This window comes from Mauremys mutica, chromosome 3 (assembly GCF_020497125.1).
Source record: "Mauremys mutica isolate MM-2020 ecotype Southern chromosome 3, ASM2049712v1, whole genome shotgun sequence".
NCBI classification, from domain to species: domain Eukaryota; kingdom Metazoa; phylum Chordata; order Testudines; family Geoemydidae; genus Mauremys; species Mauremys mutica.
The window spans coordinates 169,743,422-169,815,510 of record NC_059074.1 but is presented as its reverse complement, the minus strand read 5'-3'; positions in this window follow the sequence as shown (position 1 = coordinate 169,815,510).

The following is a 72,089-nucleotide window of genomic DNA, read 5'->3' as shown; positions in this document are numbered from 1 at the left end:
AGGAGTTCTACCAAACCAAGGAAATTACCATTATGTTCAGGGAACAACTTATCCAATGAGACCCAGAAAGGCAAATTGTTCTTTGCAAGGAAGAAGGTAATTGACATCAGATGCTTGAGCACGTTCCTTTAATGCTGGGTTTCTACATTAATAATCCACTGGTTTTCTGCCTCTATTCATTTATTCAGCTTGAGCCTGGACTTGACCTCAATCCATTTGGAGTAGGCCATAAAATGGCCAGGTGGCTTTTCATTTTGCTTCAGAGACTCAGCTAAGTTATGCCAGTAATTGTACCTGGAAAGCGCAAGCAACGATTTGGCATTCTTGTCAAATATTTTGCAACAAAACCAGAATTCTTTGTCCGTTGATTTGGAGTAAACTGACTCCATTCTTGAGCACTCTTTTGCAGTGTGACTTTAAGAAGCGTTGCTTCAGCTTATTTACTGGAAACATAGCCTCGATTTTGCCCAGCCCGTTCAAAATTGTATGATCAATATTGGCAAAGTTTAGGATTGCTGCCTATAAAGCAGGAACTGATGTATCGATTTGCAGTCTGCAATTTTTCTCACTGCTGTTTCTGTCATTATGCGAGGCTGAATCTTCTTTATTGTTTTCATGTAAATCAGATTTTTCTTTGTCATTACTCTTCTTTTCACATAAGCCACATTCTTCATAATCACTCGCTTTTAAACCACTAGGAAAACTGGATGATTCTCCATCACTTTCCTCACATTTCCATTCCTTAACTTCAGGTAAATCTGCTAATTACTTAAAGCATGGTCTGTGTTGTTTTGTTTCAGATATTTTCCCATCAAATTTGCCCCTTGCTGCAAACTAGATTGCAACTGAGCTTTTCGTGTCCTATATTGAGCTCCTGAAGGCTTCTTCAGGGGCTGCTTTTATTTTCTACAGGGAAAAACAGACAGTATTAGGGAAAGCAAAAGTCTATGTTCCGCAGTCTTAGAAAGTCATCAAACATTACATGCTAAGCATGGCAAAAGAAGTAACAGTATTTCTTTTATATTATTGCATAGATAGAGGTTCAATAGATATCTCTGGCATCTCATTAAATATGTCCTTTATTAGTCACTACTTACACTCGTCACGTCTTAAAACACAAGTATACTTTCACAATTACACAATAAAACAAAGTTAATATCACAACTCGGCTTTTCACTTCACTTGGTTCTTATAGCTCTCTGGCTGACTGGTGATGCCTGCGAGGGCATGGCTGACAACATTCTAAGAGATTCAAGGAAAATGTAGTTCTCAGAAAGTCTGGAAGGTTCCACGAGATTCTACAAAGGTGCAGAATATTCTAGGAGGTTAGTGAAAAATGAATCCACATACAGAATACCTGAAACATTTTACTTCAAACATTCTGTTTTCCCTTTTGTTGCTAACAACAAAAACAGCACCTTGAGCCTGGCGCCCCCAAGCTCAGCACCCCTAAATATGGCCCTGGATTTATATTCAGGGCACTAAAATGAGGCTTAGTTTGGAATAGGCAGAATTATTTTATACATCAGTGTGAGGTTTGGGGGAGCAGGGGTAGCAGCAAATCTAGACACTGAAATGGGATGTTATGAATTTTAGAGAATTTGGACAATCTGATAGTTTGTTAGATATGTTCAAAATCTGAAAACTATCTGACATGAGGAGAAAGTTCCCCCAGGCCATATACATTTTCTGTTGTTGTCTGCTTCCACTTTGCCACTACACATGCCCACAATAATCGATCAGCAATAACCCTTTCCTTTTCCTAATAGACTGCCTGCCATTAGTTTTTCTAACTGCTTGAGGGGGATATTGGAGGTGGATCAACATGATAAAGGAATAATCATTTTTAATGCTTTGAACTTACTGGTATAAAGTGCTTTGGATCAGAAGCTCTCAAAGCAGTTAACCGTGGGTAAGAATTAGTATTATCCTCATTTTACAAGGTAAGGCAGGCCAGCTAGAGAGTTGGTGTGTTGTTTAACACTACACAGGATGCAGGCCTAACTTGTGCCTTGGCTCTTTATAGGGGATTTACACGACTACAGTGTTTATTGTGTCTTTCAATAAAAAGCAGCTGCAGAAACACACAGCTGGCAAGCTCTACTACCTGAGAGATACAGTAGGCTTTATCCAGAAAGCACACTCACAGGTACATTGTGATTGAATTCACATGGTTTTTACAATGCCTTAAATTTAGAGCCAAATTTTTAACTAACAATTTTATTTACTTAAAGTGCTTGTTTATGTACAAAATTGTCTTTTCTCTGCACGTCCTCAGCCTAGTGAAAATCAGCATAATTCTGTTGGAGTTGGTGGAGCTACGGCCCTCATAACAGCTGAGGAGTTGGTTCTTAGTCCTTTAGGATTTGCGCTGGGGTTGTTGTTAGTCACCTGCAGTAACTTTTGGAGTTAACTGTACAAAATCCCTTTACTCAGGTTTATGCAGGGGATGTGTTTGGAGAAGTGAACTGAATCCTTCAAGAGTAATTATTGTTACCACCAGGGACTCTGTTGTGAGAGCCCAGGCAATAGTCAGCAGGACTTTCTGAGATGCCATCAGCTGTCTTCTTAAACCTGAGAAGAAAGAAAGTAGAGAGAGACAAATTAGTGCTGGAAATTCCCTGCCTGATATAAAAGGCATCTTTTCGTATTTGATCAGACTGCATTATTTCATATCACGTTGTGGGTCAAGGGCATTCAGTACTCACTCACTTCGTCTCAAAGGGCATCAGGTCAAAAGGACATAACCTATTGTTTCCCAGAAATTATGAAACACAAATGATCTCTGATGATTAGTTGCCTAGGTATGTGTCAGAAGCTGTCTTTTAAATTAATCATCAATTTGTTCCTAGTGTTAATATTCATCGTGGGCCTGATCCAAAGCCCACAGAAGTCAGTGGGATCCTTTCTGTGCACATATCTAATTAAAGTGAATAAAAGGTCATTCGGTGATATCCTGTTTTAGACCTATTGCAATAAGAATTTGAATTTACCAGAGCAATGGAAAATGCAGTGTCCACTGAGCACCAAACAGTTAATACATCACCTGGATCAGATTTTGCTATGACTTCACACTCCATTCGATTCTATCGATATCAATTCAGAGAAGCATTTGGGCCCACATTTTTCCAGTTTGATCCCATTCTTTTGCAAGAGCATGTCTTGGACAAGTTACCATGTCACATGTCTTCAAAGGAGCATGTTAAACCCTCTACCTTTGCACAGGATTTCTAATTGCATCAAAGGAAATTCTGCACATAAAACAAGGGGAGAATATGCCTCTAATTGAAGAATAAATTGTATCATTTAGGCATGGGCCATAATGAGTGGCAGTGAGGAAGCTGCACCACTCCAGGGAGAAAATCAGAAATAGTGTGTCTTGGAGAGGTACAGTGCCTCCCAGTACTCCCCTTTAGCATAAATGGGGGGCCATTTGTGTCATGCCTTGTGGCGCTGCAATACACACCCTTTCCCCACCGACAGACAACTCCACTCCAGCATGTGAGAGTAGAGAGGAGGCATGACTCAACCTATGGCCTGTTTCTCTCTGCCCAGTTGCTTCCAGTGAAAGTATCTGGAATGCAAACACTGTGCTACATTGTGTGTCAGGGCTATAGTTGTACTCTGCTTATACAAGCTGCATAAGGGAATGCAGGGAGCAGAGAGGTCCTTGTTCCCTCCTATTCCCCTATGCATCCTCCTAAGACAAGTGCACAATCCAGCCTTAAGGAAGAAATTCACATGTAGTAAGTAGTAGTGACTACTCTCAATTGTGTGTGTGTGTGTATGTGTATATGGGATTTTAAAAACAAGATATATCATATTTAATACCTTAACTGGATCATTTAAAAATCAGTAATAGAAACTGAGAAAAGACCACCCTTGATAAACCCATGTGAAATTTAAAGTGAGACATTTAGATCATTGTGAAAACATGCATGAAAAACACTTTACTATGGGCCTGATTCTGCCACTATTTCTCCCAGAGAGAATAAGCATAAGTAAAGGTGGTAGAATCGGCCCCCTTGCCAGCAATTTTTAGTACTCTTTAACATTGATGTAGTCATGTTTGTATGAGTCGACAGCTTCACATCTCCTTCAGCTTTAGTTTTGTACCATATGCTGTCATGAAAACATTAGAGCTAGTTGTTGTGGATTTTGGCCATATTTTTCCCCATTGAATAATTAATCATAAATAAATTATTTTATTATTCAACCAGCTCTAGAAATATTTGTGATGTTCCCTAGAAACAATTAGACATGTCCATGAATGAAAAGCCTGGATGAAACACTCCCTTATTCTGGGCAAGTTTAGATCCAAATCTGAAGTTTGCAGCATAGGTCCATCTCTAACTAGGACTTTATGACAGTCACCTATGTTAGGTGAGGAAGAGGATCTGTGAAACAGAAACAAATAATTGTTTGAAGACAAATATATTGACTAATTAGTAAACATAGCAAGAATAGGATTTGTTTCACGTATTGCAAATTTAGAAATAACAGAATGCTTAGGGACCTGCAATAATCCCCACAAAGTTGTATTTTCTGTTGTAAGGGAGGGGACCATCAGGTTTTGCAAGTGTTCATGTGTTCAGTTTAGTCATTGACATCCAAAAGTCTGTCACAAAAACACTGTGGTTTGAAAGACTCTGGCTGGATATTATGTTATAGTTATTTTCCCCATGAGGATTCACTTGGAGACTGGTAACGTATGATACCATCTGACCTTAATTGGTGGTATCCTAAGGTCATATATATAAATGCTGTTCCTCTTTCCCTGGCTTTAGTTTTATGAAAAACTCCTTGTATATTTCATGACATTTTTTAACTTTTCACAAGACACTCACAAATCAGAATCATCTTCTTTTGGTGTCTGTTAATGGAAACCCCCTCATACGGTTATTAGTCATTGTCGTACAATAGTTTCTTGTCTACAAGTACTTTGATGTTGTACATAAGAGCTATGGATCAATTACATCCATTTTTCCCATTACCAGGCAAATATTTGGACACTTTCTGTTGAGTTGATTCAAGGCAGAACTACACTAAAGGAGTTGCATACTGTGCAGACATTTTTAACCTTCAGAAGCTGAAGGTTTTGTGACCTGGGAGAATTAATAGATGTTTATTCTAGCAGGATAAATGGAAAAAGGCCATTTTTATTCTAGTGGGATAAATGAAAAGCAGCTAAAATGGGGTTTGTTATGACAAAAATATTCAGAAGTGGCATGTTGAAGTGAGGAAAAGCAGTTATGTATTCATATTGTAGTCCTAATGGAATGTTTGTCGAGAGTTCTTCAAGTGGCAAAATGTATTAGTAGTTGTTGTGTTCCCTCAGTTATCAAAACAAATGTTTCTGCTGAAGCTTGGCTGCTGTGCTTAAATCACTTGGGAAGATCCAAAATATACATCCTCATGTCTTGTGGAAGGAAGAATTCAGACTTTTTAATTAAAATATTTATTTTTGAACAAGCACTACAGATTGCCTTTATTTTTCTTCTTTGTTTTACTAAATAGCCACTGGGTTTCTACTATTGTGTTAGAAAGACATTCAGAGAACATTTCACTAGCCAAGATTCTTCTGGAGAAGGAAAGACCGGAGAAGAGCCAGCTGGCATATCTAGTTGTGGTACATTTATAATACTCATCAAAACTAGGGATTTAATAAAACAAGACTGACTGGATAGTATTCTCCAAAAAACACTGCTTTGTATATTCTTCAGAGGGTCCCATCCCTCTGACTTTACTCAGGAAAACTTTCCCATTGACGCCTGTGGGAATATATGCTTGAATTAAGGATTTCAGAATCAGGTGGAGAGGGATCTAAACAACTCCATCCTGTGGTGCAGAAATACCAGGGCTAGTTCCTCTTCACCATTTAAATCCAGTATTCAGGTTGAGCAAGAATATCCTAGCTGGAGCTCTGCATAAGTGGGCGCAGGTGATGGCAATGAAGGGTAGACTGCATGTAAGTTGGCATTGAATCCAGCACCAACACACCTCAAGCCTGGAGCAGAGGGGCTGCAGCCAGGGACTGAAGTAGTGGCCATATCCTCGGCCTAGCTTAGAGGTGGAATGGATTTCATTTCTCTACCTCTGCACTTCATCCTCATCAAACAGAATTACTTTGTGGGTGAAGTAAATCTTACCCTCAGAGAGATCAGCAGCAGCCACATTCACATTTGCAAAGGACACAGTCAAGTAATTTAGACTCAAACTTTATGTTTTGTGCATTTACAAAAAGAAAAAATGTTCTGCAGCCTTAACCTCAACAAAAAATTTTTTCAGGATTTAATAGTGACTCAGAGAAAAAGGTTTTGCATTCAAATGTTCCCTTGAAATACTGCGGAATTGTGATAGCATGCAAGAACAAGGAATTGAAATTTATTATAGTCAGCTTATTCTTCTAATGTCATTGTTCAAAGCAAATGAAATCCAAAAAGTAAACAAACAGCTTTTTGGTAGTTTAAAGTGTAATTAGTAATGTGGGTTATAGTAACTGTACTTTTAAAAAAGGTAACATAATCTTGTCCTTTTGTGGTTCTGCTTAGACATAACTCACAGACTGAGCAACAAAATATTATATATGTAATAATTTATAGGATTAGGCCCTTGCTTTGGATGACCTTGATTTTAATAGAGATGTTCCATTTTCTTTTGTCAAAATTTTATTACAGGGAAGATGGTGCCCTCCCTTCCCCTCATCTGTATAAAGTCAGCACCCATCGTGTACAGATTCTTCTCTTCCATGGCATTGTTCCCCTCTCAGATCAAACTCAGAATCCGTGCTTGTGGAGAGCTGAGCATGCATCCAGGAGATTCCGATAAGAATGGATAATACAGTTTGTGGGCAGGGCTGGTGCAAGGAAGTTTCGCGCTCTAGGTGAAACTTCCACCTTGCGCCCCCGCACCCAGCAAACCCTGCCCGCCCGTGGCAGCCAACCCAGCCCCGCAACCGGGGAACCCGCCACCCCCCCTGCCTGGGGAGCCCACCCCCCCGCAGCAGCTACCCTCCCTCTGCAGCTAACCCCACCTGAGGAGACCTCCCCTCCGCGGCAGCTAACCCCACCTGGGCAGACCCCACCCCCCACGGAAGCTAACCCTGCCCGGGGAGCCCGCCTCCACAGTAGCTAACCCCACCCGGGGAGACTCCCCCCCACCCCCACAGAAGCTAACCCCGCCCAGGGAGACTCCCCTCCCCCCGTGAAAGCTAATCCCACCTGGGGAGACCACCGCCATGGCAGCTAACCCCGCCTGGGGAGACTCTCCCTGCCCCCTGCGGAAGCTAACCCCGCCTGGGGAGCCCCCCCCCACGGCAACTAACCTCGCCTAGGGAGACTCCTCACCGCAGCAGCTAACCCTGCCTGGGAAGCGGGCCCCAGCTCACCTCGGCTCCGCCTCCTCTGCTGAGCACACCAGCGCCGCTCTAATTCTCCTCCCCTCCCAGGCTTGTGGTGCCGATTGGAGGAGACTTAGAGTGGGGGCTGTGTGCTCAGCGGAAGAGGCAGAGTGGAGGTGAGCTGGAGTGGGGAGCGGTTCCCCTGGGCGCGCTCTCCTCCCCCGTTATTGCGGGCGGCCCTCCCCACGCCTCTCCCCCCCCACCCCAGCTCACCTCCACTCCACCTCCTCGCCTGAGCAGGCTTTTAGGTGCCCTCAACCACTAGGCGCCCTAGGCAGCCACCTAGTTTGCCTAAATGGTTGCACCGGCCCTGCTTGTGGATATGTTGTCTTTTCTACAGAACTTTATAGTGAGAGACTTACAGAACTCAATCTGTTTAGCGTAACACAAAGAAGACTGAAAAGTGGCTTGATTGTGCTGTAAAAGTACTTTCACAGGGAGAAAATACCAGGTACTAAAGGGCTTCTCAGTCTAGTGAAGAAAGGTATAACAAGAACCAATGGTGGGAAGTTAAATTCTAATTAGGCACACATTCTTAACACTGAGGGTGATTTGCCATTGGAACAAATTGACATGGGAAGTGATGGATTCTCCATCTCTTGATGTCTTCAGCTGACGAGTGAATGCCTTTCTGGAAGGTAGTCAGTCATACACAAGTTATTGGGCTCAAGGGGTCACGGATGACACTATGCGGCCTGTGTTATACAGGAGATTAGACTAGATGATCTATTTGGCCTCTTCTGGCCTTAAAATCTCCCTTTAAGGAGTGGCAGGCATGATGAAATGAGTCCTTGCTAGTGTAGCTCCATTACCACTCTGCTAGCAGGGACCAGGGTTGGACCATGGTCAGAGCCACTGTGGAAGCATGGGACTTCCACATAGATTGGATGGTCTGGCCTCCAGTGAGTCATTAGAGAGGCATGATGTTTCTGAATGGGTCCTGCTCTGTGGAATGGGCCACAGGAGCAATGCATGCAATCCCTACCTACAGTGATTGATATGGGGGAATCCAGCAGAGGGCAACAAAAAATATTAGGGGGTTGGGGCACATGACATATGAGAAGAGGCTGAGGGAACTGGGTTTATTTAGTCTGCAGAAGAGAAGAATGAGTGGGGATTTTGATAGTAGCTTTCAACTACCTGAAGGGGGGCTCCAAAGAGGATGGAGCTCAACTGTTCTCAGTGGTGGCAGATGACAGAACAAGGAGAATGGTCTCAAGTTGCAGTGGGGGAGATCTAGGTTGGATATTAGGAAAAACTATTTCACTAGGAGGGTGGTGAAGCACTGGAATGGGTTACCTAGGGAGGTGGTGGAATCTCCATCCTTAGAGGGTTTTTAAGGCCCGGCTTGACAAGGCCCTGGCTAGGATGATTTAGTTGGGTTTGGTCCTGCTTTGAGCAGGAGATTGGACTAGATGACCTCCTGAGGGCTCTTCCAACTCTAATCTTCTATGATTCTATTATTTTGGTTTATTCAGACCCTGCTCTCTGCAATAATTGCCCAGATGAATACAACCATTGTTATCCAAGGACCTGATTCTGTTCTCATATATACAGGATAAATCAGAAGTAATTTCCTTGCAGTGGAGTTACACTGGTGTAAAACTGATGCAAGTGGCAAGAAGACCATGCCCCAAGCAATTTCTGTTCCGTATAAATGTTCTCTTCCCCCAGCTCTTTGCCATTCTTTACTCTGAAAGACTCACTGCAAAGTGCTACAATTGAATAGGCTAATTGCAGAGACCTTTCCCCCCACCCCCGCCGGCAAATCAATGTGTGTTTCATTAAGCATTGTTTTGAAACTCCCTGCTGGGACTTGAACTTAACGGCACCAGAAGCTAGTGTATTGTGATTCATAGCTGAAAATTCATTGTTTCATTTTAATTAAACATGGATTTGCAGAATACGTAATTCCAAATACAAGAGGATGGCATTTAGTGCCTCCCTGGACCTGAACATTTATGGCTCAAATAGTTCACAGGAGGCATCATCATTCATAACGGCATCTCAGTCAATAGCCACAATGATTATTTTGCCTGTTGAGGAGAAACTTCTGGATGAAAAATGAAAGTACCATTCTGCTAAATATAAGTGTATTGTTTTTCCCTCTGAATGAAATAGATGTAGGATGGGGGTTAAGTTCAAGGTCTGATCCTGTGAGGTCCTGGGAACCCACTGCCATATGCCAAGCACACTCAGCTCCCCGCAGACTTGATGAGGGCTTGAGAATGTTTCAGCCCTTTCAGAATCAGGCCCGAGAGCATTAAACAATCTGAGCAAATATGATCTCATCCCACCTTGTCTGGAACATTATGAAACACGACGCAAAGGAGGGACAGATGTGGTAGCAGAATGCAAAACACTAACACACCCAGCATGGTACTTAAATGTTTTTCTTCATAATCCCATTTTTCCCTGGCAAACACTTGTAAACGTTGAAGTAAAACAAAACACATTTCTTTTTCATTCAAAAAAAGAAAAAAAGGCCTAAAAAAACCCCCCAACCCACAGGAGTAACAGCAATAGGGAGGGACAAACCCCTCTACAGGGTCTAATTCATATTTCCAAAGATCAGGTTGGGTTAACTGTGTTCAGGTGAGAACTTTTGACACTAAAGCATGAAAAACGTTTTAAAAATACAATGTTGTTTGCAGTGTGGTTGTAGTCATGTTGGTCCCAGGAGATGAGAGAGACAAGCTGAGTGAGGTAATATCTGTTATTGGACCAACTTCTGCTGGTGAAAGAGACAAGTCAGGGCTGCCCAGAGGATTCAGGAGGCCTGGGGCAAAGCAATTTCGGGGGCCCCTTCCATAAAAAAATGTTGCAATACTATAGAATACTATATTCTCGTGGGGGCCCCTGCAGGGCCCAGGGCCTGGGGCAAATTGCCCCACTCCCTCCCCCCCGCCCGCCGGGGGGCCCTGAGACAAGCTTTTGAGTTTACACAGAGCTCTTCTTCTTCAGGTCTGGAGCTCAAAAGCTTGTCTCTTTCACCAAAAAAGTTTGTCCAATAAAAGATATTACTTCACTCACCTTCTCTCTCTCTCTCTCTCTCTTTCTCTCTATATATATACACAGACACACACACAGTGAAATAGTGTAAGGGCTTCATAATCTAAGTGGAGCCTCATGCCTTGAATAGTCCCATTGATATAAAGAGCAAGGTCAGGTGGAAAAGTAAAACAAAAAATCGTGATTACTTTTGTGAAGAAAAGTGCAAAGTTCAGTTTGCTATGATTTGTTAGATCATAGCATTTGCAAGCATTCAGATGCTCTCCAATTCATGAAAATGTTCATGATCCCCAAAATATTTTGTCCAAATGATTGTCTGAAAATTGATACTGTAAACATCAGTATTATTTACTCAATTCATTAGTTTCCTGTTCAAAAAGTTCCAGTTGTGCAGTCACGAAGCAAACGGTACCTAACAGTGAGTATGAATGTACCACAAATAAGGAGAGTCAGCATGAATAGTTCACAACAACCTGCAGTGTTGGCAATTATTCATCAGAAGTCTGGTGAAGACTTATGAGTTGTGAATGCATTCAAAGAAACTGAGAATCAGTTTGTATACATTTACTAACCAAAAAGCAGCTAAGTTCCTAATGAATGATATTCATGGTAAATGCTTTGGCCAGGTCTACCTAATACCCACATGGTCACTGAGCTCAGAGTCCATCAGCAATTTGTCTACTAAGTCTGTCACTCCACCTTAATGCAGCAGTGTCTTTCCTTATAGGATCTAGCAGTTGAGTACAGGTGCGCGCTCAATACCACAGTGATGACTGTGGTCTAAGAACCTGAATACAATCGTGGCAGATTTTCCCTGATTTCTTGTGAAAGAACATGTAGATTTCCCCTAAATTAAATCTCAGTTGACAGTCTGTGACCAAGATAGCTTCATATTGAAGCTGTTTGCTTTCCACAAAATGTTTTAAAACTGTTTTTTGTTTGTTTTGGGGAAAAAGCGGAAACTTAACTAGAATCTAATGCCCCGTTAAGTCACAGTGTAAACTTGGCTGCACATATTTCACCTTTTCTTGCAAGATGCAACATGTTTAATCTTCTGCCAGTGACTTTCTGTGTAACCTTGTGAAAATCACTTGAACTTTTTATGATTCAGTTTCCTCATCAGTAATGTGTGGAATTTTTTAGATGAACAGATATCAGTGCAAAGTAATAGTAATACTACTGTTAAGAAGAAATATGCTCCTGCAGGGGCATCTTTCAGATAAAATCTGAAACTCAGGTACTGGCTCAGTGTGAGCATTAAATATCCCTGAACACTTTTTGTAAGAGTAGGAATAATAATAGCACTGGTTAAGTGCCCTGGCGAATTCCAGCTGATGTATTTTCATGGCAGCCTATCTGTATTTCCACTCTAGCTTTAATTGGAGAAATTAATCTTTATTTCCTGTCCTAAAGCATTGTGCAAAATTCTAGCCACTTTAAAATCATGCACTACATCCCAAAGGTTCTGGAATAGTAGCTGCCTTTCACTGATTGATGGATTTATATATATATTAGACACAGACACAGATGCATTTTTGCAGAATAAAGGTTTTATCTGCATGAGTTTGGCACGGCCACGTTACTCATAAGTGGTGAAGAATTGCTGAACTGGTTCTTTAGTATCCACTTTGGGATTTGAATCCTATAAGGAACCCAGTAATTTTGAAACAGTGGATGAAACATGAGGGAAAGTGGAAAAACAGATCTTGTGAATTACAAACAAGAATTCATTTCTGTTTACCTGAAGAGTTTGTTCTAAAATTTGATAACATTCTGTAATTCTTTTGTTTGTAATGTAGTATGGTGTAAGGATAATTGAAAGTAAAACTAGTAACATGTCCTAGTAGCTGTTGTAGTGGTTTAATAAATACATCTAATTAAGTGCATGTTAAATTTTGGATTTAAACTGCTGACATGAGGAAAAGGCATTAGGGATTCCTCAAATGCACTAAGGAGGGCTTTTACCACAGCGTTTATGTTAAATTCAAGCTCAGCTCTGAACTCCACCAAGTAAATCACATGTAAAGAATGGACAACAGCTAATCTAAAAATTACTGCTCTGAATCTATCAGACATACCAGTTCTTCAGCTGATCAAATATATGTTTTCAATCACTCAGTAAATCCCTATTTTTGGTTTCTCAAAACAGCATTGAACTAGTTTTTTGGACTACCACAGAATAACTTAAAGGCAGTCAAGTAGTATTAAAAAAAAAAACCCAAAAACAAAAAAATAAAAAAAAGCCATGCATGTTTAGCAATAAGTCTGACCATGTTTTGTCATCTTACCATATGGATTGTGTCAGCTGGCAGCAGCATGAGTAATCTAAGCTTCAAACAATATCATTCACTAGATAAATCAATAGATACAGACAGAAACAAGCTGCTTGCCTAATGATCAGCAGTTTTTTAATAGCTTGTCAGACTTCAACTTGTCAGGTCTGAAGATTTAGGGACACTGATTCACTTGGGATTGCTGACTGCCCTCCCACTGGGCCATCTATGAATCACAATAGAAGACTCCTAGGAGCTGAGAAGAAAATGGATGGCTTTTAGGGCTTTATGAGGTGCAGCTTATTGTTATGCCTCAACTAAATCCTAATTACTCTGATTAACAATGCAAGCCTGTCAGTGCCTATGCATAATACTTTGCAGTAATTACTATTAAATTCTGCCACTTCTTCTGAGGCCTCCTCACTTGCCTTCCCTGGACAATGCCTCCCATGCATGCCATTCATCCATCTGTTGTTTCCAAAATAATGTTCCCTGGGTTAGCTTCATTTGCAATGCAGAGCAGACCTGAAAACACACTCAAATAGGGTCAAGCAAGATCAGTTGTCTCATAGGATGGGCTGTGGGATTTAAATGGTGCAGGGTCTGTGGATCAGATTTCTTGCTTCTTTATTATATTAAGTCGCCTCTTAAGGTCAGAGGTTTATGGTAGGTTCATTATTGAGGCTTAATCTCCATTTTTAGTGGATGTGCTTATCTTTTCTTCTTAACACCTTGGCTGTTTCATTGTTTGTTTATTTTCTTTACTTTACCTGCTAAATTCATACATGGCATAATAGAAATAATTCCGTGAAGATGCGCACACCTCTGTTTAGGAAAAAATGCACAAGCTAAATGCATTTAGCCAAAGGTGTAGCTACACAGAGTTCATCTGAAGCAGGAATAAGTTCTAAAGTGCAGGCTAGATTTTATTTACAAATGGAAATTAGCCTGTGATGGTTAAATAGACTAATAGGGGCCATCTATAAAATGACTTCCCAGTTGAGAGTGCTCAGCACCTCACAGGTATCACAGGATCAGACCCTAAATAATTCACTGTTGTTGAATTTAGAGGCACTCCCTGCACTGAATACCGTAGTTGTAACTTGCTATACCTTGAATTTCCACAGATTCATGTTAAAAAGGCAACAGAAAGGTACTCATTGGACTGACCAGCAGTGAAGGCTTTAAATTAAATCCTCAGTTATATCTCACTGTTGCAAATACATCTGTTGCAAATATTCTCAGGGCTTTCTCATATACTAAGGATCTGATCATGGGAAGTGCTGAGCAGCTTCTTGGATATTCTCAGCATCCTGAGAGTTGAGGGCACTCCACCCTGTGAACAGGAGGGGGCCCTCCATGTGGAAAAGGGGAAAAGCTGTGCATAAATGTGCACATCTGCAGCTTGTTAATTCATTCTCTGGGCCAATTTATCTTTTGGGCCCATGGCTTGGTCAACTGAAAGAAAGAGTAGAGTTTAAAAAAAAAGGCTAGTTTGGAGTTAATTTCCAATTAAATCATTATGTATATTAAGAAGTAACAAAAAGTCTGAGATGCCATAAGATAAGGGGTGTGTGTGATAAGTGGTCAAAATGGCCAGCGGGCTGGCTTTCCTGGTGCTTGGGTTGTGGGTGGGCAGGCTGCTGAGCTGGCTCTTAGGTTGCCAGCCAGCCAACTTGCCTGCTGCTGGGTGAGTGGGTTACTGAACTGGCTGCCCAGCTTCCCAACCAGCCAATTTGCCTGCTAGCCAGCTCCCAGCTGGTGGGCCGATGCTGAAACAGATTGCTCCACTTTGCTGGACATTCTGTGATTCTGAAGTTTCGTTCTGATAGGGAACAAAACAAAATGTTGACAATCCAGAATTTCTCACTAAATGGAAACTCCCTTTTCCAGCAGCTCTAATATATATCCGGGCAGGATGATCAACTCTTGTGTAACTGCATTGGCCTATATGCCTGCCTCCACTGGATGGTATGGAGGGGGCCCACGTCCAGCTCACAGAACTCCTGTATTCGAGCAGTCACTGGTGGCTTCGCAGATTGGAGAGGCAGCAACGTGGCAGGTAGCCACCTGGAGCTCGTCTGTAATATATCCCTGCAAACCATCTGGGAAAAAGAGTGCAGCTCATCCAGGGATGCAGGAGGACTAAAAGGAGAGTGACTCTGTCCTGCATGTTCACCTGTTACTCCGTTCAAGAACTGCAGTATTGAGAGGGAAGCATTAATGTGCTGCTTGGATCAGACCACTGACTCTCTCTCCATGCTCTGTCAGCCTCCTTCTCCGTCAGAGAGTGAGTGCAGGAAGCTGTAAGGGAGTGGAAGCAATGGCAATACAGCAGACACACTAGCTCAGGGGTGGCCAACCTGAGCCTGAGAAAGAACCAGAATTTACCAATGTACATTGCCAAAGAGCCACAGTAACACATCAGCAGCCCCCCATCAGCTCTCCCCCCCCCGCTCCCAGTGCCTCCCACCCACCAGCAGCCCCGCTGATCCGTGCCTTCCCCACCTCCCGATCAGCTGTTTTGTGGTGTGCAGGAGGCACTGGGGGGAGGAGGGGAAGGAGTGAGGGCATGGCAGGCTCAGGGGAGGGGGTGGCAAGGGGTGGAGTGGATGCAGGGCCTGTGGCAGAGCCAAGGGTTGAGCAGGGAGCAGCCCCTGACACACTGGAAAGTTGGCGCCTGTAGCTCCAGCCCCGGAGTCGGTGCCTATAGAAGGAGCCACACATTAACTTCTGAAGAGCCGCATGTGGCTCCGGAGCCACAGATTGGCCACCCCTGCACTAGCTCTTCTGACTCTCCAAGGGAGGAAGCCGCCAGAGGAGAGCAATAGCAAGGGAGAGTGCAGGTGGGGATCTTGACAGGGATAACTAAGCAGCCGCCCTTTGTGAACCATTGCTCTAAATTGCTGATTGAGGTGTTAGTGTGTGTGAAAGAGGCATATCTTTTGGGCAAAGCAAAATGGTGTCCAGCAGTAAGAAATTTCCTGCTAAGTCAGTCTACATAGCTAGTGTTCTGAAATGCAGGTGGATATTTCAAATACATTTGAGCTTCAGTCATTTCCACTTAGTCTGTCCTAAGTAAAACACCTAGACATCCTCACTAAAGCAGTACAGCACCCTCACCTTCTCCACATGCCCCTTACTGCAGTTCTGGAGGAAATACCCAACACAATTTGTAGCATGAGCTGTTGTCAGGTGGTATGAGGAATGTAAAGTGAATCATCACTTCGCAAAGATCCATTCATTGCAAATAAATTCACATGATTCCCTGAAGTGGCTTTCATTAGCTGCTGTATCCACTGTTTACTGAAATCCAGATAAGTTGTTTTCTGGACTTTAAAAAAAATGGAATTCCCCAAATCTACTTTGGAAGGCTGTCCAGAGGGATGCTTTGTCTGTAAGCAGAATTTACTACAAAAGCAGGGAATTATGTAAAGCAGTATTTAGTGTGACAGTTTGGAAAGTATTTTTCAGACAGAGGCCTGGTGTGGAAGCTGATAATTGCCCAAAGACCTTTTTAAAAGACTAAAATATGAATTCCCATTTTATGTTAAAATGTGTCTAGCACATTTTGAAAGCTTGAAAATATGCCTGTCTTTGAAATAACAGCTTAACATCACATTGTGGGTGAAATAGACCTGTTGGACTAAGATACGGTATTTTATTTAAACACCCAAATCTACTTCTAGCCCAATATTCCCAAGACTTGTTAATGCTCAATTTACTAACATGCTTCTTCAGGGCATAGCCGGGGTTTGCAGCCAGTGAAAACGTTGGGTTCATGTGAAATATTCAGCAAGAGAATTGATAAAAAAAATTAGTAAATGAAGGCCCTGTCACCTGATTTCCACTACCAGCTCATGAAACTTGTTATCATAAATAATAATAATTATATAAATGTAAATGCAAAGAACCGGACTTGCAGTTACTGCGCAGAGAGGGGGCCAAATTCTGAATGTCGATAAGCAAGTTTACAACGTGCAAGCAAGTAAAGCAGGTATGGAGAGCAGCTCCAGAACTTCACCTTGCTCTAAAGACACTGCACCTTGGGCTATGATCTAGCACAGCACTTAAACTCATGTTTAACTTAAATGCTTTGCCAGATTAGGGCCCCAGCCAGTGAAAAGCCATAGGACCCAATTCTGCTCTCTCATATACAGCATGCAGTAACTGCAATGAAGTCGTCGAGTTACTCTGGATTTTTACACCAGTATACGAGAGGGCAGAATTGGTCCTATGGCTCTTAACTAGCTGAATCAAAGAATTTTGTTTGGCCAGTGAAAAGCCTACAGGTAGGAAAGATGGTCTAATGGATGGGGTACTGGAAGCATGGGTTCAATTCTTGGCTGTACCACATACTTCCTCTGTGACCTTAGGCAAGTCATTTAGTCTAACCCGTGCCTCAGTTCCCCAACTCTCAAATGGAGACGATAATTTCCTCTGTCACCGAGGTGTAACGAAAGTAAAGTCTGCTAATGCTTGTGAGACTCTCAGATATGAAGGTGAGGAGGGCCACATAAGTAGCTAGGTAGGCTGTGGCCTGTCTAGATATCTGTATTTCAGAATACAGGCTGGATTAGAAGTCATTTTAAGGGAAGTGTTTACTTGCTTCCCTTATGCAATTCAATATTGATTTATTCCAGTGTAACTCAGAATAGAATTTGTGTGAAAAAAAATACTACTTTTTATTTGTTTTAAACCTGCTGCCTATTCATTTCATTTGGTAACCCTAGTTCTTGTGTTCTGAGGAATACATAATACTTCCTTACTTACTTTCTCCACACCACTCATGATTTTATAGACCTCAATCATATTCCCCCTTAGTCATCTCTTTTTCAAGTCTTATTAATTGCTCCACATATGGAAGCTGTTCCATACCCCTAATAATTTTTGTTGCCCTTTTCTGAACCTTTTCCAATTCCAATTCCAATATATCTTTTTTGAGATGGGGCGACCACATTTGCATGCAGTATTCAAGATATGGGCATATCATGGATTTATATAGAGGCAATACAATATTTTCTGTCTTATTATCACTGGTCTACAATTTTTGAGAAGTCGTCTGCTTCAGAGATAAAATGTGCTATTTATTATGTATTTTGATGTGCTGAATTCAAATATGACAATTAAAACAACTGATTGGCTACTGTTTCTAAGTTATGTAAGTTTTTACATTTTATGTCTATGTATATTGTGTAGATAGTAGAATTTTAATCATAAATTGTAAACCCAGGTCTTTTCATGTGTTTATGGTTGCTTTACATGATAATATTTCACCTGTCCTGTTTATGTAACACTTTAAAAATCAGCAAAAGGGTTATCTAACTAAAATTTATTATGAAACAAAAGGCAAAAAACTATTATGTGCATAGTTTAGTCCTATTCAGTGTCTACTCGGCACTTCTTGGCTTGTCTCTTGTATTCATTAAATGGAGCATCTCTTGTCACTGTCCAGCAATAGTCTGCAAGCATTGATGGTCTCCATTTGCCCTGATAGCGTTTCTCCATTGTTGCAATGTCCTGGTGAAATCGCTCGCCGTGCTCGTCGCTCACTGCTCCGCAGTTCGGTGGAAAAAAATCTAGATGAGAGTGCAAAAAATGTATCTTTAGTGACATGTTGCAACCAAGGTTTTTGTATGCCTTGAGGAGGTTTTCCACCAACAACCTGTAGTTGTCTGTCTTGTTGTTTCCGAGAAAATTTATTGCCACTAACTGGAAGGCTTTCCATGCCGTCTTTTCCTTGCCACGCAGTGCATGGTCAAATGCATCATCTCAAAGAAGTTCATGAATCTGAGGACCAACAAAGACACCTTCCTTTATCTTAGCTTCACTTAACCTTGGAAATTTTCCACGGAGGTACTTGAAAGCTGCTTGTGTTTTGTCAATGGCCTTGACAAAGTTCTTCCTCAGACCCAGCTTGATGTGTAAGAGTGGTAACAAAAACTTCCTTGATTCAACAAGTGGTGGATGCTGAACACTTTTCCTCCCAGGCTCCAATGACTGTCGGAGTGGCCAATCTTTCTTGATGTAGTGGGAATCTCTTGCACGACTATCCTATTCGCAGAGAAAACAGCAGTACTTTGTGTATCCAGTCTGCAGACCAAGCAAGAGAGCAACAACCTTCAAATCGCCACAAAGCTGCCACTGATGTTGGTCATAGTTTATGCACCTCAAAAGTTGTTTCATGTTGTCATAGGTTTCCTTCATATGGACTGCATGACCAACTGGAATTGATGGCAAAACATTGCCATTATGCAGTAAAACAGCTTTAAGACTCGTCTTCGATGAATCAATGAACAGTCTCCACTCATCTGGATCGTGAACGATGTTGAGGGCTGCCATCACACCATCGATGTTGTTGCAGGCTACAAGATCACCTTCCATGAAGAAGAATGGGACAAGATCCTTTTGATGGTCACGGAACATGGAAACCCTAACATCACCTGCCAGGAGATTCCACTGCTGTAGTCTGGAGCCCAACAGCTCTGCCTTACTCTTGGGTAGTTCCAAATCCCTGACAAGGTCATTCAGTTCACCTTGTGTTATGAGGTGTGGTTCAGAGGAGGAGGATGGGAGAAAATGTGGGTCCTGTGACATTGATGGTTCAGGACCAGAAGTTTCATCCTCTTCCTCTTCCTCATCTGACTCAAGTGAGAATGATTCTGGTGCATCAGGAACCGGCAGTCCTTCTCCGTGGGGTACTGGGTGTATAGCTGATGGAATGTTTGGATAATGCACAGTCCACTTTTTCTTCTTTGACACACCTTTCCCAACTGGAGGCACCATGCAGAAGTAACAATTGCTGGTATGATCTGTTGGCTCTCTCCAAATCATTGGCAATGCAAAAGGCATAGATTTCCTTTTCCTGTTCAACCACTGGCGAAGATTTGTTGCACAAGTGTTGCAGCATATGTGTGGGGCCCACCTCTTGTCGTGATCTCCAATTTTGCAGCCAAAATAAAGGGGATAGGCTTTCTTAACCATAGTGGTTATACTGCGCTTTTGTGATGCAAAAGTCACTTCACCACAAACATAGCAGAAGTTATCTGCACTGTTCACACAAGTACAAGGCATCTCTGCTTACTTTGGCTAAACAGAAATGTGTCCCTTTGCAAAATCAAACACTGACAAATAAGAGAGCACGACACTGTATGATTTCTAGAGCTGATATAGGGCAATTTGTTCAGCAGAGTGATGTAAGCTTCGTTATGATTGCATCATCCATGACTTCTAGGAATAACATGATGCAATTCATATCATGTATGATGCAATACCAGCTTCAGATTGCATCATTCATTGTTTTGCCTAAAAAGCAAGTACTGTCCAAACCCAGTCATAGATTTATTCATAGATCCAGTCAAAGATGTATTTTAGTCATTTCTGGTTTAAATTGAGATCCCTTCCCTTTATAACTTACTTATCCTCCGCTATTCCCAAGTCAAGGGTCGTATATACTGACCCAATAGCATAACTTGAAAACTAGAGCCAATCAACAATTTTAAGCATCATTTTCGATCTCAGTGACCCAGAATTAGTAAAGTTGGACTACATTTATTTCAGAAGCATTTTGCCTGTAGAGCAGTGATCTATCCCTTTCTTAATGATTCCCAACATTCTGTTTGCTTTTTTGACTGCCGCTGCACACTGAGTGGATGTTTTCAGAGAACTATCCATAGTGACTCCAAGATCTCTTTCTTGAGTGTTAACAGCTAATTTAGACCCCATCATTTTATATGTAGAGTTGGGATTATGTTTTCCAATGTGCATTACTTTGCTTTTATCAACACTGAATTTCATCTGCCATTTTGTTGCCCAGTCACCCAGTTTTGTGAGATCCTTTTGTAGCTCTTTGCAGTCTCCTTGGGACTTAACTATCTTGAATAGTTTTGTATTATCTGCAAATTTTGCCACCTCACTATTTACCCCTTCTTCCAGATCATGTATGAATATGTTGAATAGGACTGGTCCCAGTACAGACACCACACTATTTACCTCTGAAAAATGACCATTTATTCCAACCATTTGTTTCCTATCTTTTAACCAGTTACCAATCCATGAGAGGACCTTCCCTCTTCTCCCATGACAGTTTACTTTGCTTCACAGCTTTTGGTGAGGGACCTTGTCAAAGGCTTTCTGAAAATCTAAGTACACTATGTCCACTGGATCCCCCTTGTCCACATGCTTGTTGACCCCCTCAAAGAATTCTAGTAGATTTGATGAGGCATGATTTCCATTTACAAAACTATGTTGACTCTTCCCCAACAAATTATGGTCATCTATGTGTCTGACAATTTTGTTCTTTACTATAGTTTCAAGCAGATTGCCCGGTACTCAAGTCAGGCTTATTAGCCTGTAATTGCTGGGATCACCTCTGGAGCCCTTTTAAAAATTGGCATCACATTACCTTACTCAAACCCTTGACCGACATAAGTTATAGCAACATAAACAGTAGTGTAGACATAGGCTTGGTCTGTTCTACTGCTTCCCATGTGGTCCAGGAGGGAAGTGAGCTGTCAGTTTTTCTGTCAGTTCACCTCCGCACATTGGCTCAGCTGTGCTGGGAAGTAAAGTCAAGACTCCATCAGCTCCCTACCCCTGCCTGCCCTTTCCTCACCCACCTGCGTAGGAAGGGGAGTAGCAGGAAGGCAGCAGTGGATGTTCTTCCCTTATCCTTCCCCTCTCTGTGCAGGGACAAGTGATTCAAGTAGCCTGTGCAGGGGCAGGGAGCAAGAATGAAACTTACTCTCCTGCACAGGCATGTTAGGCAGCTGACAATTGAGTGCTCCCATACACACACGCAAGTGCATTTACATAGGTGGTCATGTCAAGCTTGTTTATCTGAGGGCTTGGCTACACTCGAAACTTCAAAGCGCTGCCGTGGGAGCGCTGCCGCTCTTTGAAAAATAAGATTCTCAAGAAATTTGTACATGCCGCTTGGCAAAGAAGCAAGGCAGTAACTTGTTACAAAGCATACTACTTTGGCTTTGTAGGTATTTATTCTCCTAGATGGCAAGCTATTGTCTGCTAGCTTTTCCTGCGTTCTTCAGGAATTTTGGGGAGATGGCTCAAGCCCACAAGCTTGATAATCCTGTGGGGATTAGCTTGCAGCGCTGGGAGCCAGTTACAGTAACTGAAGTCAAGTTAATGCACACCACTACCTTGATACAATTTCATTCATTCATTCATGCCCGTCAACCCAATCGGGGTATGGGCCACCAACAACAGATCTCCAGAGTCCTCTATCCTGGGCCATTTGCTCTAACTGGTTCCATGTATTGCCCATTCTTGTGCAATCAGCCTGATGGTAGTAGGGTCAGGTTGTTGCTCCTCATCTCTACTGCAACCTGCGCTGTCTTTCCTGACTCGTACATGGTCCTCACGTTCCATGTGCCGATGGTAATCCTTCTGGTTGAAAGAAGGGTGATCGGCTTAGTGGCTTCCTCGCGGCTTTCACCACCTAGCGTCATGCGTCTTTGAGTTGAAGACCCTTCTTTTTCCAGGATTAAAGCCTCTGTTATCTCTATTGTTGGCGTTTCTGTAGAAAATTGATTTTTTATGGGGTGGGGTTGCTAGCCCCACGCCCAACCCTCCTCCTTTACCCTGACTTGGGACAGGCAGATGGCCCCAAAGGACCGCTCTGGTGGAGTTCCTTGATATAATGCCACCCGATATAACATGAATTTGGATATAACGCGGTAAAGCAGTGCTCTGGGGGAGGGGGCAGGGCGGGGCTGTGCACTCCAGTGGATCAAAGCAAGTTCAATATAACACGGTTTCACCTATAATGCAGTAAGATTTTTTGGCTCCCAAGGACAGCGTTATATCGAAGTAGAGGTGTATTTCACTTACTGTAAACCTTCTATCTGTGGGGTCTGTCCTTGCTGTGCCTATAGTATTATTACAGCATTTACTCTACTCTATATTATCTTTTCCAAGTGTATAATATTAATGCCAGACCCAAAGCTACTGTACTCCTTTTTGTGTAGCTTCACACAAGCATTAGTAAGGCAGGCACAATGAACCTATTCATCTTATTGCAAATGTCACAATCAGTGGTGCATGAAGGCTGAAATTTTGGAAGAAGAAGGTCATAACAAATGGTAGCTGTATTTGGTTAGAGGTTTCGCATCTCCTGGGGCCCCAATGGCATAGCCCTTGTCTTTTTTCTTCTCTTTTCCTTCCATTCTCTCTTCTGTTTTCTATATCTTCTTTCATTCTGTTTTCTGTTTTTCTCTCACTTTTCCTCATCTCTCTGATTTTTCTCCTCAGCTAGCCCCCTTTGTTGTCTGTCTTCAATTTCCCCTCCACCATCCTCTCTCCCTTCCTTTCTCCTATTAATGTGTCAGCTTCTACCTCTTTGCTTTCCCTCTATCCCATCCCTCTCTCTCTCTTCCCACTCCTTGGTCTCCAATCTCCTCTGTATTTCCAATCCCTCCTCATATTGGGAGCTGAACTGGATACTTAGACCCAGTGCCAACTATATGAATAAGAAGAACTTACTACATTTGGATTCAGCACCATGTTTCTTTCTCCTCTGCCAGTCTGTAAAGCTCATCCATGTCACACATGTGCACCTCAGTGGGAGTGGCAGAAGCACCCCCCACCTCCACTGCAGTTTTAGGGGGAGGAGATGGTGGTCGGATACAATGTTTCCTTTTCAGTGTGTCATTAGTCACCTCCTTGATAAATGCTTTTGAATGCTCACACTCATCCTCATCATGCACCAGACTTCCCATCAGCCTAAGGTTGCATACAAAATATTTTGTCTACAAACTTAAGCCTTCACTTTGCAGGTGAAAACGCCTGCCGTACGCTAATGCATGTTACCTGCTATTTCATATGAAAAGCATGTATTGGTGGGGTTTCATACAGTATGTGATTATACATGCAGCTACATAGGCACAAAAGCCAGTACTTTGGGGAAAATGTTAAAAATGATAAATAACATAGATTAGTTTTAAATGTTTTCCTAAAAGTAAGAAATCATTTAAGATTAAGTATTTGCTTTATCTGGCCACTTTCCCAAGAGATTCGATATTTTATTTCCTATATTTTATCTAACACCTAATATACAATACAGTATCTTACCTTAAAATATTTTGGTCTTTTCAGGTCAGGGCTTCTTTTCCATTACTTAGTAACAAAGGGCTGTTAAAGTCTGCCAATTCTATAATACAGAATTTATGGCAGTAGGGTCAAAGGACAATTCCTAGAGGAATTCAGCAGCCCTGTGTAGTAAATTAGCAGTCATGTCTTTGATAGATGCCTCCTGAGCCCACCAGTAACTTCTCATCAGTGCTGAAAGATAAAACAGTGGACTCCATATGGGGTATGTAGTTTAATGAAAGACACGTCAGTGACAAGGAACTTGTAAACAACTTTCAAGCAAGTCACAGTTAACCTACAGTGCTAGTGAATCTGCATACAGATTTAACTGCCTCTGCAAACAAAATGGATGCATTCACAGGCACATGAATTCAAATCTGATGTTAAGACATAAAAGGGTACAATAGCATAGAGAAAGACAATTGCTATAATTCAATCACAGTGTATAATACCTTCTCAGATGGGTAAAACCCCATCCATGCCTCCCACCCCATTCCCATTTTACCTGCAGAGGGAATTTCTGAGCCTTCTGCTTCCAGTCTGTTGTCTTGTTAATTGTTAATGCTGCACAAATATGGATCTTTCAGGCAAAGAATATTAAGTTTGTCAAACTCCATTTTAATGGATGAGGCCCTGATCCTGCAGCTCTTAATTATGTGAGCAACTTTTATTCGTGTGAGCATTGTTCAGTTGAACTACTCACATGGGGCTAGATTTTGCCTTTTGCAAGCAGAATCACACTCTGGGCCTGCCCTGTTCCATAGTTTATTGAGGTCTTTTTCGTTGACTTCAATGAGCTTGAATCAGGCCCAATAGGATGCAGCTCTGCAGGGACCATACTGAGAAGGAATTCTGGCTGACTCAGGCATCATTCCTGCTGGGTAGCTCCTTAGTATTGTGAACTAAGTGGCAGTTCTGCTACCCTGGGGAATGTTGCAGCATGTGCTTCCATTCACACAGGACCATAGCCACTGCCATGTGTAGGGCTTTGGCTTCACGTCAGTCAGCTAGCACCCCCAAGAGTGCAAGAGGTTAGCAAGTTCTGCACTGTCCAGCCACTTTGTGGTTGGCCCCTGAACAATGTGGGAAGGGTCCTTGTGCCTTTACCCTTTGTGTTCTTGTGATTGTGATCAGAATCCCATTCAGTCTCAACGTTTCATGACATGTTAGAATACTATAGGAGAGAATTCTAGTGACTAAGTCAGTAGGACAGTGCTTAGGTCATAGAATTCTTTTGGCTGAGACTTATTGGTACATCTCCTGGAGAGAAAATTGGTGGTGGAGACAAATGAAAACAAGGGGTTGATGATTAGCCTAATTTGAATGGATGAAAACTTGTTTCTTTTTGGCAAACAAATCACTTTGCTTTTTCTGTTTATAAAATAAGTCAATCTTGTTAAAAACTTGGATAAACTCCCATCCAAACCAACAGATCATCATCCAGGTACTGGAACAAAGCTAGCAAAAATATTATTTTTCAGATTCTTTTCTTCCATACTCAGTATCTGGCCTCTTTCCATGCAGGCGAGGGAAGGCCTCCCTCTGTGAGGGATGGCACCATGCCCTCAGTTAATTCTTTTCACTCTTTTGAGGTTTGTTTATCTTAATTACTTTTTAAAGAGAGTCCACCCAGAGCATGCTCATTAAGACCTTCTGGAGTGCTTTGGGATCTCTGGCACGTCTATATCTACTGAAAAGAGGAGGGAGTCTTTAGGCTTCTCTACACAGGGAAAATGATCAGGATACCTATTGTGGAATAACTATTCCTCTGTAGCTATTCTGGAGTTACTCCCTATGTGGAAACTATTCTGAAATAAAAGTGACTTTATTATAGAATAATATGGAAGTGAAGTAATTATTTGGAAGTAAAATCACTTTTATTCTGGAATGAAGTGTCCACTGCACGGAGTTATTCTGAAATAGCTAAATTATACTGAAATAACTAAATTGGAATAGTTATTCTGCAATAGCTATACCAGTCAATTTCCCCTGTGTGGAGAAGGCCTTTGATTTCCACACAGTATGGGAGACAGGTATTTTTCAAATAAATTTGCTAGTCTCTAAGGTGCCACAAGTACTCCTCATTCAGTTTTATCCTTTGAATCAGGAGGAGTCCAGGAAAGATAACCCACTGAATTCTACAGTTCTCTACCCACTGATGTCTAATATTAGATAATCAAAGCGCTGAATTGCTTTGCTGAAAGTTTGTGTTCGAGAGAGAGATCCATCAATGCATAAAACATGTCATTATGGCATATTCTTAAAGTCATTCATTGTTAAGATTCCTTTTATTTGTGAAAAATATGGTGAGCTGAAACTATAATGCTGACTTCACCTGGATAAATATAGTGCAGATGAACATGGGCTTCAGAGATTGGCTCCAAAGGTACTTAGAAACCATGTTGATAGATGTTGATAGATGTGGGAAAGAAAGTCAGTCAGTCATGAAATTTGGTTCTCAATCCAAATTTTGATGGAGGTTTTCAAATCTGCTGTTCCAGTGAACACTGACCTCTAAAATATACTTTCCCTAAAATTCCCTAAAAAGTATATTTATGTGGAGCTCCCATATGAACTCTATTGTATCCCTAATGTAAGATATAACATGTCATAATATACTAAACCTACAAGGACCTTAATTTGGGCTTTAATTGATGGATTGCACTGCTCCAGGGAGCACTCTGGGATAGATTCTGCCACAAGAGACACAAACTGCCCTTAGTTCCCCATTACACCGGAGGAGTGTACAAACTCCTCCAATCTGTAAGTCTGTGAAGCCTGCTGTCTGAGGCATGCTCAGCTCTGTAGGTTAGTGTGGAGGAAGGTGGGCCCAGTGCCTTTCATATTCCTCCCCACCTACTTTGGAATGGATTGAACGCTCCATGACTGCACAGAAAGAACTTTGCTTGCACCCGCAAAGCATAATGTGATGGCAAGTATGCCCAGCTTTAGCCCGGGGTACGTGCGGTGGGGAAGGTGTCGTCCCCATTCTACCTTCCCCACTGCTGCATGGGGCAGATGCAGTGTAACCCCAAAATGGGCAAGGATATAAGAGGAAGAAATTCCATTTTGAAAGATGCAAAGGTTAAACTTTGCAAAGATCTATTTTCATGGCTTATGATCCCCTCAAAATACTTCAGTGGAATGACAGCCTGGTTACACACTAGTTAATTGTAGTCCAATATTAATACTACTGATGGCCAGTGGTCACCGCTGTGTTCCAGTCCCTTAATGGGCTCCTGGTCCACTTCGAGTGCTTTGGTCCTGGACATCAAAGCCATCTACAGGTGAGAACTCCAGCTACATCAGAAATTGTGTCTTCATCCATAACCTTACAAGACAGCTGTGCTCCTCCGGACAATGCAGCTTACTAAGCTCAGAGTGAAGGGAATGACAGCCAGAGGTAAAATGTTCTCTAACAAAGGTGTTTGGCTGTGGAATGTGGAGTTTCCAGAAAGCAAACGAATATATACTCTGGCTGTCTTTAGGGCATTCTGCAAGACTTTCATCTTTGATTAATCTTTCCCACCATAGTCAGAATAAAACACACACACACACCCTTCCTATGACAGGGGAGGGAGAAGAGAAGAGCAGCATACTTTATTAAGTCCATTGTCAGCTGTGGCGGATTAGCCACTGGACCCATGCCATAGTCCCCAGCCAACGTGGGGGTCCCCAGAAAAAATCTGCTGCCAGTGGCAGAAGCCCGAAGCCCCAGCCGATGGGTGGGTGGGGCAGGGGAAGCCCCCGCACACTGACCCCGCTCCACAGCAGCAGCGCTGGGTGGGGAAGCCATCCCCTAGTGGACCCCCACCCTGCCAGCAGCCCTGTGACAGGGGAAGTCTCCTCTCCTCCCCAGTAGCCCCCGATCCCATCCCGAGCGAAGCCGCGGGGCAGCAGGGCAAGCTGCCTCGAGCGGCACCTGACCCCATCCCCATCCCAGGCAGGGGAATCCCCAGTGCCCCCCCACCCATCCCCAGCAGAAGCCGTGGGGCAACAGGACAAACCCCTGCGCCTGACCCGCTCTCCAGCAGAAGCATGGGGCAGGAGGGGCAGGTGAAGCCCCAGCGCTCTGCCCCTGGTCCCCCACAGAAGTATGGGGGATCACAGGGGAAGCCCCAGCATTCAGATCCCTGCTGCAGCCCTGGGGCTAGAGGAGCTCTCACTCCCTGCTGCAGCCCTGGGGCTGTGGCACAGGGACAGAGCTTCTCTGGTCATGGGGCCGCAGTAGGGAGGCGGGGGCAGAAAGGACCAAAAGGAGTTACGGGGGGGGGGAGGAGGGCAGAATGGAAGGGATCCTGGGTGGAACAGGGGCAGGCCCCGGGGAAGGCTGTGGGTGGTGCTGCTGGCAGAATGGGGACAGGGTCACAGTTTGAAGGGATGGGGAGGGGATCTCCACTTGCTCTGGCCCAGGGCCCCAGGAAACCTTAATCCGCCTCTGACTGTGGGCCTCACTATGCAGATCTAAAATACCGGTGCAGCGTTTAGACACAACAGTGGTTGTTGCTAAAATAGATTAAATTGATTCTCTTTTCTTCTTTATATGACTCCTGTATAGACACACCAGTGGAACCCAACCCTGCATTCCTTGCACATGAAAAATTGCTATTGATTTCAGTGGCAGTTTTGAGTGTGTGGAGGAATGACAAGATTGGACCCAAACCCAAGCATGTTTTGTTATAGCCATATTCATAGATTCATAAATTCTAAGGCAAGGAGTGATCATCTAGTCTGACCTCCTGTATAACACAGGCCATAGAACTTCCCCCAAATAATTCTTAGAGCAGATCTTTTAGAAAAACATCCAGTCTTGATTTAAAAATTGTCAGTGATGGAAAATCTCCCTTGACTCTTGGTAAATTGTTCCAATGGTAAATTACTTTCACCTTTAAAAATCTATGCCTTATTTAAATTTGTCTAGCTTCAGCTTCAAGCCACTGGATTATGTCATACCTTTCTCTGCTAAAGTGAAGAGTCCATTATGAAATACTTACTTATAGATTGTAATCATGTCACCCCTTTACCTTCTCTTTGTTAAGCTAAATAGATTGAGTTCTATAGTCAGTTCTGTCACTATAAGGCATGTTTCTAATCCTTTAATCAAACTTGTGGCTCTACTCTGAGCCCTTTCCAGTTTTCAAGATCCATTTTGAATTGTGGGCACCAGAACTGGACACTATTCCAGCAGCGGTCACTCCAGTGCCAAATACAATAGATAATTTCTTTTTAGTCTGGTTCAGTGCATCATCATATCATTCTGCCTATAGGAATATAAAATAGTTCCAAGGCACTTCTGTACTTAAGGAGAACAGGTAAGTAAAGTGTTCTGCTTGCTAGAGGTGAGGATTGTCCGCAGCATTGATTAAAACAGTCCTCAATAGCTATAACTGATATCCAGAGTACAACCAGAAAAGAAATACCATGGAAAATAGGTTTGTTTCCATGGGCTGGTAAAATACACATCACGCCAAGTTTTCTTCTCATTTGTATACATGCCATCCTATTGATTTCAATGGTATTGTTTATGGACAGAATTTGATCTAACATGTTTTAAAAAGAAGTGCTCAGATATCATCTCGGCTGTGTTTGAACCGTTGAATCTCAAAACTGGGACCCAAACCGTGCACTGCAGCTGAATCTTCAACCACGTCACCCTTGAGATCAATAGGGAAATAGCTCTTCCAGGTGAGTCAAAAGAGAATGAGTTAGCAGAAGATGTACTGAACTTGGCTCTGGTCTGCGGCATATCTTACAGAAACACATTTCTAAAGCTAATATCAGGGAGTGTGAATAAACAGGTGGTTTGAGAGATAGCAGAGGATTGAAATCTAGACAATTTCAAAAAATTGTTTCAGATGCTACACCTACCCTACATCCCCCTCCAATCCCTCCCCGTGCTGCCAATTACTGTGGTTTTACAATCCAATTTATCTAGTTATGAACATGCTTTTCTCTCCTCTGCTGCAGAGTGAACGGTCCTCACAGACCGGTATGATAAACTATTTTGCAGCCAAGTTTTCAAAAGAGCTGGGAAGGTTGGGCACTGAACACTCTTGAAAATCTGACCCTTACGTAGAAGCTGAAATAGGAACTGAACACTTCTGAGCTGCAGGATCAGGGCCTAGACCACTAAAATGGTGTGTGACAAACTTAAGATTCTTTGCCTCAAAGATCCACGTTTGTATATTATTAGCAATTAACAGACTAACAGACTGGAAGCAGGAGGTTCAGAAATTCCCTATGCAAATGGAATGGGGGAGACATGGATGGAATTTTACCCATCCTGAGAAGGTTTTATATGCACTGGTTGTATTAGCGAAATTGTCCTATTATTTTCTACTGTGCTACATGCTTTATGTTTTAACATCAGATTTGAATTTATGTGCTCATGGGTGCTTCCATTTTGTTTGCAGGGATAGTTAAGTCTGTGTACATAAAAGCACTAAGTTAACTAGGACTTGCCTGAAAGTTTTTTTTAGTTCCTTGTCGTGGATGTGTTTTTCACTAAACTATAGTCAGATGGAGTCCGCTGTTTTATCTTTCAGTACTGAAGAGAAATTACTGGTGGGCTCAGGAGGCATTTATCAAACAATTTACCTTTCCCCTCATGCTGGCTCAGCTCCTCTGGCTCATGCCTGGAGAAGAACCTGGCCCTCAGCTACTGTCCACCACCTTCCCTACCAATCTGCTTGAGGGTGAACAACTGAGCACAGGAGCTGTGCAGGGCTACTTATATTAGGACTAGTCAAAGTCTAACCTTTTGTTATTGAAGGTGACCTGCTTCTTATGATATATAAATAAGACTTGGGTTTGGATTGTTACAAAAGAAAGGCAGGGGGTTGTTTTGTTTTATTTTACATTATAAATTCAGGTCTTCTCTACCCTGCTTTTCCTGAAAGACTCTATGCTCAATTGTAGAACTAATAGAAATTAGTTCACTTGGTAGGGAAAGAGATTTTTAGTCATATTGATTAGCACCCTTCTCCCCCCCCCCTTTTTATTTTTTAAAATACCTATTTAACCTAAATGAGAAACATTTGGAAGAAAAGATGTCTTCTGCCTCTTCAGTTAAGAGTTGGGAAGATGCAAGATCGAAATTTGAGACCCAAAGAGTTGAGCTGCATGGAGGATGGAAATTGCATTTTCTGAAGGGTTTTGAGATTTTGAAATTTGGCTTCTTTCTGAATTTGAATGAAACTCGAACATTTTGAAATTCTCTGCAAATGAAATTTTTTTAAAAGTTTCAAGTCAGTCAAAAAATTTCTTTTTCATTTTGACTTTTTTATTTTGTATTATATTAGAATATAAAATAATACACAATAAAGTATTTGAAATGAAGAGTCATTTCAAAATGAAAAGCCAAAATGTTTAAATCTAAAAACATTGAAATAGGATGTTGGGGTTTTCCCAGTTTTCTTTGGAAACAAAATTCCAGCAAACTCAACTCAATTTTGAAAAGTTGTCTTTTTGACAAATGACATATTCCAACAGAATGTGGGTAGATCAAAGATTCTCCAATCAACTGTAATGAGGAGTCCAACACTGAAGACCAAACTTGATGTTCCTGATATTTCTTAAGTAAAAGAAGAAACAGTATAAAAAACTAAAAATTCAGACATTCTTTATATATTATAAAGAAGCAAAAAAGCTCATTAACCCATTTTTCTACTTTGCAGATAACCTTTAAATGTATGGATGCTGCAACTTCCATTAATGCATTGGAGTTGGAACAATTTCTAGAGACAGTAATCTCATTTTGAGCTGAATTTTTAATTTTTACTTCTTGTTCTTGAGAACCTAAAATTTTTTCATGAAAGAATAACCAGAAAAAAGGTTAATAGAATCTGCTCATTCTAACTTTAGCCTTAAGCCTATGAAAGAGACAAGGCAGGTGAGGTAATATATTTTATTGGACCTACTTCTGTTGGTGGAAAGTACAAGCTTGCAAACTTCACAGAGTTCTTCTCCAGGTCTGGGGAAAGAAACCAGAGTGTCTGAGCAAAATACAAGTTGGAACAGATTGTTAAGCATAAGGGTTATTGTGGGAGACCTCTTAAAATGAAATGGGCAATTAAGGTTTAACAGGGACAAAAACAAAAATTGGAAGAACCAACTATAACTCCACAACCAACAGAACACCACCTCTGGGAAACTCAAGACACCATGACCCACCACATGACACCATAACTTCATCAACTTATCAAGACTACCCCAACCAGAACTGGAGTATACGTACTGTCCAGGGGACTGAACTTACTAAAATACTAACGTGGAGAACTAGAAGAATTCTTCTGCTGTCTCTGCCTTAAGGAATTCTTCCACAACAAAAATGACACCACCCAGAACTACCACATCTCCATGACAGTCATAAGAAAAAAGAATAATCTGACTGGACACCCGTCAGCAGACAAAACCACATGCTGGATCATTACATCAATTGCTTCAAGAAGAAAATCACCTGTAAAATCCTCAAACATTACATCCTTCACAATCTCTCTCCCACCAAGAGAAAAGCTGTACAAACCACCAGATAGTGATCAAACCGGCTGTGACAGTGCACCCCATATTATGCATGATTATATTATTATGAAACGATTGTATCATAATTATGATGTATTTTATGCAAGATAAGGCATGTGAGGTATCATTCAAAAGATTGTAGTTTGCTGAATATGATTATCCTACATGTATGCATGTATCATTTGTGTGTCCAAAGTTATGAATATTGACTATGTATCTATTCCACATGTATCTACTCCAGGGCAATGCCCACTAGGCAAAATGTTCTCAGTCTAGATGGCTGGTTGGGAAGGGTCCATTTAGGTTAATGAGCCATTAGGAAGAAAAATACGCCTTAGGAGAAATTTATATCCCACCCGGTGATCCTTCCTGTCAATGCTCCAAACAACTCATGGGGGATGGCTGCTGTGACTCTACAGCAGGGGGGGTCAGCAATCTTCAGCACACGGCCCATCAGGGTAATCCGCTGGCAGGCTGCAAGACATTGACTGTCTGCAGGCATGGCCCTCTGCAGCTCCCAGTGGCCATGGTTTGCCATAGCGGGAACGGCAAACTGCAGCCACTGGGAGCTGCGAGAGGCCATGCCTGAGAATGGTCAATGTAAACAAAATGTCTCACAGCCCACCAGCAGATTACCCTGATGGGCTGTGTGCTGAAGGTTGCCGACCCCTGCTCTACAGGGACATGTGACCAGGTCACCTGGTGCTGGACTCCATTTTGGGATGTCAGTATTTTTCCACTGACTGACGTGGGAACCAAGATTTGAAACAAAGGGTTCCTGCCATATGCAAAAGCTATTTAAGGCAGGGGAGTGACATAATCTTGGTTCTTCACTCCCCACACAAGAAGACTTCTGTAAACACCTGAGAAACAAAGACTGTATTGGGGGAAGTGCTGGACCCAGGCTAAAGGGATTTTAGCCTATGAATGGAACACCTGGGGATTCCAAGCTGTAAAGCAAGTGCAGCTAGCCCCTTAAGAATCCACTCCCTGCTTGTATCATCTCTTAGATGAGAATCTGCTATTCATATCCCATCTATTTAATATATTAAGCTTATTTTGTGTTTTTGTTTATTTGCTAGGTAATCTGCTTTGATCTGTTTGCTATCCCTTATAATCACTTAAAATCTATCTTCTGTAGTTAATAAACTTCTTTTTGCTCTATCTAAACCAGTGGATGGAAATCATAACTCAGGGCAAAAGGCTGTTGCATATTCCTTTCCACATTGAGGGAGGGGGTGAATTTTATGAGCTTGCACTGTACAGTTCCCTGTGCAGTGCAAGATGGTATAATTTTGGGTTTACACGCCAGAGGAGGTGAGTGCCTGAGGAGCTGGAAGGTGCCTTAGCTGGAGCCTTCCCATGCAGGGGCTGGTCAGAGAGCCTGATTGCATGTAACTGCATGTTAATGTGTCCCTATCTGTATGTATGCTGGTGACAGTGCAGACTAGAGAGGGCTTTGCAGCTTGTCACAGAAGTACGATGTAAAAGGGAGCCCAAGCTGGTTGGTCAGCGGAGCTCAGTGGTACCCCAGTTCCAGGTGGCACCCCAGGGGGAAACCCATCACATCAGCAGACAGAGGGGGTGCTGTATATTCCTTAATCGTAATGGCTACATCACCATGGCCAACAGACAACTCTCTGACACCACCTACTATAAAGAACTCAAAGAAGATCCCACACCACAGTTCACACAGGAATTTAAAGATACCATCAAATCATTTCCCAAATAATTCCAAGAAAAACTGAACCACTTCATCCTTCCCGCAAACCCACCCCACAGACCTTCTACATGCTTCACAAGATGCACAAACAAGGGAACCCAGGCAGACCCATCATATCTGGCCACTGAAGGAACAGTGGGACTCATAGAAACCATCCTCAAACCACTCACCACACAAAGGGCCAGTTTCCTCCAAGACACTACCAACTTCCTGAAGAAATTCTGCCATTAACAACCTCCCCCAGAACACTATCCTTGTCACCATGCATGACACCTCCCTATACATCAGCATCACTGCCTGACTCAAATATACACAGTAATGTACAATGCTTTGAAATCCACCCTAAATACATCACCAAACCTTTTTCATTTCACTGACTGACTACAAATTCACATTTAGCAGCAAATACTTTGTCTAAACCATGGGTACTAGGATGGTTCCCCAGTATGCCAACCTCTTCATGGGCTGCCTCAAGGAAGAATTTTTGGAAAAATGCACCTTGAAACCAATGATACACCTGATATACATCAATGGTAGCTTCATCCACTGCATAGAAGACCTAAACTGCCTCATAGATTTCCACCACAATTTTAACAGCTGCCACCCATCCATCAGACTCTTTCTAGAACACATCCACACCAGCATCAACTTCCTGGATACCACAATTACCTTCAGAAATGGAACCCTGCAAATGACTATATACAAGAAACCCAGATCACCACAGTTATCTCCATAGCACCAACAATCACCCCAGACACACCAAAAAATCTCTTATCTTTAGCTAGAAACTCAGATACGCTTAACAATCTATCCTAACTTGTATCTAGCTCAGACACTCTGGTTTCCTTCCCCAGATCTGAAGAAGAAGAGCTCTGTGAAGCTTGCAAGCTTGTACCTTCCACCAATGGAAGTTGGTCCAATAAAAGATATTACCTAACATACTGTCTCTATCTCATCCTGGTATAAACACGGCTTCAACCACACTGCAAAACCCTTAAGGCTAGAAAGATATATTGATTTTAGATGATAATGTTTTATTTCTTTCCTGTCCTGAAAGGTGATAAGTGTTGGAACTAATGCCCCCTGGCATCAGGGTGTGTTGGAATGTACTGTTTTACCATGGGTCACTGATCTTAAAGCTTTCCAAAGTGGGTGCATATGTCCATTAAGTACTGAACACCAAAGAGTTTTGTTCTCTGTAGGACCTGTTTAAATATATACAAAACCACTAGCCTTTGCAGACTGAAAATAGGCTCAATGTTTATTTTTTCACCAACAGCTTGTTTCTTACAAATAGAAATTAACATCTGAAAGATAATGAGTAAATACATGCCAGGACCGTGACAGGGCTTAACAGAATTGGTTGGACACAGTAAAGAATTATTCATGAATATTCATTTGAATGAAATTCACAAATTTTCTAAAATGTTCACAGAAAGCAAAAGCTTCAATGATTTTTCAGGCCGGAAGGATTTGCACAGCCACCTTGCAAACTCTTTCTGGGGGTGGGAATCCAATCAGGGAGCAGAAACAATAGTGTGTGACTTAGGTGACCAATAATCAAGCATGAACAGTGAATTATGAATCGTCTACACAATAGTCATAGTAAATATTCTGCAAGCAATTCACAGGCTGAGATATGTTTGCATGAGTCTGATCCAACTCTTACTGACTTCAGTGAGAATTGGATCAAGGCCCTGATCCAAAGCCCTTTGAAATCAATGGGAGTCTTGACTTCACTGGGCATCTGACCAGGCTCTATTTGAATAACAAAAATATTTTGTAAAAATTGAAGTCTGTTTGTGAATAATTCACGGCTTGAAAAAAGGGCTAGATTCACCAAATAAATGGTTTGTTGCAAATAATTTGCTTAAATCTAGTGCTTAACTAATTTCACGCAGAACTTCTGTATAATATTTGCAAATGTAAACTGTAAACTTAGTGGAATAAAACTGAATCCCAACATTCCAGGGAGCGTTTCTGAAGCTTTTATATGCTATTTACAGCACATTGATATATAAAACAGCTGTTTAACATATGAGGATTTTACTATTTAGTTTATTTCTGCCATTAATAAATGTATTGAATATACAGGTTGAAGATGACATTTAAACAGACCCAAATGTTCTAAATGAATGCTCAGTTCATTAATAAATAATATGTCTTGATAATGAAGGAGAGAGAAATATTTTTCCTTTGCATTTTATCTACCCTGAGTAAAAAATGGGAAAAGGGGCTGAAGTCAAGCCATCTCACAGACTAGAATTCAAGATCCCAGCAGTGAAAAGCTGCAGACCTCTGTCTGGTAAGTAATCTTTGAAGATACTTGACTCTAAGGAGAGTTTCAACAAAATTCCAAGAAGGAAATAATTAAGATGCATCTTTTTCTAGTTCTGACCTTCAGCAGTTTGTCCTCTCACCAACTATCCTAACTCTCATGCGAAATAAGTACATTTCCTAAACCCAAATGCGTACCCTAAGATTTTTCAAAGTACTGGGCACTCCCTGCTTTGAGAATGAAGGATCTGTAAGGTGTCTCAGGTTGGGCACCTGAAAATCACGGCACCCAAAATCACTAGTCACTTTAAAAATCTGGGTCATAAATAACAGCAGCTTTCAATTCATATTCAGCTTTAATACTGAGCCTAGCAGGCAAGTGCTATAAAGAGTGGAGAATCTGTGAGCTTTATCAAGCCAGCCTAGACATGTTTGCTGTCTCCACTTAGAAACAATGGCAAACGGCTTGCACCAGGTCTGCTGATTGTGGAGATGACAAACAGGCAGGTTCCCACACTTGTATTCACTTGGGTTCTTAGGGGCAATTTTAGATGAATTCAGAGGTCACCGAACAGTGAACCCTAGCAGGACGGAATGCTTAAATTGCAAGGAAAAAAGCAAACAAACTTGACCTCTTCTCCTCATAATGGGTCTGACAATAGTGCAATGAAAAAAAAAACCAACCTAAAATTACTGAAAAGGGCATCTTGCTGTGCAACCCTGGACTATGTAAGCTTTGTAAAACTGAAAGGTTAAGCAAGGTTTCCAGTGAACCTTTCACATTTACTATTTCAGTGTCTTCTCCTAAAAAGTATATAGATTCAGATGATGCATTGAATGAGAATTCCAATTGCTTTTCAAAAAGGCTTTTTTTTCCTAGAGGAAAATGGTCTATCACTTTGTAAATGTAGCTGGCTTTGGCAAGAATGAAAAGAAATGACCTATGACATGACTGGCTAGCTCACTGGAGTCATTTTTTTCCTTCTCTTACAAAAGATAAGAGGCTAAGGAACTGACTGCTTACAAAGTGCTCTGGCATACAGACAAATTAGGGCTGCCCAGACTCCAGCTCCGCTCATGCAAGGTATCAAAAATGAAGATAAGCGAAAGTTTGAAATGTTTGGAGGGGAAGGCGGACTATGCACTTTCATCCCCTCTCAAACAACTGCTTTGCAAATTAATAGAGTGGCACAAAAATAGCTTGCCTGATTTCAGGTTCCTTTGTAAGCCTAACACTCAGACTACCTTAATGAGGAGAAAAAGTATAATGGATGGTCTAATGGATGGAGGCTAGGCCTCAAGAGATGTGGGTTTGATTGCTGGCTTAACTACAGACAACTCGTGTGACATTGGGTAAGGGTATGTCTACACTGCAGCTGGGAGCATGCGTCCCAGGTCAGATAGAGAGGTGTGCGCAGTTTGGCTCAAGCTAACAACACTAACAGAATGTGGGTGTTGTGGCACCAGCAGAGGCTCAGGCTGTCTGTCTGTGCGATAGCTTGAGCCAAGCCAGCCTGAGTCTGTCTACCCAGGCTGGGAGGCACACTCCCAGCTGCTGTGAAGATATACCCCAAGAGACTTAATCTACCCTGACCCCCATCTGTAAAGTGGGGAGTAATATTTTCTGGCCTTACAGAGGTGTTGTGAGGATAAAATAATTAGTGAGGAAGAGATGTTTGGATGGGCCATATAGATACATACAATAGAAGACTGAAATGCTTTATAGCAAATCTAGGGTCAGGTTTCAAGTGAGCTGTGGGTGAGCATTGCCTGATATCAACACAAAGCAAGTCAAAATTTGGGGGGTTTAGCTGAGATTTGCTTTGAGATTTGGGTTTTGAACCCCAAGCCTCAGGGCTAAATACCCTAGAATCACTCAAAAAATACAAACAAACAAACAAAAAGATTTGCATGAAACCTGGAAAACCAGCAACACCAACTTTCATTAAATTCTACAAGGAAACCTCTAGACTGCCTCAGAAAAGCCAAAAGCATGAACTAACTCACTAAACAAAAATAAAAATAAACAGATGGAAAACATAGTTTTCTGGAAATGCATATTCCTGACTACAAAACTTAATAGATTTTCTGATTTCTCTTTGAGCTGCTTTATAAATATAGAGTATTAGTGAAGTTTCCTCTAAAGCTTATCCGATACACAGGCAGTCCCAGCTGCAAACTATGGCTTAAAGCAAGTAGCCCACTGAACACTGGTGGATGTACTTCCATCTTCTATCATTAGCTTCTGGGTCATATTCATGTTTCAGTCCCTTTAATGAGATGTTATTAAATGGGGTGCAACAAGATTTCAGATTGTAAATACTTTAATGGAAATTTAACATTCTTGGGAAATTTTAGAAAATCTGCAAAATAAGAAATTTATCCCAGATTCATTCAAATACATCAGATTTGCTGTCAGTTTGTTTAAGACCTGATCCAACAAAACATTTAAGCATGTGCTTATCTTTGAGCATGTAAATAATCCTGTAGAAGTCAATGGAACTACTCCTATGCTTTAAGTTAAAAACTTGCTTAAGTATTTTTCAGAGGTCAAAGCCATGTTCTATGATACTTGGAGCTGAACATGACTCTAGCTGCCCTTTGTATCTCTTTCACTGATAAAATGAATGATAAAACCCTTTAGCTTTATCAAAAGGGTTTGTGGCAAAAGGGACACAGAAGAGACAGTGGGACAAATTCTGCCCTCATAGACATGTGCACAACTCCCATTAGCTTTGATAGGAATTGTGCATTAACTTTTGAGGGAGAATTTGGCCCAATGTATATGTCAGGCCAACTTTTCATCTGTGACTAAAGCACTGAAGATGTAAATCCTGCAGATCATTTCCCCCCAACATTATCCTGGAGGTGCTGATATTATCATGACATTGCAGAACATCTGTGTCCCCAATGTAATTATTATGTCACTGAAATATCTGGGCATAATTGCACAATGATTCACCATGTGGGGCTGATATGAATAAAGTCAAGTAGAGACATTTATTGCCCCTTGTTTTAGGACGTAACAGAAAATACTTTACATCTGGTCTCTTTTAATGGCATCTGGTGTTGTGTCTAGACAGATACTGAAAATGCTGGGGATTTTAATTGTACTCAAAATTTCATTATGAGCTATTTCAGCAAAGGCATGAGCTCCTCATTTTAGAACTGGCTGAGCTCAAGAGTAGCAAGGAAGATACTTCCTAGGGTTCTGTGATGGGGTGAGAAAAGATCCCCACACTAATCTTTCAAAAGTGGAATTGGGTCAGGTGGGCCCAATCAGCTAATTAGGCTGTAAACAGGCTGGATGCAGCTAATTAGAGAACAGGCTTACCTGTGCAGGAACAGGTGGAGCCTATAAAGCCAGGTAGCCAGCTACATACTGGATGGCTGCTGAGAAAGGGCAGTCACTTTTTGGGAAGAGAGAGGAGTGCTTAGGGACTGCTGGGAAAGGCTGCAGGCAGGTAGATAGTGACTCTCAGAGCAGAGGGTTCTTGGAGCTAGTACCCTCAGAGACAGAAGAGAAACTAGAGAGTAGGAAGCAGTCCAGGGAAAGAGCATTGATGGGAGAGAGAGGAAGGCCCAGAACTGCTGAGCTGAGGGTACTTGGACTGGAATCTAAAGTAGAGGGCAGGCCCAGGTTCCCCTACCAGCCACTGAGGGAGTGGCAGGGCCGGCTCTAGGCACCAGCAAACCAAGCACGTGCTTGGGGCAGCACGTTTTCAGGGGTGGCATTCTGGACACCTTTTTTTGTTTGTTTTGCTTCGAGCGGCAAAAGCCTAGAGCCAGCCCTGGCAGCAGCAGCATGTCGTGCGCACGGGGCGCCCTAGGGTCACTGCGGTTCGTGCCTTGGGGGAGCAGTGCCTCACCTTGTGGCTGGGCTGGGCAGGCTCTGAGAGTGGAACACTTGGGCTGGGGGCTGCCCCGTGGGGCACATGGATCAGTCTGCAGGTGCTACAGGGTGACCGCCCCTCAGCACCGCTGACGGGGCTGAGCGAAGCGGCCCGAGCCACCCAGGGACTGCGGCAGGGCGGCCAGAAGCAGCAGGGCCATAGAGACAGGGCCGGCACAACCCATAAGGTGACCTAGGTGGTCGCCTAGGGCGCTGAGATTTGGGGGGCTGCGGTCATTGGCAGTATTTTGGGGGCAGGACCTTCTGCTGCCTCTGTTGGGGGTGCCATTTTGGGGGCACGACCTTCTTCCACCTAGGATGCCAAAAAGGCTGCTGGCGCTCCTGCATAGAGGGTAGAGCGCTGCCATGCGGGGCCCTCGTCCTGATCTCTGGGGCTCCATTCCCTCTGGGGCTCCTCAGCCCCCTGCCGGGGCGGTCCCCCAGCTCTGCCTTCGCGGGTCCCGGCTGGGCCTGAAGGTGGGATCCCTGGCTGGAGGGACCTAGGAGACCTGCTGCTTACCCCGACCCAGCCAGCGCCGGACTGGCTGGTGGTGAGGGAGGAGCGGGCAGCATCAGCACTGGTGGGGGGGAGCCCATGGCTGGGGCGGCAGGGGGTGCGGGTGGGGGAGGGCACTGGTGTATGGAGGGAGGGAAGCCCAGGGCTGGGGTGGGGGCAGCCAAAACTTTTTTTGCTTGGGGCGGCAAAAAACCTAGAGCCAGCCCTGGGGAGTGGTACCAGGAAAGAGAATGGGGAGACTGCCTATGACTGTTGGACTGTGAGTGGGGGACAGTGAGTGACCCAGACAGAGTTCTATGTCACAAAGAGGGTGCTGCGGTTCCTGGAGCAAGAGAGGGGCTCCAGACCGGGGGTGGCGGGGGAGGAGGAGGAGCAATGGTACACAAACCACAGATGAGGGGCATTGAGCGCAAGAGCTAATCCCTAGAGTGACCAGGAAGAGGCATCAGCCCAGCTGTGAATGGAGTGCCCCGTGACAGGTTCCTTTAGCCAAACATCAGTGCCCCCTCTTGCCTGTATGACCTGATACAGAGTACGTGACTTGATCTCTGGAGAGCAAGGGGTTAATCTCAGCTCTGCACAGGTGAACCTGTGAAAGACCGCAAAGGGAAGATGTATGTGGAAATAGGTCAGAGGATTTGGTTGAGCCCAGAATGGGAAGTTTTCTGCTACTACTCTTCTTTGCTTATGTTAACTTGTTTTGATTTCTGGTTATAAACCTTTTCCCTTGAGGAAAAACCTAGCCAGAGGCTTCTGTGTTGTGTATCTGATGAGCTGTTCCACCAGTTTACAGCCTCCATTGAGCATTGCTTTGTAAGTAGAGCTGAGAGAATAAAGAATTTTTCGGTTTGCTTGACTTTTTAAAAAAAAAAAATTTCAGGTTGAACTGAAAGAGAGAGTAATAATATAGCATCTTGGAATGACTTGTGTTGGTGACTTTTGGTTTCCTCTCCATACTGAGTGTGTGTTGCAGCAGTCAGTTTAGACAGTATATGCGCATGAGTAACCTGTCTGGGTGCCAGAGACTTCAGTTGTAGCACAGTGGGAGGAATCCCACTCCCCAGGCTGCAGAGCTACTCCACATCTATTAATCTGGCCAAAGGACTGGCATAGGGACTGTAGTCCATCTCCTGGCCACCACAGCCCTTCTGCCAAAAAGCTGCTGCTGTTCAAAGCTCTGCTGGGCTAAGTTCCAGAGCACACAGGGAGTCACCTCTCTACCCCTTACACAGGCTCCAGCCTGTCTCCTAGGTAGTAGAACCTCAAAGATCCTCCTGTACTGGAGATTCTCTGAGCACCAATGATGGAAGGCTTCTCATGGCACAGGACTGCCATGGTGGCCAGCTGGAGTTCCACATCAAGAACCATACAGCCAAACATATGAGGACAAAAATCTATGCTGGCCATTTCAGTGGCATTGCAAGCAGAATTTGTCCCTATAACTAACTATACATTCGATAGAAATATAGTTCCTGTGCATATGTAGTAATTCATCCCAAACACGCACAAGCAAAATATAATTAAAGAGCTAACTAGCCCTATCAGCCATGTTATTCAGTCATACAATTCCAATTCCTACTATTTATTCTCCAGGCTCCTAAAAATTATAGATCACAATTTCCTAACTCAAAAGATGTTTCATCCAACATAGGGGAATTCTGTATTAGATCTCATCTTGAAAAACAAAGAGAAATTGATCACACAACTGAAACCTAGTGGTTATTAGGTACAAGTGATTATGACTTGATCACATTTGTTATGTATAAACAGAATAGATTCCAAACCAGTAACATGTATACTTGGTTCTTTAAAAGGCCAGTTTCAAAAGCTAAAAATAATTAAGAGCCAAATCATCTGAAAGAAAGAATTTAGAACTAAAAAGAAAATACATTTGGGAACTGTGGTTTTCTGTTTTGTTTTGGTTTTTTTTTACTATATGCTCAAAAATCCACAACTGAGGCTGGAGAGAGAGAGGGAAAAAAACTTCCTGGCTTAGAGGAGAAGTGAAAATGGCAATAGGAATAATATAGATCAATTGAGAAAAAGGGGAAATTAGAGCTAGGAATTGTGGAAAATTGATAACAGAACCAAAGGGACACAAGGAGAAATCAAAAGCTGAAGAGTTGACGACAATAAGGAGTATATTGGGAACAAAAGGAATCCTAATAATGGTATTGGTCCATTATTAGATGGAAATGGTAGAATAAGGCAAACGTTTACAATAAATATTTGTGTCCTGTATCTGGGGAAAAAACAGGATGATGTATTTATATCTGATAAAATGTTTTCATCCGCAACAGTAACTCAGGTTAAACGCCAGCTACTAAAGTTAGACACTTAAATCAGCAGGTCTGAATAATTTGCATTTGAGGAGGAGCCAGGGAGCTCTCTGGACCAGTAATGCTGATTTTCAATAAGTCTTGAAACACTGAGGAAATTCAAGAAAACTAGAAGAAAACTAATGTGACAATATTTTAAAAGGGTAAATGGGATGACATGGGTAATAGCCCTGTCCGCCTGCCATCAATCCTAAGCAGAATGATGGAATGGCTGATATGGCATTTGATTAATGAAGAATTATAGGAGACTAAGTGCCAATCGGTATGGGTTTATGGAAAATGGATGTTGTCAAACTAACTTTGTATCTTTTTGATGAGATTATGTATTTGGATGATAGAGGCAATAGTGTTGATGTGCTAGACTTCTGGTATCTCATAGCACTTTGATGTAGACTAGAATGACACAAAATTGGCATGGCATACTTAGCTAATTTTTAATTTATGTAAACTGATAGATCTCAAAATGCAACTTTAAATGGGGAATCCTCATCAAGAATGACTATTTCTAATGTGGTCCTGCAGGGATTGGTTCTTGGTCTTACACTATTTAACATTTTTTTCACTGACCTGAAAGAAAATATAAAATCATCACTGATAAATTTTGCAGATGACACAAAAATGGGGAAATGTAACTAATTAAGAGTTCTGGATTGCCTGATAAACTGAGCATAAACAAACTATGCATTTCAACACAGCCAAATGGAAAGTCCTACATCTAGGAACAAAGAATGCAGGCCATATTTACTAGATGGGGGACTCTATCCTGGGAAGCAGTGATTCTGAAAAAGACTTAGGAGTCCTGGTGGATAATCATCTGAACATGGGCTCCCAGAGAGAATGCAATTATTGGATGTATAAACAGGAGAATCTCTAGTAGGAGTAGAGAGGCATATTACTTCTGTATTTGGCACTGATGTGACCTATATGGAATACTAGTTCCAGTTCTGGTTTCTACAATTCAAAAAGGATATTGATAAATAGAAAAGAACACAGAAGAGTCTTGAAAATAATAAAGGGCTGGAAAACACGCCTTATAGTGAAAGACTCAAGGAGTTCAATCTATTTAGCTTATCTAAGAGAAAGTTAAGGAGTGACTTGATCTCAGTCTATAAATATCCACACGGGAACAGAAATGTTGATAATACAAGGTTCTTCTAGCTGACACAGGTATAACACGGTCAAATGGCTGGAAGTTGAAGCTAGATAAAGTCAGACTAGAAATAAGGTGCAAATGTTTAGCAGTGGAGGTAATTAACCATCAGAACATAGTGTTGTGGTGGATTTTTCCATGACTGGAAATTTTTAAATCAAGACTGGATTTTTTATCTAGAAGATATTCTCTACTTCAAACAGGAATTAATTCAGGCAGGTTCTATGGGTCAGACTAGATGATTATGATGGTTCCTTCTGCCCCTATAATCTATGACTATGAATACGCTGCCAAACGGAATGAGCAAATGTTTTGAAATTTCTCAGATCTAGCATTTATTTAAGTAGTCTTTTCTGAGTTTGCCATAACCCAGTACTAAATAGTAGTCTGTAGTGTATATTTTTAATGCTCACGGCTAAATTTTAAGTCTTTTAGCTATTATGCTAGCCTTTTTAGCAGGAATACTTCATGTACCCTATTAATACCTGATAATTATTAAAAGCCCCTAATAGAAAAAGTCTAGGATTAGGAGGAGGGCCTATATGCAAAGTTAGATTAACATAACTATTTACTTCCAAAAGGAAAGAACTAAAGGACAAGTACCATAATGTGCAGTAAGTAATTCTTCTGAATTTCAGCACTTATTACTAATACAGATACTGACTCTGTGCATCCTGCCAGGAATCCAGCAAGATGTCTCCTACTACATTTTCTACAGAATCAATCTCAGCCTCAAATCTATGTATGATTGTTCTACTGATGTTTATACAAACCTAGGGCCAGAATCAGCGATTAGCTCTGGCTGCCTTGGGCTGCTCCGGTGACACAAAGTAGCCATTAACCCAATTTCGCTGGCCCGTTACAATAGGCTTATGGCTGCTGTGTGTCATTGGAGCAATGCATGACAGCCCGCATGTCCTGGGGAGTCTAGCCCCACTGTCTCTCATATGACATTCCAGCCCCAAAAGTTTCCCATATTTATCCCTTCTTGTTTTAGGGGAAAACTGTAAAATTGTGAATTATGGGCATGCTGCTGCTCTTTTTAGCAAGGTTTTCTAATTGAGCAGTCTTTAGAGTTAGTCTTTATTAGACAGAGGCCCAAGCCAAAACTGCAGCAAATTTTAGAGCTAAATAAACTACTTGAGGCTAGTGGAAGTGTATTTTTGTTGCCATGCTGCTAATTAAAAAAAAAAGTGTTTTTGGAATGGGCTATTGCAAACCAACAGGTGATTGCACAGGTAAATGTTCATGCTTTGTTATGAACCTCTTAATTAGGCTCTTATTTGCATATGTTCTAATACCATCTATATAATCACACAGGGACGTACAGCATTTTTCAATGTCACAGGATCAGTTTTGGTAAAAATTCATTCTAGTGGGGTCACAAATGCTTTGGTGATCTGTTTAAATGTTAGGATTTTGATAGCTTTGGTAAATATTTCTCATAGTCCAGGGCATAAGAAATCTTAAAGGTCACAAACAGAGTCTCCTATATTCATACTTTTCCACACATCTTTTTGGATTTGTGAAGATCTCAGTTTAGACACATTTGCTACAAGTGTGGATCTGGATTCAATCTCCACAATAGGCCAGTCCTGCCTGCCTGCTCCCTCATCCCTTCTCTCTCCACTCCCCATCCCCACCCGAATCTGAACATCTCCAACCTTAGTTAGTAGGGTCCATCTCCAGTCTTTTCTTAGGATGTCTGTTTTCTCCTTCTCTTCTGGCCAAAAAAAATGAAGAATTCTCTCAATTACCAATACATGCTGGGTATTAGTGTCTAAACATCTCTGATCTCCATTAGCATATTTCCCTGTCTTGCCCTCCAGATATATGGGTTGTCATGAAAATGGCATGCTGCAAGTAACTAAAACTGTTCTGACAAGCAACATACATGAAAGAATTCAGGGCCCAATCCAGCTCCCTCTGAAATCAGTTGCAAAACTCCCAGGTCCTAATTCAAATCTCACTGCAATGTGAAGGCAGTAGAATTACTTTGGATTTGTACCAGCGTAATTTAAATGTCAACTTCTTCTCCAGTGACTTTGGGGGAAGACTTGTGACCTAAATTAAGTCTCAATTGCTATGACAGTGGATAAAACCTATGGTACGCTGCAGGGTGTGGAATACACCCCAATATGCAGTATCAAGGAGGCATCAGTTGCATAATTAAGGCTGAGTTTTCCATTCTAAGCCCTATGATTCCACTCTAATGTTTGTCTGAATTAGCTAATTTGCTTACAAATTGGGATACTTCAACTTGGGAAGGAGAATGACTGACTGATTTTTTTTCCCCAGATTTTTTTTTAATGTGAAAGGAGACAGATGTTTATAAACTAATTAATGAAATATTGTTTTTCCTAGTGTTTCATAATGTTTTGACCCCCATATTCTCATGAGTAGTCACTATTCAGTTTTAGTGTGTATGTTTAATGATACATCTTCCTTTGCCCCTCCTCTACTTGCGCTACATTGATGACATATTCATCATATGGACCCACGGGAAGGAGGCCCTTGAAGAATTCCACCTGGATTTCAACAATTTCCACCCCACCATCAACCTCAGCCTAGACCAGTCCACACAAGAGATCCACTTCCTGGCCACTACTGTGCAAATAAGTGAAGGTCACATAAACACCACCCTATACCGGAAACCTACTGACCACATGCCTCCAGCTTCCATCCAAGACACATCACACGATCCATTGTTTACAGCCAAGCCCTAAGATACAACTGAATTTGCTCCAATCCCTCAGACAGAGACAAACACCTACAAGATCTTTATCATACATTCTTAAAATTACTGTACCCACCTGGGTAAGTGAAGAAACAGATTGACAGAGCAAGACGGGTACCCAGAAGTCACCTACTACAGGACAGGCCCACCAAGGAAAATAACAGAACACCACTGGCCATTACATACAGCCCCCAGCTAAAACCTCTCCAGCACATCATCAACGATCTACAACCTATCCTGGAAAATGATCCCTCACTCTCACAGACCTTGGGAGGCAGGCCAGTCCTCGCTTACAGACAGCCCCCCAACCTGAAGCAAATACTCACCAGCAACTATACACTACTCCACAGAAACACTAACCCAGGAACAAACCTCTTTGCTTACTCTGTCTCCATATCTACTCTAGTGACACCATCAGAGGACCCAACCACATCAGCCACACCATCAGGGACTCATTCACCTGCACATCTACTAATGTAATATATGCTATCATGTGCCAGCAATGCCCCTCTGCCATGTACATTGGCCAAACCAGACAGTCTATACATAAAAGAATAAATGGACACAAATCGGACATCAGGAATGGTAACATACAAAAGCCAGTAGGAGAACACTTCAGTCGTCCTGGATATTCTATAACAGATTTAAAAGTAGCCAGACTTAATATTTTTTTCCTCACTTTCTTCCAAAGACTGTATGAAACTTCCAGAAATGTACCTCATCTCTCACATCAATTCTCCCCCACCCCCATTCTTAGTATCTGGGGTCATCATGAACACACTGACTTTTATTTGATTGCATTCTAGGTAGGGAAATTACTTACTTTTTAAAATATATTAGTTAACTGTAGAGATCATCCTTTCCAAAAACTAATCTGAACAAAAATACACTAGTATTTGAGTGAGCTTTCCTGGAAAGGCATTTTAAAATGTTACTAGAGGGTAAGGCCAGTAAGTTGCTATTGAGTTGCACCCATTGGGAACCATCTCATAAAAAAACCTATGCACCAGCCAACAAAGCAGGCCAGCTCTGGGGGGAGGTGATATGCTCTAACCCTGAAATGAGTGTTGGATTTTGCTCCTTCTCTCTTACTGGAGAGCTCTGGGAAGCACTGTGCCTGTCAGAAGCAGAATGCTGCCTTGTGCTAGCTCTGAGGTGACACGATTTTACTTCGCCACCAACACAGTGGTACAGCTAAATGCCACAATTTAGCCTGGGGTTAGTACTGTACACAGACAAACATAAATATGTCCTTTTAAAAATATGGGTTGGTATTTCAAAGGAACCTAGGGGAATTAGACACCCAACTCCCATAGTCACTCAAATCCCATTGCGTTTCTCTCTTTGTTAGGCTCATTTGAAAATCCCATCCATAAACATTTTGGACCTGATTCTGATCTCACACTAGTTTCACTCCAGTGTAATGTCACTGACTTCAGTGCAGTTAGGGAACTTACTGTGGTGAAATGAGATCAGAATAAGGTCTGTTCTCTTTATATAACAAGATAGACTTTGGACATGCTTCATCTTCTCATCTCAGACAAGGGGAAGACTACGCAGTTTATCTGTGTGCACCATCCTACCACTGAATCAGTGCATTTGATCCCCAAAGTATTCAAACTGTCCAAATTCAACATTATATTTTGGCAAGTATTTGCTTTTCAGGTCTTTAGTTTTTGTTGATACTGCCTGCATCTGTTCCAAAAGGAGATATTTCAACAAATACATTAGTACGACAAATGGGGCCACTTTCTTCTAATCTACTATTCATTGCAGGGTCTTTAGGGGGGGGAAAGTTTTAGAAATATGTTGAGGGAACTGCCAATAAATGCAATACCTTTTACATTTAATTTGTTCAGTGTTTTAATGTTCAACTATCCAAGTCTGAACTATTTCATTTAATAAGATGTTATTAATTTTTAGAAACACCAGATCTACTCTTTCTTGCCAAATAGATAGGCCTGTTTTGATATCTTCGTAATGAATAGCACCTTCAGCCTTGACTATTAATAACTATAACAAATGTTAAGTTGGCATCAGTCTCATGTGCTTAGGTTCTTATTTCCAGACCAAAAGAACGAACAATTTTATCAAAGCATGAAGTACGTTCCAGCAATATGGACAATTTCTTTATTGCTTGAAATGCAGCTTTAAAAATCTATAGATCCTATTTATGAACAAAAAAATTCCTCATACAGCTGTATTGTGTTGTTTCCTCAATTGTTTAAACACAGGATCCTGGCCAGGGAGTATACAAATGATTCATAAAAACATGCCCATTTTACACATATGTGAACCACATGGAAAGTTATGTGGATTTCAGACTGGGTCATACACGTCCCTTTTTATAACTATCTGCAGTATGAGTATATTTTTCAAAGTACGGACTTTTTTCAATAACATATTTTTTTAAATGTTAACCTCCAAGAGTATCAAAACGCCTCTCCCAAGATACATGGCCATACATATTGCAGACAGCTGTTTGGAATGATAGATGTCCATCTGAAAAAGACAATGGGATAAACAGTATCCATTCTCCATACACCAAACTTCTCCCATTTCTCTTGATTAGGAGTGGCCATGCTTGAGAGGCAGAAGAGCAGTGATACCTTTCCTTCATCTCCATGTGTATTAACTGCAGCTTAAATATCTGACTGTGATGCTAAATGTTAGACTATTCCAGCGTTTGCTGAAATAAACCATAAGGAAATGGACAGTGGCAATGCTCATGATCCTTCGGAATGATGGGGCCCTTGTTTTAAAGTATGAGGACTGTAGGCCCAATCCACAGCCTGTTGTACTCAATACAAATCTTTCATTTTGACTTCAGCAAGCTTTGGCTCCAACTCTCTAATAGGATCTCTTGAACTGAGGTGCAAGGTTTGAAAATAGGCCCTGCAGTACTAGTAATGACTACATGTATTTCAGAAGGGGGGTGGGGGGCATCCATACCTGGAAGGGTAATGCAGTGTTTCCAGCTAATGATTTTCTCACAATGTCCAAAAATTCAGGGATATTCAGTTTTGTGCTGCTATAGTGATTGTGCAAGCAGCTACTACAAACCTGAGATGGTTTTTTTTTTTCCTGCTAGAGATGAAAACCTAGCTATGCGGGGACCTTAGGTCCAGTTGAGCTATGTTCAGTGCAGGGTTTGATGGGAAGCCAAAAGTGACTTTATGCTACCTTACACGTGCACCTGCCATACTGGGGCTAGCCCCAGGCTGGTCTGGCCCCTGACATCTGTTAGCGCAGCCTAATTTGCCCTGGCTGATATGGTAACAGCCAAGTTCCTGTTCCATCAGTCCTGGGGCAGCCTGAGTGACACTCCAGCCACACCCATAACATGGCCCCTACATCAAATCTGTGCCACCAAACCTGGGGGAATCTGGTCATGGCAGCTTTTGGGCTTCTTTGCTCTGCCAGAACATCTCGAAGGGGCTAGAACCCAGCCCACTATCAACCCAGAGCCCTTCCCTAGTAATGTCCTTACTTAGAAATCCCACTTCTTCCTGCCCTTAAAGGGCATCTCAAAAGTATCTTTGTAAACATGGATGTTGTCTCCTCTCTGTGTGCATGCGGACTATAGATGAGTTCTTCTGAGAGGTTCTGGGAGCTCTCAGCTCACACTGAAGTCGATGAAAATTGAGGGAGCTAAACTGCTCACATGAAGTGCTTATCACTTTGCAGGGACGGGTCATCAACTCCTCCTACATTTGTCTGTGGAGCACCATGCACATGTACAGGGCTCTGGGTATACCAAAATAATACTAGCATTAGTGACGAATATTAGTTTATTCCATTCCTTACCCTCGTCAGACAAGCAGGGTGAATACAAGTACACCTCTACCCTGATATAACGCTGTTCTCGGGAGCCAAAAAATCCTACCGCGTTATAGGTGAAACCGCATTATATCGAACTTGCTTTGATCTGCCGGAGCACGCAGCCCCACCCCCCGGAGCACTGCTTTACTGTGTTACATCCGAATTTGTGTTATATCGGGCCGCATTATATCAGGGTAGAGATACAATGCTTATATTTCAGTAAATAAGGACACTTCCTTAATGCCTTAGTAATGGAAATATGAGTATTATATGTGTTCCATAAAATCATGCATCGGTTTTCTGAAATATGGAGTCTTTCACTTTGGGACATTCCCAAAAAAATGAAGCTTCTTAATATCATGCATTTCCTCCATTGTTGTGAAATTTTATTCCTACAGGCGAGAATCCCATTATTTTAATGTCAACTCAGACTTGTTGTATAAACCACTTTCTGGCCTTTCTCCTGATATCTTCTCCTCTTCTGGCAAAATGTCCTTGCTTTTCTTTTCATGAAACTGCTACAGATGGAAGCAATCTGCAGTTCATGTAACACTCAAAGAGCCCAATCCTGCAATTGCTGTAGACTCAGGCCCCAGTCTTGTACCAACTGGAATCAATTGAAGTTTCTTTCAGTGACTTCAGTAGGAGCCAGAGCAAGCCCCCAACACCTTGGTGATAAGTGTGACACGAAAACCTAACTAGATAAGAAATGTAGACAGAGAGAGAGAGACTGTGATGAGTTACACCAGTGTAAATACAGAGTAATTCCATTGTCTTCAGCCAGTGTAAATGAGAGCAGCATCTGCCTCAATGATTTCATCCCAAGTATACAGATTCCAGGTACAGTTATAGCTGGCTCTTGATCTAGCAAACATGCAGAGCCCGAAATAGGTTTGTATGTTTCTAATGGGAGGAGTATAGGAGTGACAGAATTTAGGGTTTTCTCATAAAAGTGAGGCTCATGTATTTCCTGGAGGCAGAGAGACAACTGAGTAAGAATAAACTAACAGCAAATCTGCTGCACTCAGAATAGTAGAAATTGAGAGACACTCCCTAAAATGTCATGCTGTGACCAAAAATTGTATTAAGAGCTGATTTAAAATACTACTTGCATTTGTTCCAAGACCACTTTTAGCATCAGCAATGGGAAATGATCAGCGTAGCTCATTCTCATCCTCAGATAAGGGCTTTAATCACCTTGAATGCTGAAGCCAGGATAGCTGAAGTGGTGGCAGATCCCATGTGCCAGAGGTAACCTGCCTTGCATCATTAGACAGGAAGCTATGCATGCTCAGGCCCAGACAATGTGCAAAATACAGGCTACATATGTAGTTGTTATCATGCAAAGTACATATTCACACCGGCTCCACTGTCAGATACTCTGAAGCCATGGAAAATGCCCCCAAGAGATAAGCTATACATCTTTGTTCATTCTACAAGTTTAAATTGTTGTCTGCTCTGCTGCATGGTCTTTATCAGCCCCATTTGTACAAAAAGCAGTCTGCTCCTGATAAGTATTGCTGGGGCCATTACTATTAGAGGCTTGCTAGAGTCATTTTTATTTCCTAACAATGCACAATAGGCGACCAAAGCCATGTAAGCAGTGGTTTGTTCACTTATCTATTAGGATGTTTTCTTGACTGTGGGTTGCCCTGTTGCTTGGCCCTGGCTATGAAATACATTATTAGAATTACAATTACATCCAGTCATGAAAGGCACTAAGGGTCTGGTTCTGCTTTCCTTGAGTACCCCAAATCCCCACTGACCTGAATAGAGTATGCAGGATCAGGCCTTAAAATAGTTTAACATATTAGGAGGATTGTGCTTTTTCTTCTGTTGTGCTGAGCATTGACAGATATTAGAGGCTGGGCAGCAAAAGGCAGAGAAAATCCCTCTAAATTGTTTTCCCCCTGCTTATTATGAATTTTAACCAGTACTAGAAAATGCCAAATCAGGACAACATTTCACCGTAGCCCCTTATATGAAATACTTTCATTCCACATCCAAGGGCCCAATCCAAATTCTATTAATACCAATGGAAAGACTCCCACTGGCATCACTGCAATTCTATCAGGTCCTTTTTTGTCCAGAGTTTTGAGCAGTCAAAGGGACTATCTGATCTGCCATTCTGACTGCTCCATTTGCCAATCTCTCAGGAACTGACCGTGAATTTCAGGATGACGCTGGTGGTACGGGGCTGCATAAAAGCTCAAGAAAATACATTTTAATATTATCAGGAGGGGAGCCCTACTGACGGTGATAATTCATCCATCCATACGTATAATCACAGCTTGACAGTCCTGCAACTCCTGTGACCAAGTCATGCAGTGCTAGTGCCAGGATCACTAGCAACATTAACATGCTTTAAGACATGAGCCAACTTTAAACTAGCGAGAGTTAGGAAGAAACTTTCCACGGGGGGCAGGTTGTCCCCTAGCTACCAACTGTGGGATTCTTACACCTTCCTCTGAAGCAGCTGGTATTGGTCAATGCCAGATACAGGATACTGGACTGATCCGACAACTGATCTGGTACAGTACGGCAGTTTCTGTGTTCCTACCTTACTGTTGCAGGGTAGCTGGCCCCTTAAATGAAATGGGGCTTGGCTGTCCCGTTACAGTCCAGGTGCACCCTAGTGTGGTGTAATGAGGAGGGTGGGGCTGCCCCAGGAGTTATAAATAAGAGTTCGGAAGAGAGCCCAGAATCCTGAGAGAGAGACAGCGAGCTTAGAGGGAGCATTTTAAAACCCAGCATTTAGAAAAGGAAAAAGACGTCTGAGGGTAAAGAGAGCTTGGAGGAAGAGGAGAGCTGTGCTGAGAGCTTCAGGGAGGGGGTGCCCCTAAAGGAGGGAGTGGTGGGAGTTCGCTGGTTGAGCAGTGGAGCCAGATCAGGCTTGTAAAAGCAGAAGACGGGCAGGGGTCCACAGAACCATGGCCAGAGAAGGCGGAGAGCAGCAGCGGAGGGAGATGCCTGCTGGCTGAACTGCAGAGAGGGCTGAAGGCTGGGGAATGATGAAAGGATGAGCCTGCTGGTGTCTCCAGGCAAGAACTGGAACTGTACCAGGAAGCTGGGGAGAGATGTGGTGAGAGGCTCAGGTCAGAACCGTACCTGGTGTTGGGCTGTTGGGATGAACATACTGTCTGGACTGTGCTGGGGAATTCTGGTTTATGGTATTTAATTAACCCCCTAGAAGGGCTATTTATGTACTCCAAAGGCTGGACTGAGTTTGAGGAATCAAGAGAGAAACTGAGGCGAGAGGCCATTTGCAGGGCTCCCCTGAGGCAACAAAGAGGTGTCTGGGAGAAGACCCCGGGGTTACACTTACCAAATGATCCCAGGGAACTCTAGTAGTTGTAAAGCAAGGTGGCTATTTTGGTACATATATTGCTTAACCGCCAAGTGCCTATTGCACTTAGTAAATAACGTGAACCACAGTGAATTGTAAATGGCAATCTCTCACTCAGAATATATATTCCTCGTGGCTAATTCTTTCCTACAGCTGTGGAAGGCCCTGAACACCAGGGAACTAATGGGGATCTGCTATGTGGGACAGAGGGTATCAGCATGTAGGAGAGCACACACAAGAAGTGACTAGATCATAGCCCCATGGGTGTTTCCTAAGCCCCACAACAGATGGGCATTTTGGGGGAAGGATGAATGCACATCTGCATGTCTCCACCAGCCATTCCTCATGCAGAAGTGGGGGGTACTGCAGCAGCAGGAGCTATGTGGTGGAAACTCCATCCTCTGCAGTCTAATTCACTCCAGACAACTTTCTACAATATATGCTCTAATTTAACCAGAAGATACAGGGTTGATGTAGGAAGTACCGTGTGATGCAATGGGTCAGACTAGAAGATCATAAGTGTCCCTTCTGGCATTAAAACCTATTAATATATTGCATCCCTGAGGCTGCAGGGCATCAGATCAGTCCTGCTGCTGCTGCTCTGCATCCTCTGGGAAGGAAGATTCTTTGGGGGGAACCCCCTGTGCCTATGCTCAGACAGTTCAGCTTAGCCCAGGAACCAGAGCTTTGCCCAGTGACCCTGGGTGTTGTCAGTATTAAGGACAAAAGAAGAACTTGTCTTTTCAGACAGAGAAAATGGGTTTTAATCTAAATCAGGGATTGGCAACCTTCGGCACGCGGCCTGCCAGGGTAAGCCCCGGCGGGCTAGGCAGGTTTATTTACCTGCCGCGTCCTCAGATTCGACCAATCATGGCTCCCACTGGCCACAGTTCGCTGCTCCAGGCCAATGGGGGCTGCAGGAAGGGCAGCCAGCACATCCCTTGGCCCACGCCACTTCCCACAGCTCCCATTGGCCTGGAGCGGTGAACTGCAGCCAGTGGGAGCCACGATCGGCCAAACCTACGAACGTGGCAGGTAAACAAAGTGGCCCGGCCCGCTAAGGGGCTTACCCTGGCAGGCCATGTGCCGAAGGTTGCCGATCCCTGATCTAAATGTAATCATTGTCTTTTATTCCATTCTGTATGGTACAGTTAGATAAAGCCAAATGCCGCATTAAAACAAGCTTAGCTCTTACCCAATGTAATGATTTAAAAGAGCAGATATTTCACCAAACAGTGTATCTGATTCACTGTGGTCCTGCACCTTGGGTACTCCACATCATGAGAGCAAAATAGCAGCTTTTCACACTCACTCTGAACTGCTATAATAAATGACTAGATAAGGTGCAAGGCAACAGGGAACTGGCCTAGTTTCTGCTGTGAGTCTGCAATAGTCCTTGGTTTGCCTACATATTATTAGCAGAGCAGTGTGGCTAACATACGGCTCGCAATAGTACCTACTTGCTTACCTTTCACAACAAAAAAAATCTTCAGTTTTAGGGTTATGAAAAATTAGAGATGGGTCAATATCAGAACCAGGTTTCTCCCAAACAGTAGGAGTAAAAGTGGGACATGGAGCCACTCAATCCACTTTAGTTTTGGATTTAATTTTGGTATTACTAAGCCACCTAACCACCACTATATAGATGGTAGCAAGTATTATTCAGTACCACCCGGCACTGAATTGATGATTGCTTCACGCCCATTCCAAAACCCACTAATGTCAATAAGAGTCTTTCCATTGACTTCAAAGTGTGTTGGATCAGGCCTTTAATGAACTACTTGAAGTCAATTTTCTTTGGTAAATCTGGTGTTCAATGGTTGTAACTCACAGACGGGAACAAATTGCCCTGCATGCTGATCTTCTCTACTATGTTTTTAAGGATGCTGTTCTCCCCTGTGTGGAAATAAGTATTACTTAGGAGGTACAGAATTAGTTAGGCCCATTATCAACGTTATCCAAATGGGATTCGTTGGTGTCCACGTGAACTCTTTGAAAAGACTTTAGCTTCATCATCAAAGAAAAAATATAACTTTGTTGTTCTTAATTTAAGCATAACTTTGATGGAAATAAAATTGGAGTGGAGATTCCCAATGAGGCAAATTTAGTTCTAGTTAGTGTTTTCCACCTGTCCTGAGTTGCATTAGAAACATCTGTGGGGAAAGGTTCACTTTTTGATCATTATTTAAAAAAAAAAATCCAGTCTGCCTCCCCAATTTGGTTCATTAATCTCTATGACTCCAGAGACAACTCATCCATTAGCAATAGCTCATTTAATGCACTTAGAGAGTAAAAATTGATGAATGGTGTGTGGGAGGCGATGCTGGTGATAATTATGTAGTGATGGTAATAGGTCTACAGTTAAAGATGCCATTATAAATCTGGTTTTCAATTCTCCTTAACTACCTCAAAAAGAAGCAGATTAATGTCACACTGCACCTCTCTTTACAATTTTCCTGGGAAGCTTGTTTAAAAAACCAGAAAAGGAGTTTTAAAGTTGTGTGAATTCTTGGCACACTGGCTTCTAAGTTCTGTCTACACTGCAGCTGGAGTGAGTGTCCCAGCCTGGGTCAACAGACTCACACTAGCAGGGCTTTCACCAGCTTGCTAAAAAGAGCAGTGTGAACATTACAGCTTAGGCTGTTCAGGATCTCTCACCCGCCGATGACCCCCCTGCCTGAGCTGCAGCACCCACACTGCTATTTTAACATGCTGGCTGGAGCCCTACTAGCTCAACTCTGTCTACCTGAGCTGGGAGGCTTACTCCAACTGCAGTGTAGACAGACCCTCAGGGGCTATTACAAGCTAGTGCAATCTAGATCAGCCCTGAGGGTGCCCTAAAATGGGCTATTCCTAGGTAGGGGCAGGACTTAAACGCCAAAGACTATAAAAATGCAGATGTAGGGCCCAGTCCAAACCCACTGAACTGACTGGGAATGTTTCCATTGACATTAGTGGATTTTGAATCAGACCCATAATGTAGAATAATAATACCAACTCTTGTAACAGGTTTTTAATCAAATGCACCTGGTAATTGCTAATACTGTTATAACCAATTTTAAAAATAGCCTTGCTCTCTCTATATATATTTTGCCTAGCTATGTTTAATGGCTGAGAAGCACTCCTGGCTCAACCAGGCATGAGATCAAATAAAACCTTTAAACTTTGCCTTTGTTATCGGCAGCTCATTTAGTGGCACCCGAATTCAGAGAAGTTTAATTGAAAGTACAACTGTTAATGTGTAACCAAGCACTCTGATTTCGTTCTCATAATAACTGAAGGACAAAAGTTTCACTTGTCATGGCTATTTCTAAATAGTGACCCTCTATCTGGCTAGACAGAAAAATATATGTCAAAAAATAATATAGAATACTTGTCTGACAGCTTTTATGAATATGCATGTCGGGAGAAATTACCAGAGACTACAGCTCCAGGTGTTTGCAGAAATAATATAGGAAACTCTGATTGTAGAATGGTTCTGGTGCATTAAGGTCATACTGAGCATCATAATGGTTAACAAATGAGATCTTGCAAAGCTTTCTAACTTAAGTCTTAATGATATTATATAAGCAACATGGATTTAAAAACTGAACAAAACCTGTAGGGCAGATTCTCAGCTACTGTAAATTATCATAGCTCCACTGATACTGACATAATGCTATGACAATTTAGGCCAGATGAGGATCTGCCCCCTAAAATTCATCTCTGCAAAAGTGCTCAGAGGGCAGGACACCCACCAGCAATTCCATGCTTCTTAGAAACAACTCTGCATTCCTGTATGCCTGCCCTCCCTGCCCCATGGACGGAGAGGAGATTATGGACAAAAACCTAGTCCCAGTGATGTTTGTTGTTTCAGTGGGGCCAGGCTGGGACTTGTCCTTACGCCAGCCTTGCAAAAATCTACCTTCCCACTTGCCCAGAATAAGTAGTAGTTTTGTGTAAGCAAAATAACATTGATTATAATGAAAACATGAATTAATCTTCATGGTACAGGATGGGTGAGTAGATTCACTAGTCTGGACTGGCTTATACCCTTTAAATATATTCTTTGGGTGATGAATATGATCTTCAGCCATGTCTTTTATCCATTTTACTCCCACTGAGTGTACCCATCAAGATGCATCGTCACTGCAGGTACATCATTTACAAGGATGTTCTGCCTCTGAAAGGTTTTTAATATTTTCTCTGATATAAAACGTGCCCATTGACAATACTTGTTGTTACATACTGCAGCTTATGCTCATGCTGCATCTTCACCAATAACTTACCTTACTGGACAGAAGTGATTGAAGTGGTTTGTGATTATTTTTTAGGGCTAGCCGAAAAAGGGGGCGGAATTAACAAATATTTTGTAATGTGAAAATCAGAAATTAAACATGTCTTGACTAGCTTAGGACTGGTTGGAAAATGGAGGGGGAAAGTTGTGGAAATGTCAAAATATTTTCTCACTTTTTAATTTTGAACCAGTCCTAGTGATTTTCAAGGGGAAATGAATTGGAGGGAAATAGTTTTTCTACTTAGAATCAAAAACATCCTTATAAAAGAAGATGTTCGTGTTTAATTTTTTAAGTCTGTCCAGTATAAAGGAATATGTAGTCAGCAGTGAAATTGCAGCTATTTCTAATCATTATTGTGGTTGACATGCGGCATATGTTTATGGAATAATCAATGAATAACATGAAAAAGTAGGGTTTTTTTTCCTGTTTTTGATACACTGTTTACGTCAAAGTAAAACAGATGTGTGGTAAAAGAACAAAGCTCTATATCCCTGATTGCTGTTCTGATTTTTAAGTTTTTAAACATGGCTATTATACCTACAGATACTGTACGCACGCACACATAAGATTTATACATACAGAGTCAAATAATTCTTTAATGATTTCAACCTTGTTGTCAGCTTTAGGATGCTGAAATAGTTGATACCCCTGAACATGAATTTATAAACTGAAAGTCAGATTGGTCGATAGTTGACAACTTTGTTTTGGATAGGAGCCATTTTTAGGAAAAGGATTGTTTACTTAACCAGGGAAGTTTGCCTGTAGTGCATATACATCAGAATTGTTTATTATTGCAACCCAGATGCACATTAATTATGTGATTTGAATGACTGGGTAACGTCAACCCCTCAGGCTTTGCGTGTCAGAATGTCATCGTGTACTGCGCAAACTGACCCGTGAAGTGCATGTTCGTACATTAAAGGTTAAAAGAAGACTGTCCTCCATCTCCACCCTAACCCTTTCATGGTGGCTACAGTTCAGACTTGTGTCTCAAGTGGATCGGTGCACTTTGATATACAAAGAAGTGCAGCAGCCTTGCTTCAATTTCACTTCTATGTTGTGATTGCCCGTGAAAGATCATCTGTCATTGTGAGTTCTTGTAACCCATTTGAAAATAAGGTCAAACAATTTGTTCAGAGATGAACACAAGTATAAACACACTGTAAATATTTGAGGATGAGTTTTATGGCATTTTGTGAGCCACACACAAAACCTCACAAATAAAATTGCCGTATGTAAAAAGAAATTGGAAGCTTACACATGATTTGAGGCTTTGGTGGATATTCATCATAATTAGGGACATTTGTTTGTTTTGATATTGTGTTAAGAAAAACGAACTAGGGCTGCTGATTAATCGCAGTTAACTCGCAATTAACTCAAAAAAATTAATCGTGATTAAAAAATGAATTGCGATTAATCGCACTGTTTAACTATAGAATACCAACTGAAATTTATTAAATATTTTTCATGTTTTTCTACATTTTCAAATATATCAATTTCAGTTACAACACAGAATACAAAGTGTACAGTGATCACTTAAAATTATTTTTGCTTAAAAATATTTGCACTTAAAAATGATAAACCAAAGTAGTATTTTTCAATTCACCTCATACAAGTGCTGTATTGCAATCTCTTTATCATAAAAGTGCAACTTCAAATGTAGGGTTGTTGTTTTTTTTGTTACATATCTGCACTTAAAAACAAAATAATATAAAACTTTAGAGCCTATAAGTCCACTCAGTCCTACTTCTCATTCAGCCAATTGTGAAGAGAAACAAGTTTGTTTACATTTACAGGAGATAATACTGTCCACTTCTTAATTACAATATCACCTGAAAATGAGAACAGGCATTTGCATAGCACTATTGTAGCTGGCATCCCAAGGTATTTATGTGCCAGATGCACTAAAAATTCCTATGCCTCTTCATGCTTTAGCCATTGTTCCAGAGGACATGCTTCCATGCTGATGATGTACATTTAAAAAAAAATGTGATAATTAAATTCGTGACTGAACTCCTTGGGGGAGAATTGTATGTCTCCTGCTCTGTATTTTACCTGCATTCTGCCATATATTTCATGTTATAGCAGAATCGGATGATGACCCAGCATATGTTCTTCATTTCAAGAACACTTTCACAGCAAATTTGAAAAAATGCACAGAAGATACCAATGTGAAATTTCTAAAGATAGCTACTGCACTCAACCCAAAATTTAAGAATCTGAAGTGCCTTCCAAACTCTGGGAGGGATGAGGTGTGGAGTACGCTTTCAGAAGTCTTAAAGAAGCAACACTCTGATGTGGAAACTACAGAACCCAAACCACCAAAAAGGAAAATCAACCTTCTGCTGGTGGTATCTGATTCAGATAATGAAAATGAACATGCGTTGGTCCGCACTGCTTTGGATCGTTATCGAGCAGAACCCGTCATCAGCATGGACACATGTCCTCTGGAATGGTGGTTGAAGCATCCAGGGACATATGAATCTTTAGCACATCTAGCAGGTAAATATCTTGCAATGCTGGCTACAATAGCGCCATGCAAACACCTGTTCTCACTTTCAGGTGACATTGTAAACAAGAACTAGGCAGCATTATCTTCTGAAAATGTAAATAAATTTGTTTGTCTGAGCGATTGGCTGAAGTAGGACTGAGTGGACTTGTCGGCTCTAAAGTTTTACATTATTATATTTTTGAATGTGCAGGGGTTTTTTGTACATAATTCTATATTTGTAAGTTCAACTTTCACGATAAAGAGATTGCACTACGGTACTTGTTAGGTGAACTGAAAAATACAAATATTTGTAATCAGAAATAAAGTGAGCACTGTATACTTCATATTCTGTTCTGTAACTGAAATCAATATATTTGAAAATGTAGAAAACATCCAAAAATTTTAAATAAATGGTATTCTATTATTGTTTAACAGTGCGATTAATTGCACGATTAATTGCGATTAATTTTTTTAATCACCTGACAGCCCTAAAATGAACATTGGAAGAGCTCCAGCAGATAGGGTCTATTACAGCTGGTTGCATGGTTCCCTCAGGGGATGAAGGCCTGATGCTGCTGAGCCACTTTGTGCATAAAACTCACGTTGATTTGGTCATTATTTATTATTATTACAGTGGAACCCAAAGACCCCATTCAGAAACAGGACCTCCTTGTTCTAAGTGCCACAAAACGTATTTCACAAGACAATCTTTACCCCAAACAGTTTATAGTCTAAGGCGCCTGCAAGGAGCTTCATATGGGTAGACCCCATATTAATTCAGTGGGGATCCACATGATTGCAGAGATCTGCCCTTGCAGAGCTAATAGCAGGTTCAGCGCCTAACAAAGACCAGATGTGATGGGAAAGCAGCACACCAAAGAGAGGAGGGACAGTGGTTATTAATACAGGATATGAGTGAGACTCTATAACAATACTGTGAATTCAGTTTTCTCTCAGACTCATGCAACACCCTATAGGTGAGCAATAATGGGCTTGCCTGGGTGCAAATGATACCCAAATTTGGCCCTAAATCTCTGTCCCTTTTTCTCCATCCTGCTGCAGTCCCTCAGATGTTAGAATAAGTTGCATTAATTCACAAATGTCTTGCATAGCCATGGATAAGTGAGATAATGTATTGTTGTTATTTCACAAAATCTAATACAAAGTTAATGAAAAAAAACAATCCTTGGCACTGCAGGAGCTGTGAAACTTTATATAGTTAAAAGAAAATAGGGTAATACACAGCAGGTCTGAGCTGTTTAACATTTTAAAAAATTCCCCTAACCATGTAAGGCCTCTGACATTTTTCTTTCTACTGAAGCACTCCAAAACATTATATATCACACACAAAACTAGGTTAAAATAACATAAGCCAAGAAGAACTGAGGCTGAAATTTTGCCCTTTGCTTATCCTGTTATGCCTAGGTCTCATGTCTCTCATCTTACATAAGGTCACTCTTTGTACTCAGCCCCCCCGATAGAGTCCTCTATCAGCAGCAAAATCTAGGTGCAAAGAGTGAAAGATGCTGTTTTCTCTGTGACTGTGAACTTTTTGGCTTTGGTTGGTCAAAGCGAGACCCTCAGGGCCCATGACCAAAATTGTTGCACCCTGGCTTACAGGATATAAAAACTTGCCATAATCCCATTTGGAGAGACTAAAATACTGGTACTGAATGTGGCAAACCAACAAAATTAAAAGCAAGTCCTTGTGGCACCTTAGAGACTAACAAATGGGACCTAACCACATCAGCCACACCATCAGGGGCTCGTTCACCTGCACATCTACCAATGTGTTATAGGCCATCATGTGCCAGCAATGCCCCTCTGCCATGTACATTGGCCAAACTGGACAGTCTCTACACAAAAGAATAAATGGACACAAATCAGACATCAAGAATTGTAACATTCAAAAACCAGTAGGAGAGCACTTCAGTTTCCCTGGACACTCAATAACAGACTTAAAAGTGCCATTCTTCAACAAAAAAACTTCAAAAACAGACTTTAGCGAGAAACTGCAGAGCTGGAATTAATTTGCAAACTTGACACCATCAAATTAGGCCTGAATAAAGACTGGGAGTGGCTGGGTCACTACAAAAGGTAATTTTCCCTCTGATACTCACACCTTCCTGTCAACTGCTGGGAATGGGCCACATCCACCCTGATTGAATTGGCCTTGTTAGCACTGACCCCCCACTTGGTAAGGCAACTCCCATCTTTTCATGTGCTGTATATTTATACCTGCCTACTGTATTTGTCACTCCATGCATCTGACGAAGTGGGTTTTAGCCCACGAAAGCTTATGCCCAAATAAATGTGTTAGTCTCTAAGGTGCCACAAGGACTCCTCATCGTTTTTGTTGATACAGACTAACACAGCTACCCCTCTGAAACCTGTCACGACAAAATTAAAGTATTTTACAAGAGTGCAAGGCGTAAATATAGGCATAGTCAAATAGCTTGCCATAGGAGGCTGCAATATTGTGACTTCTAATGCCCTCAGTAGGGTTATTATTATAATCAATACTTATCATTTGCATTTTAATAGCACTCAGAAGCCTCAGTCAAGACTGGGGCTCTGTTGTGCTAGAGTAACCCACTATTGGCTGCGCAAATAAAATATGTCAGCCCCTCTCCTGAAAGGGCTTCGAATCTAAATGGATAAAAACAGATTAAGGATGTGTGAAAAGGGTCTCAATGTGTTAGCAAAATCTTCGGCGTGATGGATGGCAAATGTCATATTGTTTGGGCATTTGTTTTCGGGGTCGTTCTGGTTTTGTGTGTGTGTGAGAGAGAGAGAGAGAGAGAAGGCAAGACAAAGGAGATAAGTTAATAGGAACATGGAAGTAGGTGAAGGAAGGGAAATTTTGAAGGTTGAGGGAGGAAAGAGGAGAAGAAAGGGAAGGAAGAATGGAGAACAAGGGGAGTGAGGTGGCAGCAGAGGGATGAGGACTGGGAGGTAGAGGGTTGGAGTGAAGGGTGAGTCAGCAAGGAAGGGAAAATGTTCACAGTTGGCTGGCTAAGAATCTAGGGCTTAGTGGATTCTTTGCTTTGCTTCTCTGGGAGTGGAGAAAAAAGTTCTGCTCTTATCCTGATTCAAGAACTAGATAACTCCCATGTGAAATAAAGCTGGACTTGCCAGAATCCAATTATTTAAAGCCTTTGGTTGACCTTTGAGACATCATAAACTATCTAACCCTCTTCTTCCCACTCCATAAACCATAAGGTTATTTTTTATTTTTAGAAGTTTTACAATAATAAATTTTAAATGGCTGGATCTCCAAGTCCTGCTTCTTGGTTGGCGCCCCTTTTGAGCAATGGATCATAAGGCTGACATTCCTCTGGTGATGGATTACTTGCTAGCATGGCACTGGCCAGGAAAAGCAGGTCAAAGAGAGTTTTAATTTAGTCTTTTACAGCTATGGACAAGATTGCTTTAAAAAAATTAAAAGATTCAACAATATACCTAGCTCATCTGTGGGAGGGAGAGGATGTTGGGAGATGGAGCCACTGACAACCATGTGTCAAGCCACCTGTCTTATTTTAGTGCAGAGCCAAGGGCGAAACAACAAATCAGAGGGAAATGATGGAGAGAGTCTATGGAATGACTGCTGGATTGCGCGCTGATTTAGAGATGCTGTGGCTTGCCTCCAACTGCTCTTTAGATTGCCCCACCCGAAAACACTTGTTAGCATTGAGGCACCAGTAGCAGCTTCATAATTAAAGTTGATCATAATAAACTTGTTTGCTTTCCGATATTTTGGTTAAGAGAATTTGAGAAAAGAGATATTGCTTCTGTTGAGCCATTATTCTTTGTAGTCCAGCTGCTAGATTTCTTAGATCATTACAAAATAGCTACACTTTCAGTATGTCCTTTGCAGAGGTAGGCTTGATCCTTCACTTTTGTGTGCCTAAAACTTCTATTGATTTCACTGGGAGTTTGAGGTCTGCAAGAAAGGCATGCCTGGGCACCAAAACGAGTTGGATCTTTAACAAGCATATTTAGTTCACAAAGGGTGATGAGGAATTGGGTTCTAGCTTCTGCATTTCAGAGGAACCAAGTAGAACTTACAAAGATAGATAAAGTTTGACATATGTAATCTACTTTATTAGCACATATAGAGCCAGATGTGTGGCATTGGTAAGTTCCCTTTGGACTGCTCTGGTAGCACAGAGGGGTTACAAAGCTGACCTAAGCAGGAAACTGGGGAATTGCCAGATAGTGTAGTCAGCAGACTGCCTACTTCTGGAAGGGGAGCCAGATTTGGCCCTGTATCATATCACTGTTATTGTTTTAGACCCCTCCCCCCCACTACGTTTTCCTCCTTCAATTCTTTTCAGGAAGTCAGACTTCTATAAGTCAGCTACTTCATGGTAGTACAATACCCCCGCGATTCTGTATAGCCTATTCCAAATGTTCAAAAATCATGAGGTGGGCCAAAATAATAAGACTGTCTTAAATTATGAATTTTAAAAAATAATAAATCTGGGGAGATTTGGGGGTTGACTTACTTCGGATTTCCAAGCTTTTCTCAACAACCGTGAGAGCTAGAAACTTACTTCATTTTTTAACGAAAGCTGCGATTCTCATTAAATCCCCTTATTCTAGCAGCTGGGGCTCTAAGAAAGAAAACAAATATCATGAGATTTGTGATAAAATCGCAAGAGCTGGCAACACCATTTATCATGCTGAGTTATCTCCTTACTCCACAAGCAGTCCAAGTGAAATCCAGAGGATTACTTGCCCTGCTAGATACTACTCGGTTGGATGGCAGAATCTGGCCCCATGTGAAACTAAGGACTTTAGAGCAACTTTTCTGTACGTTAGTCTCTGATGTAGAAGATATAAAGAAATCCCCTCTCCAGCTCCTTTTCCTCTTTACATAGGGTCAGAGGTGCCCACAATTCTTTGCAACACTTTTGGATCCATTGCACGGGTTTGTAAGTCTTAGAATTCCAGTCCTTTTCTTGTCAAACGTCTCTTGACAAAGTCTTTCCATTGTACCCTTGGTCTTCCATGTCCTTTCTTGCTGTCCTCTTCCTCCCATGCTTACTTTGCTGGTGGTTCTTCTCCCATTCTTTTCACATACCCAGCCCACATCAAACGTAAGCTCTCCAGCCTATCTATCTCTGAAAGCCCAAAGTTCATCTAGCCCCTAATTTCTTCCATGTGTGCTCTGCTTGCCTGCCATTCTCCTCAGTATATTATTTTCTACTACCTGTATCTTCTGTTCTTCCATCTCTGTAAGACCCTCCATTTCCAAACCATACAGGGACAGACACATGCAGCATACGCTTTTCCTTTCAGTTGGTTACTTAATTGTTGGTCCCACTGTATGCCTGAAATCTTTTTCACTGCTGCCTGAGATTATATTTTATATTATCGCCAAGTTCTCCACGGCGCTAGGTCTGCTTTACGCACTCCTCTCTGGCACACTGTGTTGTTCTTTTCAACTCTCCAGAACTCTTGCCGATGTTACTAAGTACCATTCCAAAGCACGCAGATTCACTCTTCTGATTCAGCTTCTCTCCTGAAACTTCAGTCAGTATCTCTTCTGCCACTCTTCCTACTTGCATAACTTCAGCTTTCTTTGTTTACCTTCAACCACAGTCTTCAAACACAGATGCCCACCCTACCATATTTACCAGTTTCTCTTTTCTGTCACTCTAAAGGGCCAGCTCACCAGTATACATTCATTTCCTCCATCTCCCCACAGGCTTGGTTCCCCTATTAAGTAACCCCATAACTAGGATGAAGAGAAGTGGACTTGGCACACTGGCTTGTCTCAACCCCACTCTCTGAACTCTCGTGTTGTTACCACATTCGCTTGATACACCTCAGTATACAGTAAAGAAATAATGGGCTAAATTCGGAAGTCAAGGCAACTACTTGCCTGTGTAAGGCAAGCAGGATTCAGCCCAGTCTGTCTACGTCTTGTAAAATATCAAGTGATTGCTGTGGCTAATCTTGAACCAGGCAAACTGCATCTGTGCAAAAAGAAAGGAAACTGACCCAAGATTGCCTCTTGAGAGCATGATGCCCACCAAAAGTACAGAGTTGTTTCTTTACAACAAAGACAAATCAACATACGAGTAACACTTTAGCTGGAGTAAATGACTTTGTGCATTTATCAGTCCTGTACTATGAGTGAAAAACATATCTGAATAAAATATGGGTATATGTTACAAGATGTGCATGTTGAAAATGGAAAACAGATGAACAGCCAGTTAAGTAGAGACATTTTAAGCAAGTAAGTACAACAAATTGCACATGCATATGCAGCTAATTGAAATAAGCCAGCACTATTGCTAGTATTGTAGCACAAGCCTCACGAGAATCACTCGTTGGCATTTGTAAAATTACATCTGCTGCCTACGAACAAGTCTAATCAATCTTCATGCTACTACAGCTATTTGCATAACATATAATCAGTGGCTGTGAGTGAACAGGCTGAAGTATGTGCCATTTATTCCTGTCCATTTACAAGTACAAATACATAATCAGCAAAGCAGACAAGTGGTCATTAGCGTCTTATTTCTGTGTCAAATCCAATGTTTAATGAGGAGGTTCATTTTTTTTTCTCATTAGCTGAGCCATCCCCTATATATCTTGAACCATTTTTGTTTTCAGTTTCTCCCGTGTCAATCCTATGTTGAGACAACCAGCTCTGAACAAAGTACTTTGGGTCAAGATGTATCATAGTTTTCTATGAAATAGTTAATATTTGAGAAGTGTTAATTATGTAAAATATTTAATGAATTCAAGTCATCTTTGCTTATTAGTTTTGGACAGGCATTTTCATTGCGCTATCATATCCACAATGATCCTTATCTAGAACCTGAGGGAACCATGCTAAATCAGAGTCCACTAGCACACCAAAAAGTTTATTATGTTTTCTAATGTACAGTTTTGCACTAGATTTGCTGTTAAGATGGATGAACATAGATTTAGTTGGACCTACATCTTTTTGGAGTTTGTAGCAATCATCCTTAACTTTTACTGCATTTAAGTTTTGGCCAATTTCATCATTACCATATTTGTTTCCAATTATTAATAAGTATGGATCCGTGCCCCATAGGTAACCCTATTGCCAATTCTTCTCTATACTAAAAATCAGCTGTTTATTATGGCCTACTTATTTCCTATGGCTTTTGAGTCACAACAGAACTTATTTGTTTTCCTTCAAGATCTCTCATAAGGGGCTGTGTCAAAAGCCTTTTGAAAATCCCAGTAAATTGTGTCCACAAAGTTCACTCTATCCATTACTTTATTCACTCCTTCAAAGAATTCTTGCAGGTTACAGAGGCACAATTTACCCTTACAGAAGCTGCCTTGATTGGTCTTTATCATGTTATGCTTATCTTAATGTGTAATCTGGTCTTGAAGTAGATTCCATTTGGAGCCTTATCTTTTCCCAACTAAAGACAGATTAAAGAGCAAAGCCTTTGTTCATTGAAGGGCTGTGATTCACTTGCTCTCCAATCCTTGGAATTCAGGGGTTGGATCAGGCAAGGTGCTGAGCATTCTGGCCCCCATCCAGCAAAGCATTTATCCACTTGCCTAACGTTAAGCACAAGGATTGTCTCACTGACGCCAATTGGACTACTTATGCTTAAAATTAAGCATGTGCTTAAATATTTTTGCTAGATCAAGTGTTCAGCAAATTGCAAAATTGACCCCTAGCTGAGGAAAAACATCAGAATGCACCATCCTCTGGCAATCAGCACATTTGTTTTTCTTTCTAGTGTATTTTCCAAATAAAACATCCAGTACTTACGGCATTCAGCAAGGTTGTATTTAAATGCCCTACTTCACTGGCACCAACTTCCTTACATTTATTTTCTGTCATACCTCAGGTGATGCTTAATGTTTCCAAAGGGGGACGATGGGAACATTTCTTGAGCCGTTGAATGTTCTTGAAAAGAATTCACTGAAGAAAACATGAAAATAAAACATGTGCCTGAATTTTCCTAAGCTTGTCATGAGTCGTGCCTAAATTTCTATACTTTCTTCACATGGAGATTTTAAGAGGAATTCTACAGCTAAAGCCAAACTGACAAAATAAGCGTATTCCACATTTTCCAATGACTGGTGGGAAAAACTCTCCCATCCACAGCCACTGAATATCTTGCTTGGTTTCATTGTGTTAGCACCAAGTACAACAGCAGCCCCTGCTGCAGGATGGCTGTGTCTTTTAACTGTTATATCCCCTTTGAAGTTTTCCCTTCTACCAAGAGGTCACTGGAGTCTTTCATTTGCTCCTTCAAAAGGATCTTTCATTCACTTCTGTGTTTTGTCCTGTAACCATGGGTTCTACCCTTGGCTGGCACTGTGACTCACCCCACACAAGCAGTCTCTGCTTTAGGTGCTACTGTTGTTTGCCCTTCTTACTGCTTCGTTCATTTATCTTCTCTGACACACCAAAGGGAAGAGGGAGTGGAAAGAGAGAGAGTTTATTTGTAAGCTAAATTGATTGCATGTTACATTTTTGGAAGTCTGGCAGCACGCTGCATCTGAGTGGGGCAGTTCTGCAATCTTCATGTCAGGAATATTTTCATTTCTATTGTGAAAATCTGTCAAAGTAAAACTCAGCATGTCCTCCTTCCTTCCCCTCGGCAACCCATTAGGAAAGTTCCCCATACATTCTCCACAATGATTTGGTTTCTAAATAGAACAAAAGACTCCCAAGAAGACACCCTGTTCACTTAATAGGGCCATGTTGTATCATCAGGTTTGTTTTTTTTTAAATAAAATTCCCATTGATTTTTAATGGGATGCCTGGATAGATGAATGGCAGGAAAAGAAATAAATTTAACCACAGAGAGGGTAAAATCAGAATGTCAGGGAATTCTTTAATATGTGGCAGTTGTCTTACTCTTCTGGTTGATATTAAACAGCACAGAGGACCCTGGGATTGCTAGATATTTTTTTAAAATAAAAATATCTAACACTTCCCTATGAAAGATTCCCACCATCTTAGATCCTTTGTAGTAGAATTCTCTTAGCTGCATTTTTTTCTGTTAATGATTTTAACAAAGCCTTTTTGAGATTATATTTTATATTTTAGCCCAGTTCTCCACGGCGCTAGGTCTGCTTTACGCACTCCTCTCTGGCACAAAGCAACCTTAAACCCGACAGATCTAGTCGCTTTAGAATGGGGATCCTCAGAGGGCACAGAGATGCAGTAGCAACCACCCTCCCCTTCCAGCTGCTGGAACAGAGGGCATACCCATGGGAAAGTGGGTGGGACTAGGACATGCTTACAACACAGCAGTCTCCTACAAGTGGAATGGCCCTTGATTGTCATTGGCAGCCCATACAGCTTAGATCCCCCTATGCCTTCTCTAAGTTATACCTTGACATTGGTCCAGTGCTTATCATGCTCAGGATCAGGGGACTACAAAGATGCCTCAAAAGCCACTTTTGCTTCATCTCCTCCTGAGCTATGCCAAGAGCTCTTCAGGTACAGCCTGGTATCTGAGCTTATGTTAAGAACTAAACACAAGGTAAGGTTATCAAGGGCAAGGGAAGTGCAGGTAGCTACTGTCTTAATGCTCTTTGTTCTACCTTGCACAGGATGTTCAGAGGATTAGTTAGTATTTGAAAAGGGCTGTGAGCATGTAAAGCACTTTACAAGTGCTTATTATTGAGATTCAAGGAATGCTCTGAAATGTCTAGATTTTAAATAAAGCCTCAAAAATATAAAGGGAGGGGGTAGAGCGCTAGCCAGTAGACAACAGTGCCTCCCTTTACAATGTAGTGTTCCCTGAAGCCAGTGCCCTCTGTTTTTATGTTGAACTGAAGGACGCTATGACTGCTACTTTTAAAAATCACCCTTTCACTCTGGACACAATCTTTCTCTGGTTCAACCCAATTCACTGCAAAGATCAAACTGGGCTAAACAGACGATGAGATTCTTCCAAAGTTTGAGCTGTGGGGTACCGGCAGTGCTGCCAACCTAGAATCAGTCTCGGATAAGGAAGTGTTCACCTTTTCCATTAGTCTCAGTTGCTTCCCAATTGCTTCTAACTTGCCCTACTACCCTACTTCACTGGCTCCAACTTCCTTAAACTTATTTTCTGTCACACCTCAGGCGTTGCTGAATGTCTCCAAAGGGACACAATGAGAACACTTCTTGGTGAGAAAAGAATCCACTGAAGAAAAATGAAAAGAAAACATGTGCCTGAATTTTCTTAAGCTTGTCACAAGTCCTGCCTAAACTTGTATACTTTCCTCACAGGTAGACATTTGAAGAGAATTTTACACCTAAAGCCAAACTGACAAAATTTCGCCTTTTCCAAATTTTCCAGTGACAGGTGGGAAAAACTCTCTCATCTTAAATTTTGGCCTAATATGTAACAGTTTCATTCCATTCCTGAATATAAAAAGTAAAAAATAATGACTTAGCCTAGGACCCTGCATCCACCAGGGAAGAATGCAATCTAAAGAATATAATGCTGTATGATGTGTCACCGCTCAAAAATGTAGAAGGAATCCAAGGGGGTACTTTTTACCTTTTCCTTCCAGTGTTATCTAACTTACCGCTGGCTTTGGGGATCTTTGGCATGAGTGAGAACTGATGGAATGTTGAGTCTGAGGTCGTCACTCAGCTGACAGTGTAGTGTTTCCACATGATACATAGCCACTTGCTACACTTCCAGCACCTGATTTTGAATGTAAGCTAAAGTAGAAACAGAAAGTGATTGAGAGAGTTGAGCAAAACCAGGGCTTTGAGATGGTTTTAATTTTGAAAAATCTCCCCTGCCAGGTTTTAGTTTTGCGAAGGCAACTCAGCTTCAGGTCCCATTTATCAGAACCCACAAAGTTTGGGGGTTTGTGTAAGGATTCTGGTTTGGCCTATTTCTTGTGTATGATACAAAATATGCCATCCCTTTGGTTTGATGCAGGAACAGTATATTTGTGGAGGGGTTTTTTTAGTTCCTTATTTTCTTGTTTTATGCGTGTATAAATAACATGTTTATGAGGGAAAGAATATGTTTGAAGAATACTATGGATGTAATTCTGTAGATAAATAAAATATAAATATATCAGAAGAAAATTCACATGAAGGAGATACATTCAAAGTATAGAAGAGGCAAGATCTGTTGCCAGGTTGTTGTTGGGTTTTTTTAAAGAAACATGAATTTGTTCCTAATTAAATGTTCAGGGCAAAGTTTCCAAACTGGCTGCCTAAATCGTTGCACCAATCTC